At 39.1% G+C, this 72,089-nt stretch overlaps 3 protein-coding genes across 3 annotated transcripts in view; 1 reads left to right on the forward strand and 2 right to left on the reverse strand.

Annotated features, from left to right (window-relative positions):
- Positions 1–2,391: 2,391 nt before the first annotated feature.
- LOC127652482 (paired mesoderm homeobox protein 2-like) lies at positions 2,392–5,711 on the reverse strand. The gene is made up of 3 exons (XM_052138626.1): positions 5,486–5,711; positions 4,581–4,738; positions 2,392–2,871 (listed from the first exon to the last, which is right to left on the reverse strand). The coding sequence occupies exons 1-3, from the start codon at positions 5,709–5,711 to the stop codon at positions 2,446–2,448; spliced, it is 810 nt and encodes a 269-aa protein (XP_051994586.1). The 3' UTR covers positions 2,392–2,445.
- A 12,981-nt stretch (positions 5,712–18,692) lies between these two features.
- ints1 (integrator complex subunit 1) lies at positions 18,693–57,837 on the reverse strand. Its single transcript, XM_052139831.1, has 48 exons — positions 57,781–57,837; positions 57,290–57,377; positions 56,903–57,190; positions 55,608–55,804; positions 55,380–55,517; positions 55,112–55,271; positions 54,924–55,029; positions 54,663–54,849; positions 54,349–54,494; positions 54,106–54,247; positions 52,794–52,970; positions 52,594–52,702; positions 52,383–52,503; positions 50,415–50,492; positions 50,150–50,307; positions 49,950–50,046; positions 49,635–49,726; positions 49,479–49,539; positions 49,195–49,392; positions 48,772–48,901; positions 48,499–48,678; positions 47,857–48,006; positions 47,563–47,742; positions 47,346–47,450; positions 47,016–47,183; positions 45,950–46,061; positions 45,709–45,867; positions 44,014–44,160; positions 41,854–41,952; positions 41,622–41,746; positions 41,015–41,269; positions 40,774–40,933; positions 40,042–40,173; positions 30,700–30,880; positions 30,275–30,398; positions 29,762–29,892; positions 29,590–29,677; positions 28,602–28,849; positions 26,548–26,677; positions 26,327–26,460; positions 23,297–23,489; positions 20,916–21,037; positions 20,684–20,793; positions 20,480–20,596; positions 20,038–20,108; positions 19,865–19,956; positions 19,655–19,764; positions 18,693–19,041 (listed from the first exon to the last, which is right to left on the reverse strand). The coding sequence occupies exons 2-48, from the start codon at positions 57,342–57,344 to the stop codon at positions 18,926–18,928; spliced, it is 6,579 nt and encodes a 2,192-aa protein (XP_051995791.1). The 5' UTR covers positions 57,345–57,377; positions 57,781–57,837; the 3' UTR covers positions 18,693–18,925.
- A 12,273-nt stretch (positions 57,838–70,110) lies between these two features.
- LOC127652759 (transcription factor MafK-like) overlaps positions 70,111–72,089 on the forward strand; it is a 12,281-nt gene continuing 10,302 nt past the window's right edge. Inside the window, exon 1 of the mRNA XM_052139113.1 lies at positions 70,111–70,290. The gene's annotated coding sequence lies outside the window, so the exon portion shown is untranslated. The remainder of the gene's footprint in view (positions 70,291–72,089) is intronic.

Genomic DNA, 72,089 nt, shown 5'->3' on the forward strand with positions numbered 1-72,089 from the left:
CTTTAAGGCCCTACCTTAGAAAAGAAACATTTAATAAGAAATGTATTTCATCATATAAGCAACATAAACTTGGAATAGTTTCAGGATGAAACCATAGAGGGCCTAAGAGAAAGTTTAGGCTACATCAATCCTTATAAAACAGTTGAAAATATTGGTGCATGAATATGAATGTTTACAGCAGGTTCAGTGTTGTTGTCCATCTCATTTCCATAGGTGAACCAATATATATATATATCGAGAGAGAGAGAGAGAGAGAGAGAGAGAGAGAGAGAGCAATTTTCTGCCCATGACAAAGATAGCTTGTTTTACTGACTTACAGTAGCCTATATAAAATTTGCTTTAAGTGGTATTATCCTAATTGAATTAGAATAATCTCTCAGAATTTAAACTGCTTTTTTTTGCTTACATCCTTTGACTTTGTATATGCGAAAACCTTTTGTGGGCCGAAAGATTAGTTCTCCATTCATTTGTTCTGAGGCAGAGAGATCAATATTTTTCCATGTCATTTCATATGACCAATCTCCTCTGAAGTTTTAAATTTGATTTAAGTAATCCACAGTGTGTATCTCCAGTTGTGGATGGTTAAGAAGCAATGGGATTATTTATATCTTGACACTGATCTTCAGAAAGAAACCAGAGTCTGATGGAACAAAAGAGAGACTGAGCTGCACGTTGGTTTTTAAAACATCTTCAGTATTTTACAAGCATTGTTCTCCTAAATAATGATATACTGTTGGGGTAAGAGAATAGTGACTGTCCTGATAATATAAACCTATTGATAATAAACCAAAGAAGGCCTTGTTGCCCAGAGGGGGGCAGTCTTACTTCACTGTGGCTCAAAGAACTAAATACAAATCCAATTCCTGGCTTTTCAACAAGGACTTTAGTTGTACAAATACCACCAAAAATGCATGACCAAAGATGCTGCAGAACACAGAAGCTGACTTTGCAAATCTGCTGATCCCACAGGAAATACCCTTATTGAAGCCCTTTAAATTCATTTGACATGGAGCAGGTGCTCTCCATATTTTCAAATACACCAGCGGGGTTCATTCATTTCAGTAAGTTGCACAGCTCTCAAGGGTTACAGTTATGAACAAAGCAGGCTATTTTCTTAAAAAGCATTTAAATGTTAAGCATGACACATGAAAACAACACACAACACAAAATAGAGAATCACAAAATATGTAATAATTCTGTGAACAAAATAGATTCATGTTGTGTAAACATATACATGTAAGTGTATTGCAGTTTTTAAAAAGCACATTTGCCATGATATTGTACAGCCATTCTCATTGTGTTTATGGAGGGCTTGTGGCAGCTTGCAGACATCCTGTGTTTCCACACAAGGTAACAGGATAGCTGATAGAAGAGCTGGCCATCGATGAGAACACCAAGTGTTTTATTTTTTAAGTTCCTCTTTTTCACTAGCAGTTAAACTATTTCAGAGCACCTACTGTATGTTAGCGAGAAAACATAGGTTTGTTTCTAAATGTCCATCATTGTAGACATAGTGTATAGTGAACATCCTCAAAATCAAATAAAAGTTTTTAATTTTGTCTCAGCAGCAGTAAACAAATTGGTTACAAATGTATAATTAAAGAATTTACAAATTCATTTTAACATTTCAAATTATACAAAAGAATACAAATATTTAATATTAAAAAATACAATCTAAAAAGGGACCATATATAGGCCTACTAGAGAACCTCAAATTAAATTTATGAGGTATTAGAGGATCATGACGATATAGACAGTCCTTTAAGGTGAAGTATGTCATTTCTGAAACACTAGCGGCACCAAATGCAATTGCAAAAATAAACAATGTTTTCAAAACAGCTTTCTGAATACACCCTTCATCTGCCATTGGTCAAACAAAGATAAAGTCCGGCCTCCAACTCACGCAATTGATTGAGTAACGTTGTTTGGGCGGGTCTAAGCGGGTAGTTCAAAACAAACACAGGATTTTATCATGCCACTGAGAAACAGCGTCTAGTTAGTTTTCAAGAAAATTAACATTTGAATAACTTATAGTTGTTTGTGCATATTAAGCTGGGATAGAATAAATTATTTTCAAACTAAAATACATAATTTAGTTTTAAAAAGTAATTAAAAAACAGGCAAATTAACAGAATGCTTGCAAATTATATTCACAATTTTTACATTATAATTTCAGCACCACCAACCAAACTAAATGGGACTAAAAAGAAAGAAAGAAAATGAAAAAAAGTAATCTGCCATCACAATAAATGGCACTGTGACAACAAGAGGAGATAATTCAGTACCGATGAAATTTTACTATTGCTTATATTATTCTGCCTAAGGGTGTCATATTAGTCAGAATAATGCGTGGCAATAAATAATCTTTAAATGTGTTAAATGTGTCTTCTTGTGATGTGTGATACAGAGGTAATGGATGGCTGTGCACAGATGGCTACATCTCCCTTAGTCTATTTGTAGGACTGTGGCAGATACCGGTGTCTTCAGCTGCCTCTCTCTGCTGGCCTTGGCCACAGTGCTGTGGATCTCTGCTTCATAATCCCTGGCCTTGGCCCTCAGTTTGGCAATGCTACAGCAGCGAAACTCCTCTGGACTGGACACCTCTGACCCCTCCTGATCTCGCATCCTCTGAATCATGCTGCTCACAGCACTACGAATAGCCGATGATGAGGGTTTGGGCCAAGTGGGGCTTCCTGTCTCCTGTTTCCTGTCCCAGCATGGGCTATTGCTCCCATGAATCTCTGGAGCTGTGCTCCTGTTGGACGAGTTGACCGGTGTATCATCATTGTCAAGACTGACGCACAGCTTCTCTGCCTGGCTCTGGAGCTTCATCTGTCTGCGCATTTTAGCCCTGCGGTTTTGGAACCACACCTAAAGTAACAAAGAATATGCATTTTTTCATTTTCCATTGTTTGCAATTTATTTATTTATTTATTTTGAATTAGTAATGAGATTCAATTATGCAATGTATAGTGTAAAAAGTGTGATTGTTACCTAAAGAAGCCAATTCTACCTGATCTGTCCCTTAAAATAAGTTCATTTAAATGTTATCACATGAAGCACATTTTAGGTTAACATTACACTGGAAAAATTGCACTAATTTTAACTGTAAAAGGATGTAAAAATACTACAGTACAAAGTAATTCATTTGTTAATGGTAGCTACCTTAAATATATGGTAAAAATAAAAAGTGCGATATCTTTAACAAGACGATACATTTAATTTTATGGTAAAATATTATTTAAACATTTTTTGAATTATAAAATATAATTTTACCTTATAATTAATGGTAATGATTTAAAATATGTTTAACAAGAGAATATATGTACTTTTTACAGTAAACTATATAATATATAAACAAAATTATGGTGAAAATGGGTGAGGACCTTGAACATATGTATTGGTCATTGCTCCTAGAAAGGCCACTCTTGATGAAATGTTGTGACCTTTTGTAGTTACTACGGTGATTTACAATACATTTTAAAGTGAAAAGATTTTTATAGTTCCAGAAGGTTAGTATATTAAGTTTACATCATTTAATCACATAACCATAAAATAAAAAACTTGACTTCTTAACTTTAGCATTTGGTTAAAGGTTAAAGACTTAATATTGGCACATATTAAAAAAGAAAATCAAACAATAATTGTTGGACCCTATGCTTAAGACTCCTAGGTGTCATTTATGGGTGGAACATGTCCCTACATTTTATGCCATGCAAATTTTCTGCCCACCACTTTTTGAAACCACTTTTTGAAACAACTTTCATTAGTTAAGTGCCTAATGCAGAAGAAACATCCCCATTTCTTGAGCAAGAGTTTCCAATTAATTTGTGTGCATTATAACAAGTGGTGACCCAACATAGGAGTTTGTTATTTTTCCTGTTTTGATGAGTGCTCGTTGTGGCTGTTATCAGTGCCGTTGAGTGACAGCTGGCAGTGAGGTCCTCTCGTGCACACTGATGCGTGATGTACTCGCTCCACTGTTCCGCAGCTTACACTCTTTTCCAGTTAAATCGCAAAGCAAAACGCAAACAGATGTGTCCCCGCTGATGATATACATCCAATGACTACAGATGCAATTTTCATTAAATTCAAAAGTTATTTTAAGGTGGCTTAGAGCCCGGAACTCCTTGTACTAGAAGTTTACCATGAGGCCAATCAGTCATTGTGGATAAAATTTACTGATCTATTTATTTATCCTTTGACTCACAAAATCCCAGTACTGACAGTGTTACATATGGATCAAGTTATCAAATTAATTGTGCAAAATATTTATTGGAGCACTTAAATTTGTGATCAAGAATGACTATCAAAACAGTAAAATATTATTTGACTCTATCTGCACATAAATAATATTCATAAACTCATGTAACTTACACCACTGTGTATGTCAAGACCCCTGGTGTAGGTATTAGTATTGCTCTTAGTATTAGTATTAATAGGGGCATTTGAACAACTGGACAAGTGTCTGGGGGGGATGAAAAATACTACTTAAATCGTCCATGGAACATCTATAGGAAATATTTGTATAACATTGTTCTGTGCATCACAACAGTAAATGAGATTGGAGTGACAGCAACCTGTACTCTGGCCTCAATCAGGTCCAGTCTGAGGGCCAGGGCTTCTCTCATGAAGACGTCCGGGTAGTGGGTGCCCTCGAAGGCCTTCTCCAGCTCTTCCAGCTGCCAGCTGCTGTAGTTGGCCCGTGCTCGCCGCTGCTTCACTGGCCGAGGTTCATCTGGAAAACGAATCACAACCACCAATTAGACAATTGCCAGAGGCTGACAAGGAACTAATGGCTCTAGATTGCATAATTAGAGCAGCGTTCATTAAGCCCTCTTCAGCAGAGCCGGATAATTGATTGTTAGTTATGAGTTGTTAGCCAATCCTTTGTAAACATTTCCAATCCTATTAAATACTGTTAAATGAGGATGGACAATTATGAGAGAATATGACTCATAAATGGACTCTCTTAATGAACGCTAGACATGTGACTTGTTAAAGGCATATTACCCAAATAAAAACAACACCTTTGTGGGCCACTTAGTGTAACTTGTCATGAGGCACGATATATTTCTTTTAGGCTCTTCACCACACTACACATTATATAAGATGGAGATCTCTGTTCTCAAATATATTTTATATCTCTCAAATATACTTTTTACTCAATAAATAATGTAAATCAATAGGCCTATTTAATGTCTATTTACTTATTAGTAAGTGGCCTTGTAATCCGGCGGATAATGTATAGTCAGAAAAATCATCTCCTTTAGGGTGACCCTGAAATGATCATCTGACTCACTACACATTATCCATTACTTATTGAAGTGTTTGCTTGCTAGTTTAAGGTTTAAATGCAAAAAGCTGTATGTATTGGCTGCTTTGTTAGTCAAAAAATATTAAATTGTTAAAGTAAATTAAAAATTAACAATTAAATAATAAAAGATCCTATAACAAACATGACAAATGATTACAATGTGCTCACCCATATTCTCAGCATGGTGCCCTGCGGCCTGAGTGGCCAATATCAGGGCCTGTTTGCAGGGCTCCGGCTGCAGGTAGCTGCGCAGGAGTTCGTAGCTGAGCAGGGGCCCAGGTATGAGGATCGGCGGTGAGCTCAGCCTGCTGGGGAACACTGGGAAGAAGTGTGCAGCCGAAGAGTGGAGGACTGCAGGAGATAGAGACGACACCAGGTGCCCAGTGCCAAACATGACCCCCGTTCAGTAAGGTCCTGTCGGTCCAAAGGTAAGACAAACTCTGGTGGTAGCTCAAACTCAGTCCAGAAATAGATTAAGTTGATGACTTCTTGAATAACAGATCTTCTGAGAAAATGGAAGAGAACTTTTTAGAATATCAGAATTGTCCACAAGCGTAATGGATGAGAACATTTCATTCTCCATACTAAAGACAACTTTTTTCACCTGTGTCAGGTGTGAGTTCCACTTTCATGGATGTCCCACCCTCCTCAAGTCACATGACCCAACTTTGACCATCAATCCCAGTAAAACTGGGCTGGGTTTGAAGCAAGCACCCAATCATAGGGGACCATTGATTCCATGGTTCATTTAAGAGAGGTTTCATGCAGCATCACTCATGGCCATGATGACGCCTAATGCTTTCTAATCCACACCTCAGCAGCACTGAAAAAATAAATGTGTAACATCCCCCATTTCCATTTGGGGAGGGGTAAGCAAAGGTCTGTAATTCTGAAGTATTTCATAGACAAGTTCAGGCACTCATCAGCTTCTGTGTTCACTTATAAATATGACAAATCAGACATTTGAAATTGGAGTGTGGCAAGAAGATGAGAAAAATGTTCTGTTCCTGAGTCTTGAACGCTTTTAAAGACACGTACAACAATCGGAGAGGCCTTAATCATGTACATGGGTTTAGGCCTTAAACAGATGGATATTAAATCATTAAGGGAGAATCAAAGGTTTCACAGCTGAGAAATGTTCAATAAGAAAACCCAATACAAACAGAGCTTTAGCTGAAACCTGCAGAGAGCACAAACAAACAGTCTCTGTTTACACGGTAAACACATCAAACTAATTGGCCCACATAATTGACATTCATTTACAAGCCCATTTGTGGCATTTGGGTGTTGGAATGACATTCATTTGTGATATAATGTGACTGAATTAAAAAAATCCTTCAGGAAAGGCTTTGATGAGTTTTTACAACCAGTGTGCTTGTCTTTGAAAAAAACTGTTAGTGGGGAATGGAGAATGTGTGGCAACTGGGAATTCTGCTGTCAGATTAAAACCAATGCCTTTGTTCCAAAAGACGTCTAAGCCTGTTATCTCACTCAAAGCCTCCTTCACATTAGGAATAAGATCACCTGTCCAAACAAGGTGTATTGTTCAGGCCTGAGTTGAGGACAGAGTTCACCAACAGTGGTTCTGGGTCATGGATCTCTGGTCTTTGAAAACAGATCACTTTTCCAACTAATACTGAATTGTGCTTAGAGTGGAATGCAAAGCTATTCATTTCAACATGTCAAACGGGTAGAAGAAATTCAAGTGTCGCATAAACACATACTGTATTGTGACAGAGAATTATGGGCCAATGACAAATAAGGATGTTTGAGATTCTTTAGAATGCATATACCAAGGTCTTAGAATGTAAAAAAACAACAACAAAAAAAAAACAGATAAAGTGGTGTAATCATCAAGTAAAAACTACTGTACTTAAATAAAATCCTTACAGTTTGAAAACACAACTATATTATAAAAGAATCAAAGATCAAAATATCATATTTGTCATGTCGAGTCATTTTAATTTGTATAGCACTTTTCACAATACAATTATTTTAAGCAGCTTCACAAAAAAATAATACTGCAATATTGTAATTATTATTGGGTAAGTTACTTTAAAATATTAATTCACTACAAAATGCTAATTATTTTTCAAAAAATTGTAATCAAATTACTTTACTATGTACTTAATTGAAAAGTAATGAAAAAGTAAAATGACTAATTACTTTACATTTAAGTTACTTTCTAAAACACTTAATGTCAAAATAATGTCTATATTTCTTTCTTGTTCATTGTTACACACAAGTCATATACACAGCACCTCATATTTCTCCTCCTGTATGTATCGTCACAGGGCCATAATTCATATATTCTACCTAAATAATATATTAGAAATAAACATAACCCTATAATGTACTTAAAAGTAATTAAATGACTTTAAAGTCAGTCACTGTAATCTGATTACTAATTATGTTGTCATTGGATTACACCCAACACTGACTGTAATATATAAAGAAAAGGCCAAAATGAAAATAATAATCATAATAATAAATTAATGACCATACTGAACAAACAATCATGAGGGTCTTCAGGGGTCCTCTTTGCAATATAATTTCCATTTTGATGGTTTCCTTGACACTTGAAAACCAAATGTCTTTGTGTTTATCACAGTGGCAGACAAAAGTTTTTAAAGATATTAATCAAATTTTAAAATAAAAATGCTTATTTAAAAAAAATAAACTGTTAATAAAACACTTGCTGTTTTTTCAAGAATTTCAGCCTTTTAATGGGACTCTTTTTACTACAGTTAAAGTCAGAAGTTTACATGCACTTACATACATACAGTCATTAAAAAAAAAATGTAACCATCATTTTATCCACTCCACAGATTTAGCAAACAATAGTTTTTAATTTTTCAACAATTGTTTACAGAAAGATTGTTTCACGTTTCCATCACAATTCCAGTGGGACTGTGCTTTTAAGAAGCTTGAAAAATTAATTAGCTTCTGATAGGAAGTGTTCTGAATTGGATGTGTACCTGTTGATGTATTTTAAGGCCTACCTTCAAACTCAAAAGAAGAAAATCTAAAGAAATCAGCAAAGAAAAAAATTTTTTTTAAAACCTGTGCACATCACACATCTGTACAAACAATAACATGCAAGTATAAACACAATGGGACAACGCAACCATCATACCGCTCAAGAAGGAGATGTCTGCTGTCTGTCATTCTGTCTCCTAGAGATGAACGTAGTTTTGTGCGAAAGGTGCAAATCAATCCAAGAACAACAGCAAAAGTCTTCGTTGTCATATGGAGTTTCATAATGCACCACACATTCTCAATTGGAGACAGGTCAGGACTGCAGGCAGGCCAATCTAGCACCCGCACTCTGTGTTTACACAGCCAATTACTTGTAATCCGGACAGTATATGGTTTGAATTTGTCCTGCTGGAAAATGCAGGGACATCCCTGGAAAAGATATATGTATATGTTGCTCCAAGATTTGTACATATCTGTCTGCATTCATGGTGTTCACACAGATGTGTGAGTTACCCATGCCATGGGCACCGACACACCCCTGTCCCATACAATCACAGGCTTTTGGACCTAATAACAGCTTGGATGGCCTTTTTCCTCTTTGGTCCAGATAACAAGATGGCTTTGTTTTTTTAAATGTGGACCCTTCAGATCAAAAAAACACAATTCCACTGTTCTACTTTCCATCTAAGATGAGACTGAGCCCAGAGAAGTCGGCAGTGCTTCTGGACAGTGATGATGTATGGCTTCTGCTTTGCATAGTAAAGTCTAAACTTGCATCTGTGGATGCAGCGGCGAGTGGTGTTTCTTGAATCTTTTAAGTATATTGTGTCCTGTAGAGGATGAAATGCCCAAAATCATTCTAATTTGTCTTTAGGGTACATCATTCTCAAAATGCTGGATTATTTGCTGAAGCATCTGTTGGCAAAATCACAAGTCTTGAACGATCCGTGCTCTTGAAGGTTGAGGCTGTTTTTGGATTTTACTGTATACAGTACTATGACACAATTGCCTCACCTGTTTAACATCTCCTGTTTCACATCGCCTTATTATTTCAACTCATCAAATTGTTATTAGTCTTAAATTGCCCCCGTCTCAACTTTTTTGGAGCGTGTTGCAATCATCTGATTTTAAATTACTGTACATAATTTTTTTTTTTTTAAACATGGAAAAAAAGGCATATGTGTAGTTGTATAATATATACGAAGGGTGAATATAATTTACAAATCACTCCTTTATGTTTTTATTAGCCTTTTTAATATTGTCCCAACTTTTTCAGAATTGGGGTTGTACAAATTTCAATAAGTTTTTAAGAAAAGCATTTTTAAGGTGTGTGTAGAACCAAAACGACTGGTGACACAATAACGTTTCAAAAAGTGTTCAGTAGATGATTCATAATTTGGATCTAGATGTTCTTACTGAAAGCATCACCCTCAGAACATCTGCTTCACTGGTGCTGAAGGATGAATGTCATCATGATCTCTCTGGGAACAAAACACAGGTGCGTCAATTAATTCGCTGAAACATTTCACCTCACAATTATCTTCAGCCAGCCTCTATCCGCTAAGCAGATCAGACTGCGGAGAGATTTGAGAGCTGTCACCAGCATCAGTTAGCCGCTAATCCCAAGCTAACTTTGATCAGATCCAGACATTGACGGCACACAGCTGGCCCGATCTATGTTCAGTGAGTCACTGACTTTGTAGGCCTCAACTGCATGGAGGACAAAGACTCTTCAGACACCTGTCAAAACATCAATGGATTTGAGTCCTACCTGTTTTCCTCCTGCAATATGAATGGTAATTACTTGTGGGTTTTTTTGTTGTTTTTTTTGCATTAATAACCTGGCAGAATTCAAATATGGTGGGCGGTTACTGGCCCAAAATAAAGAGCCAAGCCCTATGATATTGCATTATAAAATTAGATATTGCAAATTATATTCAAAAGAGCCCAGTCTCTATGATATTCTGGTCCCTAGATCTGGGTTTTCACCCATTTCATCATCTACCTGTAATAAGGATCTAAACACAACTTTAATATATCAAGGTAAACAAAGTAACTCAAAATACAAAGAAACAAAAATGCAGGGAATGAAGCACAGAGCATAAGGTAACACATTTGAAGACTGACAAAGAAACAAATAAGACCTGGGGAAACAATCAGGGTAAATCAATCGTAAAATGAAACTACAAAGGACTACAAAACTACCACAGGAACGGGGAACTAAACAAGAATTTCAACATAAAAGTCTAAGCACAAACAGGGAATATGTGACACTACCAGGTGAAATCTGTTAGTAATGTAAATTAGAAAAGGCATAGCTCAGATCTACTTAATAAGTCAGATGATTGAAAGTATCATTATTTAGCACAAACCGTGCACAAAGAGCAATGGAAGTTAGGGTTAGGGGTTTGCTCGCAATGTCAACAGTCCTTACAGGTCTATATTTATCTTTTTGGCTCACAGACTGTGTGCAGTTGAACACATATAGATAGGCTTAAAATACAGATAGAGTATTAACAGTGGACTATAATATTGGCAGGGTAATGTGTCTCTATAGCATATAAGACCAATTGAGGCTCAAAGTGTTTGAGAGAAAGAGTGAATAATTAAAGCAAATCTTTGAAACATAAAATAGTTAGAAACAACCCAAATTTAAAGTAATTTTGTAGCAAATATATTGACATCCATTGAGTCTTGTGTGTGACAGTTAATGTCCTACTGACACCAAGATTTTTCCCTTCAAAATGACTTAAATTTTGTCTTGTTTCTCACCTAAGCCTATCGCATGCCTTCAGAAGACTTGAAATATGACACAAAAGTCACATGGAGCACTTTTTATGACACTTATGAATGCTTTTTTAACTTTAAAATGACTGTCTACTGTCATTGTATTGAAAAGGCAGATATTTATTTTCCTCCTGAGACACTAGCATGACTGCTGTGTGCATTTCCCATTCCCCCTTTTGATTTGTACCTAAAAGCCCCTAAAACATACAAATATATATGTATGTTGGCATTTCTCAATGGATTCAGTGGTCCTCCCCGCCCCCTGAGAATCAGGAAAGAGAGAGATCAGGGAAGGAAGGGGGAGAGAGAAAGAGCGAGTGGGAAAGAGAGAGAGGAGAGAGAGAGAAAAGTAAACGCTCTTCTTCGGCTCCATTGGACACTCCACCCACACAAACCTCAGCAGTTCCTCCACCTCCCAGTGGATGGCAGCAGGTCCTCTGGCCCCTGGTGGCCGGCAACGGCTCCTCCGCTTCCTGGCAGACGGCAGCAACTCCACCGTCCCCTGGCGGATGACAGCGGCGAGGTCGCTCGGACAGCGTGCCCTTCCTCCTTTCCCAGGTTTTGGCACCAGTGTAACAGTTCAGGAAAAGATGATGTGGGAACCAGAGTAACAAACAACAAGACTTTAACACAAACACAGAGAGGCCATGTGCGTCTCTCTCTCCCTGGCATCCCGGCTCTTCTCATGTCGCCCTCCCGCTCAGTGCCGGCCGTGCATCCTCACGGCACGGCCACGGCCTCCTCCTCATCATCTCAACTCCCCTCCCTCTGTTTGAAATTAACCAGACAAACAGATAGTCCGGCCCCAAACTCCTGCCATTGGTTGAGCCAAATTCTGTAATGTCAGGCTAGTCAGGGAGCTTAAACTTCGCATTGTAGTGAAAGCAACACATTTACACTTTTGGTGGGAATCAGCCATAAAAGGCTTACTTACTTACTTATTATTAAATGAACCAGGGATAAGAGAGTAAAATAATTAGGAGTGAACAATTGACACACTTGACCTTAAATTTAAATTTAACTTAAATTAAATATTGAGATAGTTATAACTAAACCACTTTTTAAATACTGCATTAAGACACAACTGGACTAAGAAGTGTTTACACAAGCAAATAAAATAAAAAATACAGAAGTCAATCCACACAGTCTATAATTCTGGCTTTGAAGTGATCAAATTCTCCTGAGGATATGCTAGGACAGGCTCTTGGATGACAGAGAAAGGGAACAATGCATAATATCATTAATACACATTCGAGTGACACTTAAGAATACACAACACCTGTAACACCAAACATGATGGATGACTGTACACGGGAGTCATGGGAAAGTGTGCTTTAATTGGCTGACTATTCGTTTAAATTTTTTGTCTGAATACAATTCCTTGTCCAAAGTGAAAATTAAGATCAATTGGCCACTCTAATAGGGTTCTTCAGGTGAGTCCATGCAAAACAAATTTGAATCTTTCCCTTACAAATAAGGACAACAAAGGGATTCCCATTTAAAAGGATATGTGTAAAGATACATCTATTTTGGTGATCACCTATCTTTAGAGGCCCTCTATTTCTCTTTTTGGTCATTTTATCTCTCAGGGAGTGAGCTAATTGGTTTAGTCTTGGATCACTGGCAATGGGATAAACCTGAGAGCCCAGGCTGCTTTTCATGTCAAAACCTTCAAGCAGAGCGGCTGCGATCCAAAAGCAATCACACTTCACACTTCAAAGCGCCAGGGAAAAGGGAAGCGAGAGCCGGTCCACATATTTTCCACACTAGCCAGGCACAATTCATGCGTGGAGGAAGAGGAGATGATCTAAGGCGAAGGTGCTGTTGAGGAACACAGAGCCGACAGGTGTGCATGGGCAGGTAGTGGCACATCTCAGTCCTTCCCAAAGCTGAGACATAAACCCTTCAATCTTCTCTGCTAGACTCTTAACGTTTGATGACAACTCTCTTATTTGTGGTCACTTGCTGGTAGTTCTGGATTAAACCTGTATTAAAATTTACCTTGGTTGTCATAGCTTTTATCAAAATATCAGTTACTACAGTCATTGATACTACAATAAAACTTTGGGAACTTGATATTAGTAAAAAAAGAAATAGTTTGACAAAGGTTCCATGGAATATTTTACATGTCAGTGCTATTATCTAATCAGCCAACCATGTGGCAGCACTGTAATGTATAAAATCATGCAGATAATGGTCAGGAGCTTCAGTTAATGTTCACATCAACAAATAGAATGGGGAAAAATGTTTTATCTCAGTGATTTTGATTGTGGTATGATTGTTGGTGCCAGACGAGCTGGTTTGAGTATTTCTGTAACTGCTGATCTCCTGGGATTTTTACACACAACTGTCTCTTGTTTACTCAGAATGGTGCTATAAACAAAAATCTAGTGAGCAGCAGTTCTGCATACGGAAATGCCTTTTTGATGAGAGAGGTCAACAGAGAATAGCCAGACTGGTTCGAGCTGACAGAAAGGCTACGGTAACTCAGACAACCCCTTCTGTACAATTGTAATGAGCAGAATAGCATCTCAGAATGCACAACATTTCGAACCTTGAGGCAGATGGGCTACAACAGCAGAATATCAGGTCGGGCACTTTATTAAAACTATAGTGTTCCTAATAAAGTGCTCAGTGAGTGTATATTACATTGTGTGAAACAAATCTTCAAAATAACAACAATAACAACATAAAAATAAAAAAAAATATTCAGTATCATATTATAATAATAAACTTGACTGGACAATAATAAATAATATTCAACTGGATTCATAAATATAAATGAGTGAAGTTTTCTTTTTTGCACACCCTGTTCATTCACACATTTTTGGGGGAAAAATATATGTGGGTAAATATTGCTTTTTATTACTGTATTGTTGTATTGGTACATCTAAATTATAGTGATCATATAATACATTAAATTAAATTTAGTTAAAGCTCTGGAAAACATCCCTTCATTGGGCATTTTTATGAGTGCGCAAAGCGCAGCGCTACGGCTGTGCGGAACGTCTTATCCAGTTTTCGTGACAATGCCAATTCTAAGCACAATTTTAGTGGCAGCGCGAAGTGCAGTGGTTGTATGTGTATGTGACAGGGCAGAGGGCAGGGCCGTGTCATGATTCTGCACACTCGGCCCCTAATCAGGATAATTAGCCCTCGAGAGGGATTAAGGCAGACTGGAAGCTGCAGTGCAACACCTGTGTGTGTGTTTGTCTTTTTGGTTGAGTTTTACATTAAACTATTATTTATATTGTCAAGCCAGTTCTCGCCTCCTCCTTTCCATTAATCCCTTTACAGTGTACAAACTGGGGGTGTACTGTATATAAATTAAATGGCACAAAGCGCAATTTGCTTTTTTCCTGCAAAATAGGCAATTGCACCAAGATGTTTCAAAAGCATGTCTGTTTGTAGCACAAAGTCTAAATTCAGTTCCTTCATTTTCAGTTTGGAGATTCCACCAGCAGGTGGTAATAAAGTGTATGTCCAAACTTTGAAAATAAATTGAAACAATCAAATTATGTCCACAACGATCAGTGTTGTAGCCATTTTATGAAACAAAAATGTATGAGATTTGTGTTAAACTATCTGTAGGTCATGGTTTATTTCTCAATTATTATTATTATGTTTATATTCACAATTGTATGTATTGTAGTTTTCCACTTGTTGTCGTGGAGTGATGTTAAGTCTGTAAAAGTAGCTGGTGGAAGAAGTTGGAGTAAATGTTTGGATTTGGTATGATTTTTTGGAACACTTCTTTATTTTTGATTATATTTTAATTTCAATTGAAGTGTGATTTGAATCTATATATGCACTACTAAGTTCTTGTGAATTTGATATCTCGGTTTATATCACTTGTGGAATGGACTATATAACAAGATGCAAACAGTGGCAGAGAAGATCCTCAGAATTAAAACGCACATGACCCAGCCCATTAGCACTTTGCATACGCAGTTTCGCCAAACCCATTTGTGCCAAGACTTAGCGTATGCTAGCCCAAAAATACCAAAACTTCATGACCATGCCCATTGACTTTGTGTGTATGACTTATTGCATAGCGTTGTGTTAAAAGCTAGCGCTCTTAAAATAGGGACAATTATCTTTAACTATATATTTTTATTTCATTTAACATTTTGAATGTTATATCTGAGTGGTATTTCTGATTAATTTAAATTATGATTTAAAATCACTTTTATGTAATTTCTGAGCAAATAAACAATTATCAATATACACCGATCAGCCACAATATTAAAACCACCTGCCTAAGATTGTGTAGGTCCCTAGTTTTAATGTAGTGGCTGATCAGTGTATATTGAATATCTTTAGCAGGCTGAAAAAAAGAGATATAATTTTTGGAGATATATCGCCCCACCCTTGTCAGATGGTGAAAAGGAGCCCCTGATTGGACAGTTGCATAAGAGCTCGGAAATTGTAGCCCTGCTCGGACCTGAACATTTGAACACTTTTCGCATGAATTGAAAGAGACTGTGTGAGAGCTCCCAAAGCCCAATATTAGTGCCTGATCTACCAATAATGGAAATAATAATAATCACCTTAGCTAGCCACTTTATGTTAGTTTGTCGTGCAAATCTGTTAAAACAGGTATTTATTAATAGCCATTTTTAGTGTACAATCATATTCAAACCCTATACACACCATCTAACCCACACAAACTAATAACATATGTCCATGTTAAACACTTGGCAGTAAATCTTTTTCATAGCAGGAAGGGGATGCCTCTTGAAAAAGTTAGCGTTTGTCATTATCAATAGCTCATCGGACTCATTCACCGAACCAACAGCTCCACCCAACCCATTCTGTCACTCATCTTCGTTCCACCTCAGTGCAAGCCAGCCTATGAGAAATTGCCTGGGAATCTGACCAAAAGCATCTGGGGCAAGTCAATGAGAGTTCAAATTACAGTTCACAGTAGTGAATTTAAAACACCAATGGCAGTGGGCAGAAATGATTTTCGGTGTCTTTCATTAGTACATCAGGGCATGATAAGTCAACTGCTAAAGGTGCTCTTACAACTCATTCTAGTATCATGTAGTGGGTGTGCAGTTAATACCCACAAATCATAGACAATAACCGCTTCTCAGTCACCGCATTTAATGGGTCCATATTAGTTCCCACGACAGACCCTGCCTTCCTTAGCAGTTTATCTATCCTGTTGGCATCCACACCTTTAACACTGTTTCCCCAGCACTTCCAAGTATATAACATGTTCACCATGTCATCATCCTCCCCCCTGAATTAAACTGCAGTGAGAGGTTCCTTCTTTCTCCTAAAATCTAGCACCATCTCCTTTGTTTTTTCCACATTTAACCTTAAATTATTCTGTTCACTCCAGCCAACAGAATCACCAATAACTCCCCTGTATTCTCCATCTTCACCCCTTTTCACACATCCTACAATCATGGTGTCATCTGAATTTTTCTGTAGGTGACAAGTCCCAGAGTTATATTTGAAGTCAGTGGTAAAAAGTGTAAATGGGAAGGTAGCCAAAACCATCCCCTGTGGAGCCTCAGAATTACTGACCACCACCTGATCTGACACACAGTCCTGCAGCCGAACATAAGGTATGTAGAGTATATTTAAAACATGGATTACGTTAAAGGGATAGTTCACCCAAAAATGAAAATTCTCTCATCAGTTACTCACCCTCTTTCCATCCCATTATTCACTTGCATTTTCTGAAAATCTTCATCCACATTTGTGTTCTGCACACACATCTGGGATGGCATGAGGGGGAGTAAAATCTGTCTGTTTTATGTGACGTGACATGCACCCCCTAACAAGTCAATGAACAAAGAGGAGATATAGACATTATTTTGAATTTGTTGAACTGAAAAGCTTTTCTGTGAAAAGTATTTAGTAAGGGGCTAACTTTTTTTGGATTAAGTAATCCGTAAAATCAGTAATCTGATTACAATTTTAGAGTTAAGATAATGGTAAATGGCCTGCACTTATATAGTCTATATGCCTTTTTAACCTTAACGGTATTCAGAGAGCTTTACACTGTGATTCATTCACCCATTCACACACACACATTCATACACCATGCAAGGTGCTAGCCTGCCATTGGGAGCAATTTGGGGTTCAGTGTCTTGCCCAATGACACTTCGGCATGTGGAGTCATGTGGGCCACCAACCCTGCGATTAGTGGCCGACCCGCACTACCAACTGAGCCCCACCCCAAGAGTACATTTTTCAAGCGTATCCGTCCGTGTCCTTCAAGATGACAAGGAACAACCACTCCAAGTAACGACCGCCTTTGGATCATAATGCGATTCTACTTTTCAAATCCTATGTGATCACTGCATGATTCAAATTGCCAGAAAGACTTTTAAAATATGACATATCATAATCGGTTACCTATTAGCTTAACAATTGCTAGCTTCTCCTCACTGTCACTGCATAGGTCAGGGCCATTTCTAGGCACCACTTGCTGGAAAGAGTAGTTCACCTCCTCCCCCAAATCTATGCCCTTGCTTGTAGTAGTCTTGCAGGAGGCAGACCCTTCTTACTTTTTTGAGCAACCTACACAACACTGGTTATGAAACACCTAGCAGGTGCAATAGGACTGATTAAGCACATCCAAATGATGGTGAAAATTGACTGCAGCGCCTCTAAGGAAATTAGGAAAGCGTTTAGTCATAACACTAAAAAAGATAATCAAGACATCTAGCCTTTGTGCAAGGATACAAATCAGTGCTTAACTCATACATCAAAAAAGTTTTCATACAAATGTGAACAAATGATCTGCCAATTAACTTCCAACAGAGTTTTTCTGTCTAATTTTTCACAGAACGTGAAGGTTAGATGGGTGGCAGCTATTTTCTTTGACGGCACAATTAGGAGAAACAAATCAAAGGAGGCAGCATTAAAAAACTTTGATGAAGTGTGAAGTCCCCCGCATTCCACTTATGACATGTTAAAAGGAGAGCATGCATGAAATCTACTGGAGAAGGAAGCTCCTTTCATCAGGCAGACTTTGCTGCGCACGCTGTCAGTCGTGGCGGAGGACTGCGTTCCCCTGCCACCAGTGCGGGCATGTCCGCCATTCCCCTTCTACAATACACAGATAACCCGCTTCCTCAGCCTCCACTGCAACCAGACACCCACACACTCATTCTCAGCCCAGCTCTAAACAGCCTGCCCTGATGCACCCTTCAGACAGGGGTCTTTGGTCTGTGTGATTGAACAATTACCGCCATGGTTAATTTAGCCGGAGCTGTGATCAACGCTCACCGGCATGCCGGCTCACTGTTTTTCTTCTTTCCCCCAGACTCCATACAGAGGTTTTCAGATGAGATCAGTGACACTGGACAAGAACAACTTGCACTTTCATGGCAAATAGACTTCCATCACAGCATTTGTTGCATAGCTGAGATCTGTCAGGGATAAAATGTGAAGGAAGGGGGGCCGAAGAGCTCAGACTCGCTCATTTGCAATCATGCAAAGAAATAGATCATAGCCTTCCCTCATTTTCCTACAAAAAGTGTTATTTTACCAACAATACCAATCTTGTTGTGTTCTCAAAATAGGAAAAGTTGTAAAAGAGAGACAAAGATTACAAGAAAACAAAACTACAAATAAGATAAGTGTTTCTATGACTCATTGTTTTATTATTTAAAGCAGTAGACAAAAAGACATATGCCAGACAATACTCCCAGTAGACACAAATTATTGAAAAATAAAATGCTCCTTAATTTGATGTTTTCCCAAATATGTGAATGTCCAGCTCTTCAGGTTTATATCAATGATTACAGGATGAAAGTCAGCAGTGCATGACACCTCGAGTTATAGTGAAACTCTGTGTAACATTTTTAAAACGGAAGTCTATGTCGTCCCCTCCATGCGCAAGACTTTCATGGATTCTGCTATCATGGAACTTGTGTCGATCTGACCGTAGATGCCCACTAAAAAAGCCTTATGGAGCAGAATATCAGCATGCTCTGAAAAAAAGAGAAAATGACATGAGAGGTTTTTCCTATATAATTTAAGCAGAAAGAAATGTTTGAAAAAAAACTAAACTAATTTTTACAGTAATGCACAATCTATGGTGCAAGGTATTATACCAAAATAAACTCCTGTCATGACTGTAATTCTGGTAAACTTGGTAACTTTCACATGATGGGGACTGTTTACATAGAGAAAAATTACAGGAATTACAATATTTTGGTAACGCATAACCAGAAATTCATCCACAGCTAAAAAGCGATTTAGACAACTTTACAGCTCAAATAACACATTTCCGTTAGGAAGAAACAATATAAGCGCTTTAACAAAAATACAAGCTGCCTATTTCTGCGTTTAAACACTCTGGAATGCCTTGCCCCGTAGACTTTCATTATAAGTGCATTACTGTAAATCCAATTTGAATCTGCTTTTACAAAATGAGAGTCAAGCCCATTTTATTTTCTGTATTTTCATGTAACAACATGCCATAGATGCTGTTTTAGTAGAGTTTAAGAAGTACTGAACCCAGAACATTCTTTTAAAACAAACTCATTTAAAAACAAAACAAAACATTGCTTCACTGAGTAAGGTCAGAGCCTGTTTGTATACCTTGACAGAGGAGCACATATTCAGGCAGGTTCCTCAGTGCTGTCTGTACCACATCAAAGTTTCCACTGCCCAGACAGTACATGAAGGTTGGTAGGAATTCAGCAGCCAATCTAAAGACAGCAAAGATAATAAAGAGAGTGTATTTGTACATGGCATTTAGATTTGATGTACATTATATAATCAATATACTGTAAGGAAGTGCCATCTCACCTCGGGATGTTCTGCATACACCGCAGAGCCAGACTGAACGCCATGTTGCGGCACACCTCTTCAGGCGAACTCATCAGTCTCTGAAGATCATTCTGATAATACATAACAGGTTAGTTGTACTTGTTTTATCTTGCTATTTTTTTGTCAATTGTGCAATGTAACAATGTACTTACAACAAAATACTGAATGATTTCCGGATTCCTTTTGGATTTCTCATCCACTTCAGTCAAACCCTCAAACACATCTAAAAATAAATAATTAAATGAAAAGTTTGTTAAACAAATCATTTTTATAATATGAAATAAATAAAAAAATATCTTAAGAATTTTATTTTAAATATTTGCAATGAATTCTAGATATAATTGTTTTTTTCTTTATTTTTTATAAATGTAATTATTATTTTAAATGTTTTACTATAAATACATGTAATTTATACAAATACTTGCATAATTTGCCGGATTTAAAAGCGTCATCCACAAACATCCCATTCCTATCCTTTGCATTTTAAAAGAATTTTGATTAAATGTCTTTTAGATACCGATGGACGTGTAGTACTATCAATTCCATTTCTGTATGAGCCACTTAGTCTACAGAATAGCTTGTTAGGAGGCTCACCCTCAATTGCTTCTCCTTTGGAGATCTTCTTTAAGCACTTGGTCATGTCAGCTGCAGTCAGAGGCACGGAGGCTGAGATGTTAACCAACGGGAGGGAACCTGAGGATAAATCCTCAGCTGAAAAAAAGACATAGGAGGTTTTTCCAAGAAGAGCATCTCTCATGTTTTTTTGTTTTCACTGATGTGGGGTGTTAGGAACCCTACCATCTCTGTCCTCAGCAGTGCTCTCAGAGGAACAAGACTTCACAGGCAAAGTCAGTCCAGCAAGCAAAGACTTGAGCTGAACCAGGTCTGGATTCTCTGTGGAGAGTCCCCTAAAAGAAAAACAAGGTAACTGTTTAGAGTAAAAGCAATAAGTTACAAAATAAGAGTAAATCAAAATTGAGAACATTGAGATAATGCAGGTTTGAGCTACACAAGCAAAAAAAATTCTTACTGAAGAATATCCGAGTGTTTCTGAAGGAAAGGCACAGCAGATGCTGCATCATGGGTAATGTATTTTTGAATGAACTGCACAAATTTGTTTATGATCAGCATACGAGATGATCTTCTAAAGTTCTGCAAGGATAACACATTAAAAACATAGAAGAATGGTTCCCAACATAGAATGGCTGGTACAGTTCAATTAAAAAAAAAAGATCTTTTTTTAGCAGCTTGGAAAATTCAAGAAAATTATGTCAAGCCTTTAAAAAATTAGCTTCTGATAGGAGGTGTACTGAATTGGAGGTGAATCTGTCGATGTCATTTAAGGCCTACCTTCAAACTCAGTGTCTCTTTGCTTGACATCATAGGAAAATCAAAAGTAATCAGCTAAGACCTCAGGAAATAAATTGCAGACCTCCACAAGTCTGGTTCATCCTTGGAAGCATTTTCAAAACACCTGAAGGTACCATGTTCATCTGTACAAACAACAGTACGCAAGTATAAACACCATGGGACCACACAGCCATCATACCGCTCAAGAAGGAGACATATTCTGTCTCCTACAGATGAACATAGTTTGGTGTGAAAAATACAAATCAATCCTAGAACAACAGCAAAGGACCTTGTGAAGTTGCTGGAGGAAACAGGTAGATAAGTATCTATATCCACAGTAAAATGAGTCCTATATCAACATAACCTGAAAGGCTGTTCAGCAAGGATGAAGCCACTGCTTAAAAACCACCATAAACCACCAGACTACAGTTTGCAAGTGCACATGGGGACAAAGATCTGACTTTTTTGAGAAATTTCTTCTGGTCTGATTAAACACAAATGTAACTGTTTGGCCATAATGACCATCATTATGTGTGGAGGAAAAAGGGTGAGGATTGAAAACTGTAGTCTGGGTTTTATATGGTGGTTTTGGAGCAGTGGCTTCTTCCCTGCTGAACAAACTTTCAGGTTATGTCGATATAGGACTAATTTTACAGTGAATATAGATACTTGCCAACCTGTTTCCTCCAGCAACTTCACAAGGTCCTTTGCTGTTGTTCTCTGGGACTGAGTTGCACCTTTTTGCACAAAACTACGTCATCTCTAGGAGACAGAATGCATCTCCTTCCTGAGCGGTATGATGGCTTCGTTGTTCCATGGTGTTTATACTTGCATGTTATTGTTTGTACAGATGAACGTGGTACCTTGAGGCATTTGGAAATTGCTCCTAAGGATGAACCAGACTTTTTTCTGAGGTCTTGACTGATTTATTTTCATTTTCTCATGATGTCAACCAAAGAGGCACTGAGTTTGAAGGTAGGCCTTAAAATACATCCACAGGTACATCACCAATTGACTTCAATTAGCCAATCAGAAGCCAATAGGTTAATTGCCTAAAGGCGTCACATAATTTTCCAAGCTGCTTAAAGGCACAGTTAACTTAGTGTATGCAAACTTCTGACTCACTGGAATTGTGATATAGTCAATTAAAAGTGAAAAAATCTATCTGTAAACAATTGTTGGAAAAATTACAAAGCTAGAAGGAGATGTCCTAATCGACTTGCCAAAACAATGATTGACTGATGAGTTTCTAGAGAAAGATGTTTCTTTTTTGCAATTTTTGACCTGATATTAGCCTTAAGTGATGCCCAGTCTATTGCATATTGTGGCAAGTCATAAACAAACACAAAGACAATGTCAAGCTTCATTTAACAAACCAAATAGCTTTCAGCAGTGTTTGATATAATGGCAAGTGATTTTCTAGTACCAAATTAGCAATTTTGTATGATTACTCAAGGATAAGGTGTTGGAGTGATAGCTGCTGGAAATGGGGCCTGTCAAGTTTTGATCAAAAATGACTTTTTTTTCAAATAGTGATGATGTTTTTTACATCAGTAATGTCCTGACTATACTTTGTGATCAGTTGAATGCCACTTTGGTGAATAAAAGTAACAATTTCCTTCCGAAACATCAACATCTGTATATTATTCCAAACATTTGGCAGTTAGTGTATGTATATGTATATGTATATGTATATATATATATATATATATATATATATATATATGTATATATATATATATATATATATATATATATATATATATATATATATATATATATATATATACACACACACACACACACACACACACATACACAGAGGGAAAAAGGCTTATACTGCACTTAAACTTGGATTAAAACCTTCAAACCCCTGATTAAAGTCACTTTTAACCCTGAATTAACATTTAGAGACATGAGGAGCTCATAACTGTACTTAGAATTGTACTTTCAAATCTCAAAATGCATCTAAAGCCTTATGCATAAATAAACAAATAAATATATGTTGTAAGAGATCGTTGTACATGATGGTAGGGAGTCCGTGTTCCCTGTTCTCTATACCTTTAGAACTTTGATGAAGGAAAGCATACAGTCCTGCAGTGCCCTCTGGTGGTCAGAGTGGAACACCAGTGGCTGCAGCAGCTCCAGGATGGCCAGAACATCACTGAAGAAAGTCAGATGGTTCTGCTGCCTAAATTCCTGCAGGTTCAAATGGATGCGGCCATGCAGGACAGCAGCGATCATGGGCAGGTGTCTGAAAAAGATTATACATACATGCGCATTTCATTTACTTTACATATTTACAAGTGAAACATAATATTCAGCTGGAATTATTGTAGGGTGGGATGTGATTGTATCCATTGGAATTTCACTGTAAAATGTAGTAGGCCTATTTTGCCCTGCAAATGCAAAACACAGTTATTAGACATTTTGTGAAAATTTAGTTATGACTGAAATCAGGTCTCTTTGCTATGTGATGTGAAAAAAGGTTTAGCTCAACTGTACTCCGCTTTAGAGAAAAATGAGTGTGAACATTTGATAATCCACATTTGGATGGAAAATCAAAAACTTTTATCAAAAGCCATTTTATACCAGTGTTGGTGCCAGAGACGGATCACTGGTATTAAAATGAATGGGAGAACTTGGAACACCCAACAGTCAAGGGATGTAGCAAAGGAAGTCTTCCGAATTGATCATGTTGATTTTGGGTGAGAACAGACCAAAATATAAAATTTTTCACTGTACATCTTGACAGCAATTTCCTTGGCGATCATGATTTCAAGCTTGATTTCTCTTCCTATAATGGCATCTAGCACTCTGCAGATGCATCAAGCACGACGAAGTGTAATCATGCTTTATATCATGATCGTGCCTAGAGACTGATATGACAAGATGTACAGTGAAAAATTTGTTAGATTTTGGTCTGTTCTCACTCAAAACCAACAGGATCGCTTCCGAAGACACTGATTGTCACTGGAGTCATATTGATTACTTTAATTCTGCCTTTATCTCCTTTTTGGAGCTTCAAAAAAACTTGCATTGTGTGGACCAACAGAACTGAACTATTCTTCTAAAAATCTTAATTTGTGTTCAGCAGAAGAAATAAAGTCATACACATCTGGGATGGCATGAAGGTGAGTACCTGTAAATGATGAGAAGATTTACATTTTTGGTCAAAACAAAAATTGCTTGATTTTGATGAAACATTATTAAAACAATTATTTTAAAATAAATTATGCAAAATAAGAACAGAAGTGGTTACATTTTGATTTCATGTTTAAACAAATGCATCACTGCTTTACAAAACCAACCACGACTTTTAAAGCATGTCCGATTCTTAAAGGACTATTCTACGTTCAATACAATTTAAGCTCAGTAGACAGCATTTGTGGCATAATGTTGATTACCACAAAAATTTATTTTGACTCGTCCCTCTTTTTCTTTCAAAAAAGCTAAAATCTGGGTTACAGTGAGGCACTTACAATGGAAGTGAATGGGATCAATCTGTAAATGTTAAAATGCTCACTGTTTCAAACATATAGCCACAAAACATAAACAATATGCATGTTAACATGATATGGTAACATTTTATTTTACAGTGTCCTTGTTACATATTTTATATGTATTTCTAGTAATAACAGTCAATTATGCGTAATTACAAGCAACTAACCCTAAACCTATGTATATGTTGTAAATGAGTAATAATCAGTAATTACTTGTGTAATTACACTGTAACAAGGACACAGTCAAATAAAGTGTAGCCCATGATATTAGTGTTATAATATTGCTTACTACTACCCTTTTCTGTATATGTTATAGCCAATTTTAACTTTTTTGCCATGACAATGTATTGTCAACAAACCCTAAATTGACGGTAAAAACAACTTTACAGCTCAAATAATACACAAGTTTTAACAGAACAATAAATGTAAGACCCATCATAAAATTATAAGCTTCAAATGTCGGTCTTCAAACCCTCCAAAAATTGTCCCCATTCACTTTCATTGTAAGTGGCTCACTGTAACCTCGATTTTTGCTTCTTTTTTTAAGGAGATACGAGTCAAAATATTTTTTTTTAGGTAACCAACATTATGCCACAAATGCGGTTGACTGAGCTCAATTCAGTGGTGAGTTCTCAGGGCCAGCAAAGCTTTCTCTGCTGGCGTAACATGCCTAATCAATTAATATTTCAATCGCTTTCAACTCCTAATTAACCTACAAACGAATAGCAAAAAAACTAAAAATGTATCCGATCAGAATGTATTCCTCAATGCTTACAAGCAAAGTTTGAAAACTGTTTCACAAATCGCATGCCCGAAGCGGCACGTGAGTCTGAGCTTCACCCCCTCAGGCCTTCAGAATTTCCACAGAATCCCTCAACAGTGCAAATGAATGCGCATCTAATGTCAGATTGTCAGATTCATCAGCCAATCAGATTGATTTATTTGTTCTTGGTGGGTGTGATCTTTAGGATATGTCCCTGTCCAGGCCTTCTAGCTGGCCTTGAGTGACATGACGCTTTAAGTGATGTAATTTGAATGCGAAGAGCGCAAGATCTTGCTGATGAGTCGGCTGTCATCACTGCTGGTATTGCTGTTGAGAAAGAGATCCTTATGGATTTAAAAACCTGAGATGTTCTGCATGACCGTGTGATTGCTTAATTAAACAGGAAAGGAGGACTGATTTTCACTTCAAGTAAACTGGCAATTGATTTTTGCATTGTTATAGCAACATCAGGAATTCTAAGTGTAAATTAGGCTGCTTGAGCATTCAGTGTTGGATCAAGTTTTGAAAAGTAGCTGTGTACCCTGATGAAACAAAATTTATTGCAAGCTAAATTTAAATCGCAAATATTATTAGAGAGTTCTTTCTCGGTATTAGACCTCCTTGGTTCTGGCTTTCATGCGTGATCATGTTTTTAAAATGTCAATTGGTATTATTAGTTGACTGCACCGTAATGTATGATACGTGAAAACAGTGTTTTCTTAATGGCATGAATCGCAATGAAGGACTAGACTTAAAATACACGGGCTGCAGCTGGCTTAACTTAAATTGAACACTGAATATTCCTTTAAGCAAAACCAAACAAACCTGAGTAGAAGCACCGGATGTGACACAGCTAGCTTCCTGCAGGCCAGATTGGCATCAGACACACGGTTCTCTGCTGTTTTGGAGTCTCCTGTGTCAGCTAGCAGACTGATGAGACGATGTACTAAAACATCCAACTGTGTAAAAAAACTAAAGTATTAATCTGCCCAAACACTGTTAAAGGCAATCTTATGATCTTAGGTGTCAAAAGCTGCATTATTTACCTTGCAGGTGCTGCCATCGGCTGCTCCCTCTCCGCTCAGTGTGGTCTCTGGTAGGCGGACGTGTTGAATGACCTCCGGGAAGTTCAGGTAGATCTGCAACAGCAGCGTCTGACACCTCTTACTCATTATACTGCAAAAACAGCATAAATAAGAAGTTGAATAGGCACAAAGTGCTCAACACACAAAATTTCATAAACAGTTGCGACTATGAAATGACCTAATGTTATAATAAAGCCAGTTAAAGGAATTTTCCATGTTCAGTACAAGTTAAGCCCTAGGCATACTTCCATTTTGACATGAACGCTCAGTGTCTGCGTACAGTCAAATGCGAGCCAGCCAATATATACTCCATATAACTGTGCGTCCATACCCAGGTGGATGGCACATGCGCGCTACGACTGCTATGTGCTATGTTTAGACCCATAAAGATTTCTTTATATTCCCTGACTCAAGTTATACAAATGCAGGTATCTCCAGACCTCCACACACCTTATGTTGTCTAAAACCACTGATGTTGTTTTTACCTTCCCTCCTGTTATTTAGCGGCGATTGCATCATCTTATAGCGCTTCTTCGTGACAGCAACGGCTCAAAATGTTCGTTTTGCCAATTTGTGGACCCACTAATTAGTGCAAATAACTACAAGAGCTTGCGCATTCTGCACGCTCAAATACATGTGGTTAGAAATATCAGGCTGTGCGTGTTCAGTACTCACACACTAATGGCGAAATTTTTATTATTCCTGTATGCGTGAAATTGGATATAACTTCACAAAGAAAAGGTTAGTAAGCAATGTTATGACACTAAAGTCATGTTAACATGCATATTGTGGCTTTTCTCCTGAAACATTGAGTATTTTAATGTTTATGAATTGAAATACAGTGAGGCACTTCCAATTTGAAGTGCCTCACTGTAACCCAGATTTTGCTTTTTTAAAGAAAAGGATGGATGAGTCAAAATACATTTTTGTGTTAATCATTAAGCTACAAATGCTGTTGATTGAGCTTAACTTGTATTAAACCAAGAATATTCCTTTAAAAGTGAGGCCACACTACAAAAGCTACATAGAAACACAATGGACATTACAAAGACAGAAATGTACATGGCTTAACCAGAAAAGACCAAAGTGGCATGACAGACTTAACAACAAATTCTTCATCTTATTACCGATTGAAGAACACACACGCTCGTCCAGCCAAGCGGAGACTCTAACCAACACTTTGTTGCCTAATTGTGGTTTACGCCTGCTAATCTGCTGTTGTGCTCACAAGCAGCAGATACAGAGAGAATGCCAAACACACATCCGTTTATCCCACACAAGAGCAAACACGAAATGTACATGGAAACATGACCCAAGCCCATTTTCCACCATAAAACAGCTTAGCCCAATTTAAAAATATTGTAATTCTGGGTGTAATTTTTTCATATGACCTTGTACAAAGTTTTTTCCTCCTCATTAAGGGGGTTTTATAACCAAAAGCATATTCACGAAAGGAGGAGGGCTGTAGTCACAAAAAGCCGCGGTCTGATCTCATTGACAGCCCAGTCTGAGCTGCGATTCACAACAGAAGCCAAAGGAAGAGCTAGAGCCTTAATCCTTGTGAATTCATTATACTTCACTGAGCTCGCTTACAGATCAGAGCTAAACGACTTTAGCTGCCTCTCATTTCACACCACAAGAGCTAATTACTAGTCCTTCTGCTATTGTGCCTGACAGAGAGTGTTTCTGCTATAAGTAGAGGAAAGGCCGGCTATCACGCACATTTATCAACGCCTTTTAAGAGGCAAGGAGGAAGTTAAGTACTTTTGCTTTATAATGGCAGAGAGTTTGGCCATATGTTTGGTAACATAGGGCAAACTTGACACAGGTGTACTTGCTGAACGTTTTTCTTGTGAGTCGGGTTTTTCCAAAGATTTATGAGATGAGAATTATGAACTATCCCTTTAATGAAAGTGAGATTTCACTGGCCATGCTATGAACACAGTTCCAATTTTACAAAGGATTTATTTTCTAGAAAAGTAAATACATTTTGGGGATTTTTTTATGATGTTTACCTGTTTCCCCACTTCTTAACACAGCTGATGAGATACTCAGAGACTTTCTTGATGTTGTCCAGATCTGAGTGGAGACAGCTATGAAGCAGGGGCAGGCGTGACTGGAGGAGAGAACAGGAGACCTGGTCCAGGGTGTTCTTGGAGTTGGGTGAGTCACGGCAGTTCAGCTCTGACTCAGACAGGATGAGGTCAACCAGACTCATTAACTCCTCAGAACTCAGCTTAAACACAAACTTCTCTGTGCGCTTCTGTAGAGACATACAACCCCAACACATACTTTGATGCCAAAATAATCTCTTATACCTAAGATTATAAAATGTATGGCAAAGCAGTCTTGCTTTGAGCTACTGACCACTGAAAGTATCCAGGTCTGGGTAACGATATAACTGGTCTTATAGGTGCACTCAGTAATTTTTCCTCATTAAAAAGGTTTAACTCCTTAAGACATGAATTGTAATTTTGCAATATATGTAGGAAATCATGAGCACTCATATTAAAATGAAGACTCCAGTCATATCAGTAATGCTGTTTTATCAAAAACTGTTTTATTCCACATGGAGAGGGTCCGCACATGGGGGCTGCCATTTTACAATCACATGACCAGCCGAATAATACTCACTTAATCTCAGTAACCGTACTGTTATTTGATACTTTCACTCATTGATTAAAATAATCATGGCTGACTGTGAATACTAACTTTCTACAAATAACTGAAATCTATTGATTTTAAATGATGCTGCATCCAAGCCGCTAGGTGTCAGTGTAAGTCCAAGATGACAAAGACAAAAGTTACTGAGTGCACTTAAAGACCATTTTATTATTTCTTTCATGTTTCAAGTATAAGGCCCCACTAATTTTCTGAATACTGAAAAGATGTTGCTATGTAAACGTGCATTATCGTATGTTAATGTTCTCACAGTTATGTTATGTTCGTTTTAAGAAATGGTCTTGGTATTAACTTTAGTCTTAATCTCAACTCTGGTCAAACCTGGGGAGTTTTCTGATCCCGCCCCTGCCAGATTCGGGGAATGTGACTGCAAGCCCAGAGGAAGTCTAGAGCTGAGGTTGGGTCAAGTCTGGAGAACAGATCAAATACAGAGTCACAGACTGTGGAGGTGTGAGAACAGAAGATGACAAATGGCTGATAAGGAGCCGATTACCTTTGCTCTTTGTGATTGTTGAGCAGAGAGCTGATGCACTGGTGCAGAGTACTCCAGTTGGACTGGTGTGTGAGCAGGGCCAACAGATATGGCCTATATGAAGGGGCCACACTTACACCACTGCCTTTCATCTGGGACAGACAATAAAAGATTTACACACTGATGGTACATAACGCAGAGTCTCGTATAGCCAGACTTTTGATTCTCTGGAGCACATTGCATCTTATTCTAGCCGAGAATCACCCACTGAGACAGGAAGAAGCTGTCTGACCAAAATATATGATTTTTTTTGTTGTACAATTTACAGTACAGGTCTTTTTAATTGCTAATAATATCTAAAAGAAAACTGAATATCTTTCTAAAATTCCATTCCACGAATCTCACAAACTATTGCTACACAGAGTTCTTCATCTACGCTCATGTAACCTTTAAACCTGACTTTGTTTCCCAGTGGAATAAAAACCTGTGCTCTCTGTTTCTCTGAGGTCGAGGCAAAATATCTTTGAATTTTACCTTGTTTTGGGCAAAGAGCAGCTTCTGCTGAAGATCTGAGCACACAGAGGTCACCTCGGGGTCAAGCAGCTCCAGCCAGTCGACCAAAAGCCCTGAACACGAGCCAGGTTTCTTTGACTCAGATCTGCCAGGAAGGACGCACATCAGACATCAACTCATTCTATACAATATGTTCTCAGTAGAGGTCAGAAAAAACACAACACATTATTCAGATAATACTGTCACAGTGTGTAATTGGTTACCCAGCATCTTACTATGGAAACTTGGGCTGTTCGATGCTAAATAATAAAAAAAGGGTTTACTATTTCAACTGTTCCTTCCCCACCTAGAAACAGTATCACCAGCACAAAATAATAAAAAAAGTGCTGTTGGCTCAGTGATGAGGCACTGTAGCCATGATTTTAAGAGTGACTCATCATGCTCACATTTTGGAATCAACCTCTATTTTCACCCCTCGCTCCTCTGTTTCCTGTAGCAGAAGAGAGATCACCATGGCAACGGGACCTGCTGTGTTTCCTGGGGTTCCGTTCTCTGTACTAACGGTCATGAGCAAGGACAACAGCTCCTCTAGATATGGGGACTTTATCTCCATGAGCCCCTGCAACACTAAAGCACACAACTTTACATTAAAATTATATTCATTAACTTTAGTGAATGCATTATGTATCATGATCTAGCAATTAACCTTTTTTACAGTATTAATCTTGGTTAATGTTAATTTTCAAATATAGACAACTATAGAAGTGGGCGCAGCAACATAAAAAAAACTAAAGTTTTCAGTTAAAGGTGCCGTTATAGAAATACATTTACGTTTATTTCTTATACCATCTACATTTATTCCTTTATTGTTTCCGATAACAGGGGATTACAGTAGTATTTAGCTGGTCATGTGATCTCAACATGGTGGGTCCAATAAGAGTGCGCCCAGCTCGAAGAAGAATAAAGGCCTATTCACACCAAATCTGTAACCAATTTGTGAGATGAGCTGCCGGTGAAAGGTCTATTCTCAGAGACAAAAATGAATCAAATCAGTACAAATAAAATAGGGTTCCAGCACCTTCTGTGCTCTGCCCCTAAAAAACTATATCATCCCTTTACAGTAGTTTGCTGTTCTTCAAACATATTTATTACGATTTACTGCACATTCAGCAGTCAGCCGTCAATAGAGCTTTTCAGCTTGTAGTCTACAAGCCCGGAAGAAAATTCGCCATGGGTTCCCTCTGGATTTTCCTATGGGTTTTTATAAAGATTGTTTTGAACTTATGTGTAAAATAAGGTATGTGGTAAACATTACTTAACGATATTAGGGCATTTTGTTCTACAACATTAATTACACACTTTCATACCTCAAAACATTTTAAAGCCGCCTTGCATTTAAAAAAAAACAAAAAGTATGCAATTTAATTTAATTTGTAAAACAAAACATCCATGTTTCATCAAGTAATGTTTACCATATGCCTTATTTTACACATAAGTTCAAAACCCCATTATAAAACTCCAGAGGAAACCAATGGCGAATTGTTTTCCAGGTTTTTGGACTACAAGCTGAAGAGCTCTATATATTTAATGCTGTTAAGGCATTTATTCACCTTATTTGGCATAACTGTTCCATTATGTTCTTTCTGAGTAAGATGAGTAAAGAGAAGTTGCATAAATCTATGTCCAATGTCTTTATTTGCACAGGTTTTCTACAAGTATATTACAAATGAACTTCTGAACCCAACTTCTCTTGGAATGCCTAGATAATTCAACACAAGTTAGGCTGTAGTGATATAAATACACGTGGAATGTACATTAAATGAAAACAGGTGTGGTATACAATTAGGCTTGCCAACTTTCTACCAGCCAAATAGAGGACATTCCATCTTTAAATGCAGGAAAAAAATTTCCAGCGAGGCTCTGGTGTGAGATGCTGCTCAATGGTTAAAGAGGTCCATCTAGAGCTTATTTACATAGGATAACAATTGGAAAAGAGCATGGACAGACACAAAAACACATTTGGTGTGAATGGCCCATTCAAATTTCTATCAGTCTTCACTTTTAACAAACACTACTTTTTCCAAATGAACGAAGCTGCAATAAATGGAGAAAGACAATATTTTTCTGTCAAGCGTATTCTTCCCCGTAATTAAAGTTTAAGACTTATCCGTATTTAGAGCTTAATGAACCTGCTTTCTGTTAAAAATCGGGTTGAATAAATAATTGAATATTATTTATTGGAAAGTTTGCCAATGGATAAATCGGCTAATCCCAAAAATATGCATTAGATTAATCTGAAAAATAATCGTTAGGTTAGTCGACTAATCGAAGAAATAATCGATAGATTAATCAACAACAAAAATAATCGTTCGATGCAGCCCTAGTTTCAGGTCAATTTCTATCGGTTTGTAAAACATTTTCAGCAGTTTGGGTGTAAGATGTTAAACACAGTACAAACTGTGTCCCGTATGGATTGCATACGGAACACAATTTGTTCCCTCAAATATGGGATGATTCAGTTTTCTACAGGACAGTTGGCAACCCTAAATATAATGACGCAAAAGAACATTCAAAAAATGAACGCAGGTTCACAGTATTTTCTCTATAATTATTTATTTAAATAAATTCCATTACAGGAATACGTGTTATATTATTATGACTTTGAAAATAGCGGTGAGGTTTGGCAATTCATTTGGCTACATTCTTAGTAAAGTACTGCATGTAAATGTGTCGAATCCAATGTGAATGGCACCATAGAAATCCATGGCTCCTATTCAAAAGCTTGTTCGCAACGAACATTCACACCAAAATTTCGGTTTTGGTGTGAATATGTATCTTTTCTGCAAAACTGATGTCTTTATCTTATGTGAGTATACATCACTTTAAACATTATTCAAAAATACTATTAATTTATTTATGAGCAAAAGAGTTACTGAGTGCATCTTTATCCAATGTTAACTTATACAACTGTATTATAAAATGAATTACCTTTTCTTTTTTACCATTTTTGCATGCTTGTAAAATACACAGGACCAAAAATGAAAAACAAGCCATCACTGCCAAAACCACATCGCAAGACTGAGAACACCCACATGCTTGGTTTCTGAGTAATGCTGACTTCTGACTTCAGACCTTCAGCACCACTAACTTTCACATTGATCTATCTTTCATTAGTCACCCCTGGCTGTTAGAGTTGTTGCTGGACATAAACAAGCTCTGCAGTGGATGAGAGTGGTCCTGCAGTGTGAAATTGTTTTTATTTTGGAGGGGATTCGGAGCGGCATGATAAAATCATAAAGAGAAACACATTCAGGAGAGAAACGGTGATGCCGGGGCATGAGTCAAATGCAGCCGTCTGGAGAGATTGACTCATGTTGGCAACCACTCCAAAAACAAAATGCATAGCTTAGCTGCCTCTCGAGATCTGACTTCAGTAGGCCTTACAATTGCCACAGACATTTCACCAACAGAAACTGTTCAAAAACATTTTCCATGGTGTGCATTGTTTTTAAAGAACACCATGTGATTCTAAGAGGAGCTTTAATTAAAGTTAATAACATCATACATAGTCAAGTGCTATGTAATGTAGGTGAAACAAAACATTTAAAGGCGTCATGTCATAATGAATTACGTTGTAAAATATAATGCCTAGATAACAATATGTTAGTCAAGTTATCTAGAGAAAAACCTCAATGTAGATTTTTGCCTCTAATCCTAAGGTCTTCAACAGGGGGTCCGTAAATTATTATTTGATCCACCACTGGCATTTGTAATAATCACTCACACCCACGTGAGCGATAGCGAGGAGTATGAATTTTTGTTTATCGAAGTCCTTCGTAGCTGCATGCCAAATCTTAAAGTGTGACTAAACAGTGCTAGTTAGCAGAAGGGCACATCCTGGTTCATTTCATTTTACTCAATGAAATGAACAGAAATTTTGAAATATATGTATAAAATCGAACACTCACATGAGACGAAGACTCCATTTTAATAACCTTATTAAAGTTATTTTATTCTGCATGGACAGGGTCTGTCATTTTTTTATGTCTGTCTGTTAATTGTCTGTCTTTTTCTTTCTTTTTGGAGGAGGTTTGGCACAGGGATTAACAAGGATAATTAAAAATGCCACTTCTTGTCAAAAATGTTACAGACCCAATCTGGTTGGCTGGTTTTAGCTGGTTGGTTAGCTGGTTTCAGAGGAGGTTTGAACACTTTTTAGCTGGTTAGGCTGAGAGGCTAGCTAAGACAACCCTGATCAGCAAAGACCACCAGGTGGGGCGACCAGCTCATGCTGTAAGCTGGTCTTTTCAGCAGGGCAGCATTTAATTATTATTTAATTGACCTTGCAATGTAAACATTATTATTTGATCCACCACTGGCATTTGTAATAATCACTCACACCCACGTGAGCGATAGCGAGGAGTATGAATTTTTGTTTATCATTCCTTGCAATGGAGTGGTGGTGGCGTAGTGGCTAAAGCACAGGGCTGTTAATCAGAAGGTCACAGGTTCTAACCCCACAGCCACCACCATTGTGTCCTTGAGCAAGGCACTTAACTCCAGGTTGTTCCGGGGGGATTGTCCCTGTATTAAGTGCACTGTAAGTCGCTTTGGATAAAAGCGTCTGCCAAATGCATAAATGTAAATGTAAACATCATATAGTATGTACATACAATATTATGGTAGCCTACCATACACGTTTATAGGCATAAAACGAAACACTCAATTTTATACAATATGTAAAATATGCTCCAACTCTCTACCCACCAAGGGGTCCTTGGCCTGAAAATGATTGAAGATCCCATCTCTAATCCTTAAAATTAAAAGCTGCTGTGCCTTTAAAGGGATAGTTCACACAAAAATGTTAATTCTCTCATCATTTACTCACCCTCATGCCATCCCAGATGTAGGTGCATACTATGCAAGTGAATGATGACAAAAACTTTGAAGCTCCAAAAAGCAGTCAACCTAAACAATCAATCAGATTCCAGTGATTTAATGTCTTCTGAAGTGATCCAGTTGGTTTTGGATGAGAACAGACCAAAATGGCAAGATGTACAGTGAAAAAGGAGTTATAATGTGGTCTGTTCCAACCCAAAACCAACTGGATCGCTTCAGAAGACAATGATTAAACCACTGGTATTATGGATTACATTTATGCCTCTGTGGCAGGGCGGGCCGGGTGGTGATTCTACACACCCGGTCCCTTATCAGGCTAATCAAGCCTCATGGTGCGTTCAGACCGGAGGCGTCGAGCGTCAAATCAACCGGAAGTCATTCATTTTCTATGACAGCCAGTGTCTCTCGGCAGCGAGAAGCGCCGCGGTGAGTCTTGGGCGGTGTGGGCTTCAGAGGAAAGTTCAAGTGCAGCCAACATAATGGTAATGAGCTTTGACGTGGTTCGGTGGCAACCTATTGGAATATAGAAGTGCTCCGCTCTAGCGAAGTCTAGAGAGCACAACAGTGTAAACTTGAGTTCCCACCAAACATTAGTTCCGAAGACAAAATGGAGAAACCGTTTTCCCGTAATATTTGATCTGTCCCTGTTTGCTTACAGAGATATAAATAAAATAAAAAACCGATGTGTGGACAAAGGTGTCTGAAACTGTTGGTGTGCCAGGTGAGTTGATGAAGTTGTTTATGATTTATAAAATAATACATTAAAATATTTCATGAGGATATATGCTACTTGTGATATGTCATCAAAAATATACCGGTCGACATGTCTGGATGTTTTGTGGCTCTTTAAATGCTTCACAAAACCAAGCACTCAACAAACGTTGCCGCCTATTTCAAATATGTCAGAGCATCCACGAATTTTCGATAGCGTTGTTGGCAGGACAGCCAGAGCCCATTTTGACACTCTTGCCGCCTCTGGTCTGAACGCACTGTCCGAGAGGGAGGGAAGTGACTCCCCAACCGCCTGGAGCGGTAGGGCCGCTGCCAGGGACGGAGGAGTGTCGCCGGGAATGCAGAGGGGCGTTCTGTCCGCCTGGGGTCGTGGGTCTGACACCAGTCCGCCCGGGGAGGAGTGACTGTCGTCCGCCTGAGAGGGTGGAGGAGTGATCGAGGACCATGCGACGGTGTACCAGAGAACCGGCTAGTAATTTAATTTTTTTTCATCTCTCTCTCTCACTGCTGCTCCGTGTTGGCCTTTTCCCTCCCTTTTCAATTTTTACAGTTTTTTTTTTTTTTTGGGGGGTACTACAATGTTACAGGAAGTACCCCCCCTATTTTAATTATTTCTGTTTACCTCCCCTTGTCCCCTCCCTCATCCAGGTAGACGGGGATGACCTGCCGGCAGACGGGCAAAGGCACGCCCCCTCCCCAGGGAAAGAGGGGGTGTTGTACGTCATGGCAGGGGCTCCCCAGCCTGAGAGAACGAGGGAGGAATGTGGCAGGGCGGGGCGGTGATTCTACACACTCTGTCCCTTATCAGGCTAATCAAGCCTCCAAGAGGGATAAAGGGCGACTGCGGGAGATGGTGCGGGAGAGAGAGATCGTTTACAGGCATGTCAGTCATGTGTATTTGTATCTTTTGTTTAAGATTCTCATTAAAGTACTATTTATATTATCAAGCCGGTTCTTGCCTCCTCCTTGCCCTTCTATATCCCTTTACAGCCGCCTTAGTGCTTTTTCGAGATTCAAAGTTCTGGCCACCATTCACTTGCATTGTATGGACCAACAGAGCGGAGATATTCTTCATTTGTGTTCTGCAGAAGACAGAAAGTCATAAACACCTGGGATGGCACGATGGTGAATAAATGATGAGAGAATTGTAATTTTTTGGTGAACTATTCCTTTACGAGTCCTCTGTATGTAATGTAAAATGAGATCCAGCGCTTTGCTGCAGGTCAGGTTCAATATAGGTCCAATGTATTTACGCAAAGTGAGATTGAGATGGGTTTTTTTTTTTTTCAGCTTAACTAGATGGTGTTTTTACATATGGGAGTAAAGTTTTAAAAAGTTACAGTATGCTTTCATAGTACAATGAACTCTCTCATTTAATAAAAAAAAAAATCAAGGAAACTTGGTATTTACACCTGGTATTTTGACGCATGTCATTAATGTGTCTGATGCTCATCACTGTGACACACAACTGGGCCTCATGTATAAATGTTGCGTATGCACAAAAATATTTGTACACCGCTTCTCATGCTCAAGACATTTATAAAAAGTAAACTTGACTTGAAAATATGTGCACTACCACGTAAGATTTACCCCTTGTGTACGCACACTTTTACAAATAATGAACCGAACAGACGGATTATAAACTCAGATTTTCATTTAATTCACATTTAGAATAAAAAGGTATGTAGTTAAGCACTTGAAACAGAAGTAATCATTATCAATCCAATAGTAGGCTATATTAATATTATGCAAAAAAATTAAAAGTAATTAAAAAATAAGCTGTAAAGGATAAATATTGGTTTGTAATGTGCTGCGTTTGGAGAACTTTCCCATGTCATAGAGAAGGAACATATAGTAACTAAAAATGACAGCGAAGATTTCTTAATTTGTGATATTTTCTGTTCTTAAAGGCTATTACAGAAATCTTGTACTGAGATGAGTACATGTGTTGAATAAAGATTATCTGTAATGCGATGCGCACTTGACACTGACTGACGTGAAATGGCTCAGTAAAACGGACAGTAGCTATAAGACAGGCACTGCTGGCCACAATCAGAAGTCGAACGGACCATTGAAGAGACATGTCTCAACAGAAACAGTATTGTTCAGCTGCAAACAGTTACAGCAAAGCACATCAAATGTGCACCAGAAAGTAGATAAAATAATTTATAATTATGCTTAGCCTTCATCAAGTTTTTTCTAATGCCTGATAGAAAAGTATTAACCATTGCAGAGTAATACTTCAGGCAGAATATTCCACCAGTCACAAACTTCAGAATATTTTGCATCTTGCATTAGAATGAGAACACATTTATTTCTGGGCTTAGAAGATACAAGAACTAAATCAATGTGGAACATTGTATCTCAAAAGGAGGAAAATGTGGCTCCCTATGTGCTACTTAAAAAATATTTCACTCAAAAATGAAAATTCTCTCATCATTTACTCACCCACATGCCATCCCAGATGTGTATGAATTTCTTTCTTCAGAAGAACACAAATTAAAATTTTTAGAAGAATATTTCAGCACTGTAGGCTCATGCAATACAAGTGAATGGATGCCAACATTTGCACACTCCAAAAAGCACATAAATGCAGTATAAAAATAATCCATATAACATCCATATCTTCAGAAGTGAAACGATAGGTGTGGGTGAGAAACAGATCAATATTTAAATCAATTTTTGCTAGAAATTCTTCACCCTGCCCAGATGGCAATATGCATGAAGAATGTAAATCACCAAAAACAAACGAAGAAGAATGTGACAGTTAAAGTGGAGATTGACTGAGCAGGGAGGAGAATTCATAGTAAAAATTGACTTTGTAAAAATATTGATCTGATTCTCACCCAACCTATCATATCTCTTCTGAACACATGGATTTAACTACTGGAGTCACATGGATTAGGCTACTGGAGCTTCAAAATTTTGGCACCCATTCACTGGCATTGTATGGACCAAAAGAGCTATTCTTAGATATTCTTCTAAAAATCTTTATTTGTTTTCTGCCGAAGAATCTCATACATATTCAGTATGACATAAGAGTGACTAAATAATGAGAGATTTTTCATTTTTGTTTGAATTATTCCTTTGAAGCCCGATGTGGCCCCAGTAACAAACCACTTCTCTACCCTCTCTATTGTGCGGGACATAATACACCAAGTGACCCTGCTTTTTTAGTGGGTTTTCATAATTTGTATTTTTATATATTTTTTTGCATTACTTGCATTGTTTTGAACATGTTTTATGCGCAACAGTAACTCTGTCTGTCGGCATTAAGGAAAATTTAGACCCTACACATAAACTGATTTTAAATGTATTCGTTTCATACATTATAATATTGAAAATAACTCTCATCTTTTCATTTCTGTAATCATGTCGCCCTTTTATTTATTTTTTAAAATCAGATTCATGTAGTGTTTACATTATCATAGATAAGTGATGTATTTTAAAAGTTGTCAATCACAAACACCTATAAAATACCTATATTTTGTATTTTTTATGGCAAACAGCCATAAAAGGGAATGTAAATTACAGTATTTGTGCTACATTTTTAAATTGGAGCATAGCGTTTTTATTATAAAGGGGCATAGCTATCCCAACACAGTACTCAATACTCACTACTCCAGAATACTTTTAAATGAGCTACTCTTTTACTCTTACTTGAGTAGATTTTAGGACAGGTACTTTTACTCTACTCATACTAAATTTTTTAAGATGTAACATTACATTTACTTTTCAGTAAACAATACTTGATTATTATTTTTCAGTACTCTTTCCACCCCTGCAGATTACACATTTTAATATTTAATTGTTTTCTGTCCACTCTATTTTATAATTAAATAAATTATAATTAGAGGTTCCGCGACCCTGTACACAGGATAAGCGGTTGACGATGGATGGATGGATGGATGGATAATTAGAGGTTTGTATTTATTTACCAATTAAAGATTACTCCCAATCAGTTCTACGCAGTGAGGTATAGATATTTTAAATGATTAAGAACAAACAACAGTGCTGGTATAAGATCAGAATCTTCATCGGTTGATACTGAGAGTTCAGGTTTCGGAACTGGATTGGGAGAGAAAAGTAGTATCGGTGCATCCCTTCATATGACCCCTTAAAGTGAAAACCAGGGGAACTCTGCACTGCTAAAATACCTTTTCTTGTGAGTTCAGGTTCAGCGTTGCATCTCTCTCCAGCTCTCAGTGAGGCAATGATGCCCCTCACCGCCACCTCAGAGTCCCTTCTGTACGCCAGCGCCTCAGCCAGGTGCAGAAATCCTGTACGAACTGATTACACAGGATGTAACTGAATACACGTTTAGTGCCTAATATTGTGTAGGTCCCCCACATGCCACCAAAACTTTTCCAACCCGCATCTCAGAATAACATTCTGAGATGCCATAGACTTCGTCAGTTCGAACCAGTCTGGCCATTCTCTGTTGACCTCTCTCATCAACAAGACGTTTCCGTCCACATAACTGCCAGAACTGGATGTTTTTTGTTTTTGGCACCATTTGGAGGACATTCTAGAGACTGTTGTGTGTGAAAATCCCAGGAGATCAGCAGGTAAAGAAATACTCAAACCAGCCTGTCTGGCACTAACAAACATCCATGCGATTATCTAATCAGCCAATCATGTGGCAGCAGCGCAGTGCATAAAATCACGCAGATACGGCTCAGGAGCTTCAGTTAATGTTCACACCAACCATCAGTATGGGGAAAAACGTGATCTCAGTGATTTGAACTGTGGTATGATTGTTGATGCCAGACGGGCTGGTTTGAGTATTGTGTATTGAGCAATGTTGTTGTGTAATGTTGTGGCTGATCTGTATATCTAATGTAGATGTGACCTGACCTTGCAAGGCTTCAGGATTAGGACCCACTCACCATCTGTGATGCGATGTTTGTGAGAGTACTGAGCTGCCAGAGATTTCAGCTGACTGTTGAGTGGCCCAGTCTCCACTGCTGAGTTCTCCAACCAGGTCAACATCTGCACCACTGCATTAAAAAACAGCGAGGAGAAGCCAACGTCCTGAGAAACCAAACTCTGAAATAAAGAGATGAGTGAGCAAAAGAGAGAAAGTACTTGTTATGGTAGTGAGTATGAAGGTATGAGTAGGTTCCGTGCCTGGTAGAGATGGAGTTGGCGCAATAGAGGGCAGGAGATTGTGTGGCTGTGGTGCATTGCCATGACCAGGGCTCCAGCGTGGGCGGAGCCTAAAAGGGCTGCTAAAGCCTGAAGAAGTCGTCCAGCTGCGCAGCCCTGCTGGATGCGACCCTGACGTGCACGCAACACTTCCTGGGCCAGAGCCTGTTGCAGCGCTAATGCTAGAGGTCGGACTGGGGGTGGAGGCCAGCGGGGATCCACCTTCAGTGGGAAAAGCTGAGAAAATGGGAGAAAAAAATTATAGGATTCAAAATCAGTTCAACTACAAAATAATCACCATAACAAACCTGAAAGTATATTCTTTACACTTATCTTATTAGTATCAATATTTTACTTTTTCATTAGCATCTTTTATTTATAGAAACAGGAAATAGGACAAAAAGAGAGGGGGAAAGGGATCTGCAGGTGCTGCAGGGTCAGACTAAAACCAGCATCACCTGCATGAGCACAACAGCACAGGCGCTAACAGCAGCAATATTACATTAGGAATTAAATGGCATAATTAATTCTTTGGTAGGTGAATGACTCAATTAATAGAGAATAAACAGATCAAAAGTAGATCTCTTACCTGTAATAGGACCCCAGCAAGATCATCATCTGGGCCCACAACTGGCACCTGACTCACCCCTCTCATCTTCACAGAGCCATGGGGTGTTTCCACAGTAACCTTTGCCCTGCTCACCTCTGAGCTGTCTGAAACACATTAGTTCAAAGAGATCATTAGTGCAACATCTGATCACATTGCGTGGTAAACACTGAATGAATCAGTGATGACATGGTATAAGGAATTAGATCCTGACCTCTACGTTGTGGGAGTGCAGCACTGAGTAAACTGTGAAACGTGTGTCCTCCTGTGGCTCCTCTCTCATGCTGGACCTCCACCAAATGAGCCATGTAGTCTACAGAAGAACATATAAAAAACATTTATGATCAATGTTTTTGCTACTTTTTTTTATTTATAGGGGTAGTAAAGAGAGGACAGGAAATGATGAGGAGAACAAGGGGGAAAAGGATTGGGAAATGACACAAACCGGACTTGAACTCATATCTCTTGCATGAGCAGCATGGCTTAAGGTGTCTGGGTTTGTTTGCGAACCGCTAAGCCATGTCTCCAACACCCATTCCTCTTCACTGCAAACCCTTATATTGTCATTGCTGGAAAAATCCAGTTGTCTTAAAAAAACATTACTTGAAATGTCAAGTTTTCAGCTCATAACTTAAATATCTATGTTCCTTGAAGTTATTTTCCTTAAAAAATTGAGGCTATGGGGAAATACCCATTATGCATAGCACTTGAATTATTTAAAAATGCTTCCTTGGTCAAAGAGAATATACACCGATAAGCCAAAACATTGACTACCTTCCTTAATATGCTATTCGTCCTCCGTATGGTGCCTAAACAGCGCCAACCCGCTGGGGCGTGGACTCTACAAGACCCCTGAAGTTGTCCTGTGGTATCTGGCACCAAGACATTAGCAGCAGATCCTTCAAGTCCTGTATTTTGTGAGGTGGAGCCATCGTGGATCGGACTTGTTGGTCCAGCACATCCCACAGATGCTCAATCTGATTGAGATCTGGGGAATTTGTATGCCAGGGCAACACCTTGAACTCTTTATCATGTTCCTCAAACCATTCCCAAACAATGTGCGCAGTGTGGCATTATCCTGCTGAAAGAGGCCACTGACTCGAGGAATACAATTGCCATGAAGGGGTGTACCTGGTCTTCAACGATGTTTAGGTAGGTGGCACATGTCAAATTAACATCCACATGAATGGCCGGACCCAGTGTTTCCCAGCAGAACATTGCCCAGAGCATCACACTCCCTCCACAGTCTTCCCACAGTGCGTCCTGGTGCCATCACTTCCCCAGGTAAATGGCGCACACGTACATGGCCGTCCATGTGATGTAAAAGAAAACAGGACTCAACGGACCAGGCAACCTTCTTCCACTGCTCCAAGGTCCAGTTCTGACGCTCACCTGACTATTGTAGGTGCTTTCAATGGTGGACAGGGGTAATCATGGGCACTTTGACTGGTTTGCAGCTACGCAGCCCCATACACAGCAGGGTGCGATGCTCTGTGTGTTGTGACACATTCCTCCCGTAAACATCATTCAAATTTTGTGCCACAGTAGACCTTCTGTTGGTTTGGACCAGACGGGATAGCCTTTATTGCCCTTGTGTGCCCAACACCGTCGCCATTTTATGGGCAGTCTCTCCTTGGACTGGTGTCGGTAGGTACCACCCTTGTGGGGTACCACTGCTGACCAGAAGTACCCCACAAGCCTTACTGTTTCAGAGATGCTCTGACCCAGTCATCTGGCCATAACAATTTGGCCCATGTCAAAGTTGCTCAGGTCTTTACTTCTGGACATTTCTCCTGCATTCAACACATTGACTATGACAACTAATTGTTCGCTTACCATCTAATCTACCCAAACATTGACATGTGGCCTTGTTAAGAGACGATCAACGTTTTTCGCTTCACCTGTGAGTGGTCATAATGTTTTGGCTCATCAGTGTATGTGGGCATTTAAATAGTTGTTATAAATAATACTACAAAATAGGCTTTAGCTCTTTTATAGTATTATGTTGTTTTGATGCAAATAGTTGTTTAGTGTAATCTGTGTCCCGTAAAGTTGGGTCCAGTTAATACCATCTTCTCCTTTTGGATGTGCAACTTAAGTACATGCGTCTAGGCATCTCTGTGGAGAAATAATGACTGACCTACAAGTCTACTTGCATCTAGTTGCCTTAACTTAAATAGTTAAATTCATTCTATATGATCAAGATAAGTGAATTTAATTACTTTGTAGATACTATTACTCAATTCAATTGAGGGAATGAGTTTACTCAATCAATTGAGTAAAGTCAACCTATTAAGGTTTTCAGTGTTGTTAAAATCATTTAATACACACTGAATGATAAACTCATGTGGTGCAGTGAAATAAATGTTCTCACTCTTGTCCATGATGTTCTGCTCTAACGTCTGGGGGTCGTGGGACACAGCCTGGTCCAGATACTGAAGCAGTTTACTCATGCTAGAGACGGGGATTCCGAAGGACTGGACAAACAACAGTAGCTGCTGCAGCTCCAGATCCTGTAGGGCTGTGAGTTGTCAAAGACACAAATATTTGCTCTTATCAGCCAACTTTACTACAAAGGCAAGAAAACATTAAAAAAAAAAACTTTGGAATTACCAACATGTATGTATACATTTTTCTTAAAATTCGGGTTGATCTTCATCTAAGTTACAATAATGAACAAACTTAATCTGTTTTAACAAAAACACAAATGATTGTATTGTTATTGTAAATATTAAATACATAATTCACAGTGTAGGCTGGAAAAAGTATGTGAACCCCAAAGCTAATGACATCAACAAAAGCTAATTAGAGTCAGGAGTGGGCAAACCTGGCCTCCAATTAATGAAACATGATTGGAGGTGTTGGTAAGAGTTACTTTGACTTATAAAATGCACTCACACATTTTGAGTTTGCTATTCACAAGAAGCTTCTGCTGACATGGACCATGCCTTGCAAAAAAACAAAGAGATCACAGAAGACCTATCTTTGCGTAAAGATGGAAAGGGTTATAAAGTTATCTTGAAGAGCTTAGATATTCATCAGTCCACAGTTAGAAAAGTCTATAAATAGATGATTTTGTACTGTGGCTACTCTCCCCATGAGCCTGAAAGAGTGACAGCTAAATATTTGAAGGAATCATTGGAACTGGTAAGCATCTCTGTTCATGAGTCTACTATACGGAAAGCATTAAAAAGGCATGGTGTCCATGGCAGTCAATGAAGCGAAGTAGAAGTTGGGTGATGCAACAGGAAAATGACCCTAAACATTAAATTAAATTAAATAGTCAAAAAAATAAGTTCACCTTTTGGAGTGGCCCAGTCAGAGCCCAGACCTTAACCCAATAGATATGCTGTGGAATGACCTCAAGAGAGCTGTTAACACCAGATATCCTAAGAATATGGCTGAGCTGAAGCAGTTCTATCAAGAATATTGGTCCAAAATTCCTTCGGAACGTTGTGCAGGTCTAATCCGCAGCTACTAGAAAAGCTTAGCTGAGGTAATTGCTGCCAAAGGAGGATCGACCAGTTATTAAACCAAGGGTTCACTTACTTTTTCCACAGCACTGAATGTTTAATGGGATGCATTCAATAAAGTCATCAAATATTATAATTGTTTGTCCATTGTTAGCTTAAGCATATTGTGTTTGTCTATACTTGTGTCTGATAAAAATGAGATTACATTTTATGACAAATGAATGCAGAAAACCAGCTAAATGCAAAGGGTTCACATACTTTTTCTTGCCAATGTATTTTGTGTTGTGTTTCTAAATAGGGTTGACATGATGTTTCCTGGCATGTAGCTTTGAACTCAATGTATTTCTATGAATGACCAAACGCAACATTTGCATGATTACATTATATATCCATGAGCTAAGCCAGTAGCGTAAAATGATTTGTAATTTTGTCACCTGCATATTAAATTAAATCGGTACTGCAGACACATAGAAAAAAAACTGATATTGTCTAATTTTTTCTTTCTAATTTTTGTATCATCTTGGATCCAGAGTCTTCAACTTGAGCATCAGAATTTTTGACATTCCTATTTGTAAATACATCATCACAATGCATACCTGCATCGACCAATCGCGAGACTTCAGACCGGATCATCCTCAATTTCAGCCAATCAGGCAATAGAAGAGCCTCCTCAGAGGTATCAACCAGGAATGCAGTCGGAAGGGGCTTTTTATCAGGGAACCAGATATCCAACAAGGTGTAGAACTCACTTTCCCCTGAAAAACACCACATTTACTACATCTAGAGCACAGCAACAATCGTCATAGCACTGCAAAAGCACACAGAGGTGATACCCACCTTTGGGTGGTCCTAAAGTGAGCAGAATGACCATAGCATGGACCACCAGAATGTGCATAGTGGCTGTTTCTCCTGTAGTCCATCGCAGGAAAACTTGGTCTTGAGACTCTGACTGTTGGGTTGCAAAAAAATTAGGGCTGTCAATCGATTAACATTTTTGATCAAATTAATTACATGGTGTCCCGATTAATTTATCGCGATTATCGCATATACAAATATTTGCTGAGAAAGCCCCTCATATAACAATAATTCAATATATAAAGATTATACATATTTATATCAATAAATAATTATACATAGTTATCTTTAAATATTAATTTTTATATTTATATATATATATATATATATATATATATATATAAAAACAAAAAAAATATTCAGATAATTAAAATGTATTACATTCTTGTGGCAGAAGAGTTCATCATTGATAAGGCCATACAAAAAGCAGCTTTAGAATACAATGTATTGTTTACTACCATATTATTGATCATAAGTCAATCATTGGCAAACAGTTCACAGCAATCCATTTCACAAGTGAATTTGTCAATCAGTTGGAGATTTATTATGAGGGCTTGTTTAAGGGCCCGTCAATTTACACCTTCATCAGACATGCTTGTGTAGAGTCTCGGGTGTGTTGCGTCATAAACATAAAATGTTTAGTTCACTGTTTCAAGTCAAATATAGTTTAATACTCATTTTTAAACACATCTTGAGATCCCTTAGTTCGCATTTGGGCTCCTTCAAGTGTTTTGAATGCAAGAACGTAACGCATGTCTGTGTTGTGGGTTGTTTTCTTCAATGTATAAACTGTGCGTTGCTCATACAGCTGAAATTTCACTTACTGCCCTCTGGAGTAAACAGGTGGTATTACAAGCTTGCATTTCTCAGGAATCTTCCTTATTATGGTGCGATTAATTGTGTTAAATTTTTTTAATGTATTATTTTTTGTTAAATTAATCGCACTGAAATAACACGTTAAATCGACAGCCCAGTCTTTCAAATACATACATGCAAAAGAAAAAGATATTTGTTGAAAGAATGTTCATCCCAATTAATTTTCAATTACCCAGCTGTAGAGGTCCTCTCCATCTTTTGTCTTCCTCATGCGACTGATATAGGTGGAGAAGATGGAGGTCAGAGCGGAGAGAACGGCATCAGACTCCGGCCTACAGGAGTGCTTGGAGAACAGGCTGTTCATAATGGTAGAGCGCTCCACTATCAGGCGAGCCACATCCTAAGAAGACAAGGAAATGCCAGCCAGGAGAGAGCAAAAAGAGAGTAAGGATAAAAGCTACAGGTTAGACTTGATTAATGGACCAGTGCAGTGCAAGTACAATATGAAAACCCATTTAACATAAGCAGCCACATAAGTGGTGTCCAAAACCACAGAGCTCACCAAGGCCAGGTCATTGTGGTGTGCCTGCTCCTCCACTGGTGCATGCTGGGAAAGGTAGATCAGGTATGCACTGATGGTTTGAGGATCTGTCTCAACGTGAATGGCCTTGGGAAAATGTTACAGATATTGATTATGTTGTATAATGGCTGAAAACTACCACCACTTATTCCAGTTTTATATTAACATAACCCCTTGTAAGCTGTTGAGGTAGACTGACCTGTTGCAATGCGTTAGAGGTCAAGCCTCTCACACTGTCAAACAAAGGAAGTTTAGGGAGGTCCTGAAGTATCCACTGGTAGCCTGGTAATAATTCTGTATCTCTGGAGTCCTCCTCCATGAGCTGATCTCTCTCCTCTCCATCCTTAAGCCCTCCCTCCGTCAGCACCAGAGACAAACCCTGATACACATATCACAATCAACTAATCTCATTTAACAAATCTTAATGAACAAAGCATTTGTGAATGATTAATTAAACAATCTTGTGGATCCTTGCATACAGTTAGTTACATACTTGCATGGCTAGCACTCTAGAAGCCACCTGTGAAGAACTAAGACGGCGAAGGAAGTAGTCCAAAACCTCACATGTGGTCTGTTCATCAGCTTTAGGACCCAACAGTAGGTCCTGCAGTCGGCCAAGCAACTGCCTCTGCTTTTGCTGCCTCTGCCAAGAGAAACACACCATACATTTTAAAAGGGACATTTAATGGAAAACAGTACTTGCTTTTTTGTTGTACTGTGAAGACATACTCCAATATTCACAAAACAAAGAATACCAACACCATTTATTGAAACTAAGCTGTAAAAATTTTAATTAATAAGCTATCAATGTTGGCTAAGCATCATGATGTGTAGTGACCTGCCACACTTATACATCCGAGGCATATGTTTTTAGCAACTTGGTCCACCCTAATGAACCTCAGTGTGAACGTCACATTACACAGAGGACACCCAATCATAACAGATGGCATTTATATATAAAAGTAGCAAAAACAGCCTGTTTAATACTACGCTGCAGAGAGAGGCTGGAAAATGGTCATGTAAAACAAAAATAGTGCAAGGAAACTTGACAAACAAGTGGATTTATAAAGCTACAAAGTGTAGACTATGGCCCCTTGAGAACAAATCAGAAATGTAAGATCATGCTGAGCTTTACTTGTCTTTTCTTCACTCTCTGCTCTTTGCTTTCTCCTTCCTCGTCATCATCAACAGAAGAGGTGTCATCTGCAGCGTCATGGAGGAGGAATTCGCACAGGCACTGAACAGGCAATACGTCCAAGGACCCTTCGCTGGACTGCACAAGATCAGCCAGCCATGGCATAGACTGAGAGGAGGCCTGGATGGGGTAAAAAAGAAATTGTGACAGCTTAACATGGCTGTAACTCTGCAAGCAAGTTATTTCTGAGCAAATTTATGAGAGTGTGTTTACTTGTCTCTGGATGATATTGAGAAGGAAGTCAGGGTTACGGCTTCGGCAGAGCAGATGGCCAAGACGCAAGGACTGGTTCAAACTCTTCACTTGGTCCAGGATTAGAGGAGGTGGTTTGCGCGGGGGACCCCTTAACAAAAAAACAAACAAAATATAGGATCAGTTTCTTTAAAAATGGTACAATTGCCAGGCTGTACTCAAAAACTATTTCAAGCAAATGAAATATTTTAGTGCTGAGAATAATATATTTCATAATATAAATTTCACATTCACTATAAAAATGTCCATGACTCTTCCAGGCTGAGAAATCGCATAACAAAAAAAAACATATCCATCAACACGGGAACCCTCTAATAGCTGACCTATATTGGTGAACACAATGGCATTATATCTAACACTAGGGTAACAAACAGGAATTCATACTTTGGGTCAAGGCTGGTGAGCTGAGACAGCAGGAGGCTGTTGTTCTCCGTTATGGTCTGCTTGGTGGAGGCAGCTGCAAGATGGCTCTCAAAGGCCAGGATCTCCTGCCTCTCCTTCTGAGAGATCTGCAGCTCCCGGTTGATCATTTCCGTTTTGGTCTCCTCGTCGGCGACCGTGCAAGGAGGGTAAGAGTAGTTGCTAGAAGAAAGCAAAAAAAACAGTCAAGGTTGCTTAGATGTTTGTAAATCCACATTTGTTTCGGCTGTAATATGCAGAATACATACTTTGTCATAACCATCTCCATGAGCATTTTCAGAGTGGGGTAACCATCCCAGGCTGCCATACCTGAAACCAGTAACAGCATCAGTCAGCGATCTAATGTTGTTCTATTGCGATGTTTTAATTAAATGCAAGAATTGCATCATATCTGGTCTCCTCACCGATTTTCTGTGGGTTGAAGGCTGCCACTACAAGCAGCAGGAGCCAGGCCTTCCAGTAAAGTGTTGATATGGCTAGATTTGGAGGTTGATACCTAACATGGAACATTTAAAAATGTATTTCACCCACCTTGAAATCTAAACAGCCTATAAACAGAGTAAAGGATGCCAGGAGCTCTTACCACAACATACCTTAAACCTGAGATGCTATTAGTCTATGACACTTAGTAATTGTTTTATAATAGAAAGCTGTTGAATCACTAAAAATGTATACATAAAAGCAAGAGGGAATAAACTAATGAAAGGCAAAGGCTGTACCCTGCAGGCAGCTGGATGTTTTCAGGGTGATGGTACGTGCAAAGGTTCAGCACAGCGTCAATGAGTTGGATCCTCTCCACCCGCAACACTTCCAGGTCTAGAGATGAGGATGATGATGATGCAATAACAACATCAGCACACAACCAGTGTTAAAGCTGAGTTAAGAAGTTAGAATAGACTAACCAGGAGTGCTATCTTACCATCAGACTGAACTCCAGCAGCTCTCTTCACAAGGTGATCAGCCAGCTCCATTGCATCAGCTGGGCCCAAGGGCAGATCACGAGACAGACCGATCACCAAGATGCGCATCAGTGTGTCCTCTAGCAGGGGAACCTCAGAGCACAGCCGAAGAAAGAAACTAAGAAAGAAGAGATATGCTTCAGCTTCATATATTGGACAGAAGTAATTCCTATTTACCAACAAACACCGTTTCTGTGAAATAGTTAGCCAAAGATTATCTCTTACTTTCGGTCACTCTCAGGTGGCCAGTTGTCCCATTTGTAATACGTCTCTGGCTGCTCTGTGAAAAGCACCTTGTGAAGGCTTTCGAAACAACAAAAATATAGGTAAAATAAACATCTGCATTTTTAATAGATTAACATAACAAATGTTAGAGAGTCATCATAAATCTTTATTTGTGGTCATACACAACGACGCTATGAAACAGTGTTATGTTAAGTTACAATAAATCCCCCTGGAGCAACCTGGGGTACAGGGTCTTGCACAATGGTGAAAGTTCAAGTATTGCCCCTTTCAAGGTTTGAGCCTTGTGTTTATTCACTTTGCCACACCATCCAACAATGTGGATGGTATTGTACTTTACTGGTATTGTCATATCTAAAGATCAGAAAATGAAAATAAAGAGGGATGGAAAATTGAAAATTATGTTTTGACACACAAGAAGCATCAACAAGAAACATCCTATTCGGACAGGATTAGTTTCCTAACAACATTTGAGTTACAATTGCTATCACCTGTCGTCTGTGATTTCATGTACCAAATCGGATGGGATTAAGTGTTTATTATCTCCGTTAATTACTGAGGTGGGAGTTTCTGTTTTCTAAATGTGGGCATGTGGAGCGGAGGGGGGTGGGGCCGGGTCAGAATATCGCGCACCCGGTCCCCAATCGGCCTGATGAGGCGCGCGAGGGTTAAAGGCAGCCGGTGACAATGGTTTGAGAGAGAGAGAGAGCGAGAATTACTGGCATGTCCATCATGTGTGTTTATGTTTGTGTGCTTTGGTAGGAGTTTAAAAAAATTATCATTTATGTTGACAAGCCGGTTCTCGCCTCCTCCTTGCCCATCATTAACTGTGTTACAGGGCATTACAGAAGGTTGAACAGGTTTAGTTAATATAGGTAAAAAAAAAAGATGGCATGCCCAATTCGCTCCAAGTCCTCATTGTGGTTTAGTATCTCGCCTCAATCTGGGTGGAGGAGGACAAATCTCAGTTGAATCTTATCGTCCGTGGCTTGTTGAGCACATTACTGCGAAGACGTAGCACGTGTGGAGGCCCATGCTATTCTCCGTGGGATTCATGCACCAAGTGCAGCACCAAGAGCGAGAACACCATGAATTCGAACTCGCAACTCCAGGGGTGGTAGTCAGCATCAATACTCACTGAGCTACCCAGGTCCCCTGTTAATTTAGGTAATTAAATAAACTTTGTTTAAATTTAAAATGACTAAATATTTAAAAAATACATTTTTTATAATTATTTAATTTATTTATTAACAATACATAATAAATATTTTAATAAATATTAAAATTAACTTCACATAAAGTGGCTAGGAACAATAAACCCACAGCAATAAACAAAACTGTATTTGTGCCTGTACATTATATAATTATAACATTGTGTTATTGAGTGGAGAAATTACGGTATTTTACATGACACTGATATTACAGCTGCCAATCTTAGCAGTTTCCACAACTTGGCTTTCCTTGTTGATTTTATTTTCTTATTTTTTTCGTTGGATGGCAAATACATATTCTACATCCATATTGAAAGGTACGCAGCAGGCTGAAGACTGGTGTGCATTAGTATCATCTTAACGGTAGTTCAAGTAGTTTAAAATACACGAGGAGAAGCATTAGTATATATATTAGCAGTTATATCAGCGATCAGGGACATTTGCATTCGTATGGGATTAGATTTCTCAGAGGACCCTCATGTTACCAAAAAACAGTAGGTCATTTGCTCTGAATGTTTTTACAGAGGTTGTATGAGGGGAAAAAAAGACTAGTCAGATTTGGACAGGATTAAAATGACAAAGTACATCTGTAAAACACACATTTACCTAACCTTCTCAGGGAAAACTAGTCCCGTCTGAATAGGGCTTAACATTATATGTGGACCACAGGGAGCAAAAAAAACTAAATTATATAAGATGTGACCCATTTAAAACAGTCCTACATTCCTCTGTTCCTTACCAGTGCACGTAGTCTTTAGGTCCCACTTTACTGATGGTGGGAACCACAGAGTGTAGCCACCACACAGCATCTCTCTGGATAGCAGCAATCTGGTTCTGAAAGGCTCTCAGTACCTCCAGATCTGAAACACAGATATGGATAGATCCATGTTAGCATCCAAAACACACTTCTGCAAAAAGACATTAAGCACTGCAAGAAAAATTTATTTTACTCTTCTTCTCTCCTTTGTCCCAGACAATGCCAGCCTCTTTGACCTGAGCTGTGATCCCCAGCATCATTGACACCGTCAACAGATCTGTTACTTGGATAACAAAACGTTCCTAAGAATGGAATAAAGAGTATAGTAAGTTTCTAAAAGCTAATAAAGCATATGTAGCTATGCAAATACAAACTCAAAGGATGAGTCCTCACTTTAAACTCCATGTCCACATAACTGGCCTCTTTCCTCTCCTGCATGAGGCCCAAACAGAAGGACTGGAAGTTGATCTCATGCTTGGTTTGTTTAATGATTTCCCTGAGTAAAGCCCGGGAGGCCCGCAGGTAATCATCCTTATTGGTCAACAGGTCCTGGAACACCATGGCCAGAAACTGGAGGGACATAATCAAAACACATGGTGAAGAACAAATGCTTATTAAGGCCCTGATAAACTTCATACAAAATCGAAGAATGAATGGGCGTGACGTCCCCACGACGTGTTTTTGAGTTAGTTTCCATGGTTTGTAACAGCTCGTCTGGGCGAACTTTCAGGAAAACTTGTTCCGGGCTCCTAAATACCTTCTTACTGCTATTGGTCCACATCATTGGTAAGTGTAACCTATTTTGAGATGGACAGCTAATTCGGTTTACATTGTTCAGTCAGTCAAGGTCACTCAACATGAACACACCGGCATGCAGTTATTAGAGAGCTGGTGCAAATTTACCTACATCTGTACGATAGTTCTCATAGAGACATTTAAAAAAACATGCTATTATGCTATTTTTTTGTTTTAATTAGTATACAAATTACTCATGTGCCATCTGCACCAAAATCCATTCACACATCTGCTAAAATTAAGATATTACTTTATCATTGATAACACATTTTAATGTCACATTAGTAAAGGTTTTACATGTAGTCATTAACGTGTTAATATTTAAATGTACTTCTAAACACAGGTGTCTGAATGTTCGCAAGCACTATACCATTGGTCAGCGGTTTAGAACCTCTTTTTACATCTGAACGTAGAAGGAAGTAGAACTTCTCCAGAAATATATAGGGGCATTTACACTATAGATCCATTACAACTATAGACCCAACACACTATTTTTTGTGGCTTTAAGCCCTGTTAGCTTCAAAGGCATCTATATGTGGGCACACTTTTAGCAGATTTACACATTTTAAATTTATAGTCAGAAAAATACATTAAACTATTGACGAATTCCAACTATTTCCCTACCAACACAGACTAGCAATAGCAAGTAGCAAATCATGTTTTTGCCAGGTTGTGTGTAAACTAAAGACTATTTAAGAAAGTCTTTGTTATATCCAGCCCAAATTCCTGTTTCAATTGGAAATATGGAAATTGTGTGTGTAAAAGCATTACATAGTGTATTTATAAAAGGCATTTACTGAAAGCCATAAATTTAAATCAGTTTGGGATTTTATCCTCTTAAATATTTAATAACTTCAAAAAGGTATACGAGTAATAAAACAAGAATGTTTCTTAACAAGCTCAAAGTCACCTTGGGTGCCTGCTCTGGGCTGTGTTGCAGAACTGTATGAAGCACTTGCATATTATTGGGATTTCTGGCATTTGACAACTCGTTAAAGATCACAAACTTCACCATGGTTCCCAGATTATCTCTGTGCGCATTCAAAAGCTCCCTGCAAAACAAGATACATAAATTGTTAAGGATATAAAAAGCATTTATACTTTTCAGTACAATATTTCTGTGCGAGTACAGGTCAGAAGGCATGATGCTGACCTCACACACAGCATGTAATGGTTGAGGAGAACTTTAGGTTTGAGACGAATCTTGATGAGGTTAGAGATGACCTCCATGTCGTCAGAGCCATGTGTGTTACAGTTCATACACAGAGACATGAGAAGATCCTGTGCAGGACGAGTCAGCTGGAAAACAAAGAAAAACTATTATATGTCCTGATTTAATCAGACTAACTAAAACTATATATGGGTAGTTGATAAATAACATGTATATGAACTTTTTTCCACATCAACTACAGTTGGAAGGTGCTGTGATAACACATTTACTCTTTAAAATTGTCCTTGTTCTTGTACCTTAGGATTCTGCAGCCACATCTCAAGTCTCTGCACGGCCATCAGTCTGACTTCTTTATAACCACAGGTGGCGGTGAGAAGACGCAAAAGGTTTCTGGAGACGTTGTCCATGGGCTGTCGACGGTTCAGCTGATCCCTCAAAACATCCAACACATATTCCTCCACACTTTCCGCCAACTCTTCATACCTGGAGCCAATGCACACAAAGGTTACAGCTACAGCTGTGGTTTGACATTTTTTTCACAAAACAGACTTACATACCTGGGCATGACCTGTCCATCATCCTCTGGACTGAGTTTCTCCTCTGCGATTAACAGCTCAGTTTGACCTTCATCTTCATCTGGAGTAGAAGGATGAGGGCTGTTCCCTAAAAATCAGAATATGTGTTAGTAAAAGTATTATCCAGACCAATAAAGAAAACAACAGGTGCACAGTCCCGGGCCATTAACCTGCACTGAGATCACCCCCTGATCGCCCGGTTTCAGTCTGGAGCAGCATACTCTTGGGAGGCATCTTGGTTGAGAAGGCGGTCTGGATGTTGTCAACAAAGGTTTTACAGTGCGAGCTGTCCACCCATATACGTTCTCCGAGAGAGTCCTCTATGTAGACCTGAAGAACACCACAATGGCAACAAATCAGTTTTTAAGGAATAACAAGTTACCGATACTGTCAAGTATAAGCTGGACAATGTGTTGTAAATTAAGTGTTGAAAATTACTTTTACAAATATCTCAGGCCAATTTTCATCCTCCTCATAGGCGGCCATCAACAGGTTGCAGGCCAGAACGGACACCAGGTTGTTTCCCTTGGCCTTGAAGTTAATGGAGGCGTCACGGCGGAGCAAACTGCAGAGAGCCTGAACGTAGACACAAAACACAATAAGCTCATCATCAGCTACAATGGTAAACATCATCACTACAAAATGACAGATAAAGATGCTCTCTACCTCTATCACACCCTCAGTGGCAAAGACATTGGGTTTGATTTTGGCTAGAAACATGAGGCTGAGGTAAAGGGTCATGTCAGGCTTGGCACGGTTCAACTTCAGTTGTTTGACGGCCCCGCAGAGCACACCCTCAATGCGGTCGTCATTGCCTTCTGACTCCGATGCCTCAATTTCATCCAGAAGAACAGCAGGTGAGACTGCAACACAAGAAAACATTTGATTACATTATAATTACACATTGGGCCTCATTAATGAAACTTTCACAAATGTGTGAGTATACTGGATGTAATTTACACGTAAAATGGATCAAGAAAAATTTCCTATGGATTCACAAACACTTCGTACTCCCTAGATTTGATAGCAATGTATGTTAGTGAATTCCAAACATTTGTAAATAGAGTGCACATGCAAATTCATTCACAGTTACCATAATTAACGCCCATAAAGACACCATTTAAGGTAGGATTCAGTCTCACTAGTAAATAAGAATAGGAAGCTTTTAACATATATGTTTAACATAGTTTTTTTAATGGAGTGCATTCACATAGTAAAATATTGATGTCCCCCCCATGCTAAGCAATTCTGCTGGAAAATGGTATAAAATGTATGAAGCAGAGTTTGGAATAAACTATACTTTGAAGAAATAATTGCAAATTTTAAACCCTCCAAAAATTGCCCCCATTCACATCCCTTGCAAGTGTCTCACTGTAACGTTGACTTATGCTCTTTTTATAAAAAAGTATGAATTAATCAAACTTCTATTTTTGTGGTAATCAACATTATGCCACACATGCTGTCGATTGAGCTTAATTTGTACTGAACCTGGAATATGCCTTTAAGGTAAACACATTGAGTCCGTTATGTCTGTATAAGGTTTCAATTTCAATATGCCTACCTGAATACAGATGCTGTTAGATACCTGACAAATTTCAAGCAGTGTTTATTTAATTTTTATATTTGTTCAATTGCTTGTAATTAGTTTGTTTGCTATTCATTTTACTTTTAATGACTGTTTACCTCTTGAATAATTACTTAAATTTGAAGCAATGTTCATATAATTGACAAACACTTAAAGAGCTGAATACAATTTAAATTTTATTTGTTAATATTTCTCTTTTTAAATAAAGGTGTATATTCAAAAGCCTCAGGGTTTTGCAGTGGTATTGAAATTGGTATCAAGAATTGTGACATTTCCCTGATATTGGTATGCACTACTGACATTTTGGTATTGAGATAACCCTAGATGGGACATTAAATGTAAAAAAAACAAAAAAAAACATTCATATTAATTTCACCTTCAATGGGAACCACAGATGGCTCTTTAATGGAGGGGGATATTGATCTCTTGTCAACAGCAGCCACCTCAGCCAGGCGTGAAAGGGCACTGGGTGGAGTAGAGGAGTGCTTGGGCCGTTTAGACAGGCTGGACAGGCCAGAGGAAGAGGGCAGGGTTGAAGACACCTCTCTCTTGCGGTCTGGAGGCAAACCTGTAGATGGAGGTTTCAAAAGAGCAGGGTTTGCTTTCGGCTCACTGCTCTGACTCTTTGCCCCAAGTGCAATGAAATCCCCTGGAGGTGGGTGACCTGTGGGACATCACAAAAGGACATCAATGTGAAGGCATGTCAGAACTTTTCATAGAATTTCAATGACAGACTTTTCACATTCATTGCTTAAATTCTTACCTGATGGTTTGGCACTACTAGGCCGCCTGATGCTGGTTGGCTTTGGTCGATTCATTGTGACACAATTTAGAGTTCAAACGTTTTCAAACTGTAAGAGATACACATTACATTGCAATAGAGGAATTATTATTATATTATAATAATTTCACATTAGTTGCATTCAGGAAATCAATAAAAGCTGAAACATTTTGTTTAAATTGCCCACTTGGAGCTGATAACATTCATAATAAAGGATGAGAAAACAAAATTAACGATGTGTAACCATAAATACCTCTTATATTACTCTATTTGAATGTTTTCGGTATTTATGTGAATGCTAAATCTGATAAGTCTTTTATTGTATACAATCTTGGTAGCTAAAACCTTAGCAAAAGACATCAAACTTTAACGGAAAACTGATTTAAAAATAACGTCTGGCGCATAGTCTAACATCATAAAAATCCAAAAGACTTCTGTATTAAGTGCAAAATATTCATTTATTTGTAATCTACCTCAGGTTTTGAAAGGCGCTGCTACATGATTAGCCGTGAACAGTGTTTTCTTCTTCGGTTCACTAGGAGAGATGATTAAGCGCACTAAGCTCCACTGCGCCACCTACAGTGCTGGAGTTCGAGTGTGTATTTTTTTCGCGAATTGCGATTTCAAGCTACTATGACAGTTGAAGAAATGGAAAGTACATCTCTGTGACTGTTTTAATAGTTTAAGATTCTTCATTAATTAAAAAAAACAAATGTTTACACGCTTACATATGTGGGCCCAAAAGCTTCACTGGAAGCATGCTTTCAATAGGGCCCTGTGAATGTGAGGGCCCCCAGCCATCTTAGGGCCCCTTTTCCTTTTGAGCCACTCCTTGACAGCACTCATATCATATTTAATACATGATTTTCTGAAGCCTCTAGATCATCAACATAATCAAAACTTGGCTGAAAACCTGGTTGTATGTCATGCACTAAATGTCTTCTGCCTCCTGGTGAAAGTTTCCGTGCTCTTCGAGAACTTGTGATTTCATTTCCAAAATTTCTGTCATCGTGTTGTGATGCGTTTATCAATTTTATGTGAAATTTTTCCTGATTTTGATAGATTAAAAGTAACAATAATGTTTATATTGGTACTGATATTTCAAATTGCGTATTTACTGAATCGAAGCAACATGTGCTAACTTTTTTTGTACATTATTTAATAGAAAAGGCTTGTTGAAAATGTGTTTAAAATGTGATACAACAGGGTTTTGAGGTATATCTCTTAATCATCATTACTTTACATCCATGCCCACCACAATAAAAATAATTGCCTAAGAGTGCCTAAAAGAAGTTATAATCTGCCCCTGAACCATGGAAAAAGACACTATTTCCATACTTCATTAAGTAACACAACCATTTAACTGTTGTAACAAAAATAAGTGTTACTTTATTACAAAGTTAACATTTAAATGGTTTCTTAAGGATTATGTGACATTATTTTCTTAGTAGACTAGATTAATGACAGCTGAAAATGTGGCTTTGCATCATGGGTAAAAATGTTTTGTTAAAATGTAAATTGTACTACAATTTTATTATAAATAAAAACACAGATCACATATTTCAAATAATAAAATTTTCAAAAAATATTTGTTTTGATTTTTGATCAATTTAATCCATCCGTGGTGAAAAGAAGCACTTGTTTTCAAAAAACAAGTGTTCTAAAACCCTTGAATGGTGGCGTATATTATAATGTAGATGATATATATGTAATTTTGGTCGAAACTGAACATTCTGAACACATCTCTTTCTTTTTTTTTCTTAAAAAAAAATTGCCAAATCTTCTGGATATTTCCCTTCATTGTAATGAATGGGTATTTGCTGTCAGTCATGCTAAACCACGCCCCCAGCATTGCCCTTGTGTATGTCATTTTCAAGACTGCAGAACAGACATACTAGAAGAATAAAATAAAAACGGCTCAGCATTTATTTGTGTATTTAATTACACATACACTTGTGTAGGTTTGGGAGGGTTACTTTTGACATGTATTCCACTACAGATTACAGAATACATGTTGTAAAATTTCATTTGTAACGTATTCAGTTAAATTACTCAAGGTCAGCAAAGTTTTCTAAATACTTTGAATTACTTCTTCAGCACTTGTAGATTTTTTTCACTTGTTTTGACTATAAAAGCTCTGCCAGTACAGTAAGACAAAATACACATGTTAAAAATACATTCTCTGAAAAAACCTAAATATCATATGCAGTGTTGTTTCTAAAACAAGATAAATCAAACTGATCTTGTTATAAGGATTTTTTTGATATTTTTACAGGAAAACAATACAAAATGTATTATCAAGAATAAGAGTTTTGCCCTAATATCAAAGATTTTACTAGAAAAAAGAAATTATGATCAAACGTGAATTTTCTTGATAAAAAAGTGTGATAGTGTCTGGTAACATGTGCATGTAAAATGGCTAGAAATAACATTTTAGCTTAGCGTAAAGCTGACAATTTACACAAGGATTATTTCTATTTCTTCTGCTCCAAACTTACTTCAAACTCACTTCTCTGTCTGCTCGTATGAATGTAACATCATAAGAAAATGTTTCACCGCTGTTCAAATGCACTTTGGATCGCATCATTTATATGTAGAAATGTTTTCCATCTGAATGGATTAAATATTAAATGTGAAAAATGACAATAAAATGCAAATCAATCTTTTCAGTAATCAAAATATTTTTGAATGTAACTGTATTCTAATTACTAATAATTTAAATGTAACTGTAGTGGAATACAGTTACTTATATTTTGTATTTTAAATACATAATCCCATTACATGTATTTAATTACTCCCCAACCCTGCACTTGTGTACTTGTAGATGGTATTGTGAACAAAGAAACCAGTATATTTGTGCATTCTTCTGGTGCGTGGATTGGTGAATTGAGCATGTTTGGATATGTTGCGTGAATGTGTGGATCGGTTGCCCGTGGATTCCTGTGTGCATCTGTTGATCAGTTGCATGAATGTGTTCTGGGCTGGCCACTCACATTGCACAAACACAAACGCAGAAGATTCCACAAATTTATGTGCGGAACCCGCAAAGCTTTCGTTGGCTATTAAGTGGAGAAAAGATAGAAATACTCTTTATTCCCCTAACCAGGGCCGTAGCTAAATGGTGGGGCCCAAATTCTAGGGGCCCAAAGATCCAAGGGGTCCACAACAAATTCTAAACTGTATTTTTTTATAGGAAAGCGGCCCAGAGAAATATACAGTCAGAAGTCCAAGAACTGCCCTGCCCCTAGCCAGTTTGAATGGGAACGCCATCCACCATGTGAGTCACAGAAGCCTTAATCCTTTACAGCTTTCATAGATCCTGTGACAATTTTTTTATTGCAACGTGTTCATATGTGCCTTAATAGATGCTTACCTTGATCCTTGTTTACATGATGCAAAGGTTTAAGTAAGAAAATCTGCATATTGTATTCATTTATTTGGTAACACTTTACAATAAGGTACAATTTGTTAACATTAGTTAAATGGATTGTTCACCCAAAAATTGAAAATCTCTCATCATTTACTCAACCTTATGCCATCCCAGATGTTTATGACTTTCTTCTGCAGAACACAAACAAGATTTTTAGAAGAATATTTCAGCTCTGTAGGTTCATACAATACAAGTGAATGGTGATTCCAGACCTTTGTAGCTCCAATAATCACATTAAGGAAACAATCCATATGACTCCAGTGACTAAATTTAAAATTATAATTTATAATATAAAAAAAAAACAATCAATGTTAAAGACATTTTACTATGAATTCTCTTCCCTGCCCAGTAGGTGATTATATGTACGAACAATGTGAATCGCCATAAATAAAAGAAGAAGAATGTGAAAGTGAAAGTGGAGATTTACACTACAATTACTTAAATATTGATCTGTTTCTCACCCACACTTATCATCATATCTCTTCCGAACACATGGATTTAACAACTGGAGTCTTCTGGATTACTTTTATCCTGCCTTTATATGCTTTTTGGACCTTCAAAGTTCTGGTCACCATTCACTTGCATTGTATTGATATTTTTCTAAAAGTCTTTGTTTGTGTTCAGCAGAAGAAAGTCATCCACATCTGGGATGGCATGGTTAGAAAATTATGAGAATTTTCAATTTTGGGTGAAATATCCCTTTATGTATTAGGTATTGAACTAACAATGAGCAATATATTTTTTTTACAGCATTTATTAATCTTTGTTTTTGTTAGCTAATAAAAATAAAATTGTTCTTTGTAAGTTTGTGTTAGTTCACACTACATGGTGCATTAACTAATATTAACATACAACTTTTGATTTAAAAAACGTATTATATGTTGAAATTAACTAAGATGACAGAAATAAATGTCATGTTAACTAATGTTAAGTATTGTAAACAAATTGATCCTTATTGTAAAGTGTTACTATGTTACCATTTATAGTTACCGATTTATGTTTTATCCCTGACTTTCAGAGCAAGCAGTAGCAGTATTAACCACCACGCAAAACGTGAGGACGTCGGGGGCCCGGCCTAAGTAGGAAAGCTCTGCAAAAAACGACTCGGTTATTAACGTAACATCAGTTCCCTGAGAGGAGGGAACGAGTATTGCGTAAGTAGCTTACGCTATGAGAAAACTCAGTTTCTCGAGAAATATTGAAGTCTTTGTGTAAAACGCATTGCAGCAGCACAGCAGACAGCAATGAGCGAGGCAGCTCAGTCATTGGCTGTGCTGCGGCAACTTGCTCGAACCAATGACGGGGCGACTCTGAACGCTCGACCAATGAGTGCGCTTAGATGGGCGTGGCTAAGGCTATATATTAGGCGCCCCGTCATGAGAGTTCTTTAGGTTCAATTGACTGAAGCGACTGACCAAGCACAAGCACGGCAGCTTACGCAATACTAGTTCCCTCCTCTCAGGGAACTGAGGTTACGTTAGTAACCGAGTCGTTCCCTTTCGAGAGGTCTCTCCTATTGCATAAGTAGCTTATGCTATGGGAACACCATGCAAAATGCCGTGCGTGCTGACTTCGCTCTATAAAGCCAGAGGCAGATGCCTGAGCCTTAAAGCAAAGTGATTATTCAACGAGCCGGCCAACAACGAGCTATATAATGGGATAATACAGAGCGCCTTTGCCCCAAGGTGGCCCATGGTGGGGCGCTCAATGTAAAAACACACGCACATATCTTATGTACTGATTTTTCTATTTACTGATATGCATAAAAAACTCTCTAAGTCAGTCAGAGACGGACCTTATTAAGGGAGGAGATAATGCTCAGCATATACGTACTCCAGTCCATACTACAGTCAGGCTGATAGAATGTTGGAATGCAATGAGGGGACCTGTAGGTTATAAAACCTGATAAATGTCGAAGGCGAGGCCCAGCCTGCTGCCGCACAAATATCCTCAATGGGTATCCCACTCGACCACGCCCACGAGGAGGCCATGCTCCTCGTAGAGTGAGCTCTGACGCCTAAGGGGCATTGAAGGTCCTTGGCTTCATAAGCCAGCGCTATAGCATCTACTATCCAGCGCGATATTCTTTGCTTTGAAACTGCGAGACCTTTAGTGTGGCCGCCAAAGCATACGAATAATTGTTCTGTCTGTCTGAACGGGGCAGAACGTTCCAAGTATACTCTGAGGGCCCTGACCGGGCAGAGTAAATTAGCGTCGCTTTCGTCTGCTGAAGACGATAGCGCTGCCAGAGATATCATCTGTACTCTGAAGGGTGTGGAGAGCACTTTAGGAATATACCCGTGCTTTGGCCTAAGGACAACTCTGCAGTCGTTAGGTCCAAATTCCAGGCAAGCAGCGCTTGATGACAGCGCGTGCAGGTCGCCCACTCTCTTGACTGAGGCGAGTGCCAGCAAGAGCGTAGTTTTGAGCGAGAGCTGTTTAAGGTGCACGGTTCGGAGAGGTTCGAACGGGCACTCTTGAGTGCGTCCAGGACCGTGGCCAGGTCCCAGATCGGTACCGAGGGGGCGAGGAGAGTTCATCCTCCTAGGCCTCTTAGGAAACGAATGATTAGGTAGTTTTTCCCTAATGAGCGTCCTTTATCAGGATTGTGTGACGCCGCTATGGCAGCCACATAGACTTTGAGCGTGGAGGGTGTGCGGCCCGCCTCCAGCAGCTCTTGCAAAAGGCGAGTACACTTGGTATCTTGCACGATTTGGGGTTCAAGCTCTTGGTATCACACCAGTCACTGAACACTTTCCACTTTTGGGCATATAAGCGCTCGTAGAGGGCGCCGCGCTCAGTGATGGTTCTCAACACTCCGCTGGGGAGGTTCTCTGGAACCCGTTGAGGGGCCATGCATGAAGGGCCCACAGATCGGGGCGGGGATGAAGAATCATCCCGTTGGCCTGCCTGAGGAGGTCCAGCCACAACGGAATCGGCCATGGGGCAGATTGCATCATCTGCATCAGTTCTGGAAACCACGTCTGTTCTTCCAGAGTGGGGCTACCAGGAGCACTGCACATTTCACCTCCCTGATCCAACTGATGACCTGAGGTAGCATCGCGATCGGGGGAAAGCATACAAGGGGCGGCTCGGCCAGACTTGGGCGAGAGCGTCCGTGCTCTTTGAGAAGAAAAGAGGGCAGTGCGCATTTTCCCTGGAGGCGAAGAGGTCGACCTCTGCTCCGCCAAAGGTTTGCCATAACCACTGAACCGTCAGGGGGTGGAGAGACCATTCTCCTGGGAGAACTTTGTCTCTGGACAGCATGTCCGCTCCCTGGTTCAGGATGCCTGGCACATGCGCTGCTCTCAGCGAGCGCAGGTTGTGCTGTGACCATAAGATGAGCTCCATGGCCATAGAGTGCAGGGAGCGCGACCTGAGTCCACCCTGGCGATTTCTATAAGACACTACCGTCATGTTGTCCGTTCGGACCAGGACGTGTTCGTTTTTCAGGTACGGAAGCAGGGCTCTGAGAGCCAAGGCGACCGCTTTCATTTCCAGACAGTTTATATGTAGGCGCTTTTCCAGGTTTGACCAAAAACCGGAGACAGGCCTGCCCTCGTAAAGGGCCCCCATCCTATTTTGGAGGCATCTGTCGTGATCATTTTTCTCTGTGTGTTCACGCCCAGACTCACGCCGGTTTGATACCAGTCGACGGCCTTCCAGGGCGTCAGGGCTTTTATACAGCCGTGAATCGCTCTGATTAAAAAGTGGCCCAAGCGCCACGCGTGAGTGGGGACACGGCTCTTGAGCCAGCGTTGGAGAGGACGCATGTGCAACAATCCTAGCTGGAGTACAGCTGATGCCGAGGCCATGAGACTGAGCATCCTTTGAAATCGTTTGAGGGGGGCGCGCGTGCCCACTCTGAATGATGTTGCAAGGTGCCGAATAGTGAGCGAGCGCGCGCTCTGATGAGAGGCGCGCCGTCATCTGCACTGAGTCTAGCACTATTCCCAGAAAAGAGATATTCTGGCTGGGGGATAGCACGCTCTTTGCAAAATTGATTCTCAGACCCAGACATTCTAGATGGCTGATAATCCAAGATCTGTGCGTCGTTAACTGACTCTCTGATTGTGCTAGGATTAGCCAATCGTCGAGGTAATTCAGTATTCGCACTCCCCGCTGTCTCAGGGGGGAAAGTGCTGCGTCCATACATTTCGTGAATGTACGGGGGCCAATGATAGGTCGAATGGTAGTACTGTGTACTGGTATGACTGTCCCTCAAAGCTGAATCTCAGAAATGGCCTGTGATGAGGTGCTATCGGAATGTGAAAGTAAGCGTCTTTCAAATCCATTGATAGAAACCAATCCCCGGGCTGAACTTGCGCGAGGATATGTTTGGTCGTTAACATTCTGAACGAGGGAATCATTAAAGCTTTGTTCAGATGTCTGAGATCTAGGATGGGGCGGAGGCCACCGTCCTTTTCGGGACCAGAAAGTAACGGCTGTAAAAACCCGCCTAGCTCATAGAGGGAGGAACAGTTTCTATAGCTCTTCTCTATCAGTTTGAGCACCTCGGCGCGTAGAACATGTGAAACATCTTTCCTCACTTTCGTCTCGACCACCGCTGAAAAGCGGGGTGGTCTGCAGCTGAATTGAAGCGAGTAACCGTGTTTTATTATGTTCAAAACCCATTTCGGCATGTCTGGGATTTTTTCCCAGGCTTTTGCTCGCACAGATATGGGCTGAATGCTGGCTGGGGGCGTGTCGCAGTGACGTATGGACCCTGCCGGCGAATTGCCTTGTGCTAACACTGAGCTTACAGCTCTCAGAGGTGCGGGAGCGCGCTGAGCAGCTTTGTTGAGTGCCGAGTGCAGGGGTGCGTGTGAGATTACAGGCACGCGCGCTATCTCCGTAATGCTCGCAGCATGAGCTGGAGAATTGTGAAGAGAAAGAAGGCTTCAGGCGAGCAGAGTGCGGGGCTTTCCACGACTTTGTGAGTTCGTCGTGAACTTCGGGGAAGAAAGGGGAGGGTCTCTGTCGAGGGGCCTGCCGGCGCCCTTGCAGGAACCACTCGTCCAGCCGGCTGCGGGCGGGTTCTTCCGGAGAAGACCAGTCGAGCCCGAGGTCTTCCACGGCTTTAGACAGGATGCGGACAATCTCTGAGTCCATGCTGGTGCCCCTGCTCGTGTCTGCTAATGTCGACGGCGCGGGGTCGAAGGCCGAGCCCGGCCAGTCGTCGGATGTAGCGTCAATGGAAAGGCTGTCATCCTTTTCACCGTCGTCCCCTGACGCGCCGAACGAGACGAGACCCACCGCCCGGAGGGGTGCTGGTCTGCCTGCGTGAATTGAACTGGCGGCAGGGAGTCCTCGGTGGTGGTGAAGCACGCGGGACTGGCCCGGCGTGACGTCACTGAAGTCCACGTGCTCTGGCGGCCTCCGTGAGCGGGCGCTTTTCTTGGCGCTGCTTGAACAGAGGGATGGCAGCACGGTGGTAGCAGGCTCGTTCAGCGGCGGCGGCAAAGCGAGCGCAGCTCGTTGAGGCCCAGGGAGTCACATTCGGGGCATCCGCCTCGAGTGAGAGCAGCTTCTGCGTGGTCAGGTCCCAGGCAGCGAGCGAGAGAATGTGACGGTCCCCGCCAGGAAGAGGGCCTCTGCACGAGGCGCAGGTCGAAGGCATTTGAAATAACGCTCGAATTTGCTCTTTTACTAAAGGACAAAAAGCGCCGCAGAGGCTAACACTTGCAAAGTTATTGCTTTTAGTAAAAGGATATCAAGGTGATGCGCGCCGGATGGCGTAGCAGAAGGCTTTGAAGGCGGCTGAAGGCGCCGGCGTCCTCGTAGCAGTCCTGCTGTAGGCTTGTCGACAGCGGGCGAAAAGACTCCAATAATCCGGAGGATCCAGCGAAGAGAAGGTCTTTGCTGAAGGAGATTAAATCTAAAGAACTCTCATGATGGGTGCCTAATATATAGCCTTAGCCACGCCCATCTTGGCGGGCTCTGAGCGCGCGGGCGCGAAGCGTGCTCATTGGTCGCGCATTCAGAGTCGCCCCGTCATTGGTTCGAGCAAGTTGCCGCAGCACAGCCAATGACCGAGCTGCCTCGCTCATTACTGTCAGCTGTGCAGCTGCAATGCGTTTTACATAAAGACTTTTTTTGCGTGCATCTACTCTGTTGTAAACACGCGATGGACGAACGTCCTTTGCTGTACCGCATCTCGCTGTTTCTTCAGTGTCTCATGTAGGACCGGCACATTTTTGGACAGTCAAGTTAAAAATAACTTCAGATTTCAAAAACGCATGTCGAAACACCTGCGTTTCATTAGTTGCGCTGCATATACACTGTTTTTAAAGCAGGTTTAACGTTTAAAATTCAGATTGCAAAAAGGTGACTATTACAATTTTAACATTATTCCAGATTATTCTGCACCAAGCAAAGTTTCAGCGTTTGATAAACGTCAATGGTTTATTTATGCTCTAGTGTGCTGAGGGGACGCAGTGCCTTCTATGTTTAAAGTACTGTAACGAATGTTGCCTATGATGCTAACATAAAATACAACCTTTTGCAACATGATGTACACTGCAGCATCAGAATATAAACTCCAGATAAAAGTAAATAAGACAGAACTATATTACTATTGTATGTATACAACAAATCCTCAAAGTATAATAATAATACTGTATCATATTATAATGACAATCTGGACAACAATAAATTATTGTTTGGTTATAATATCAATATATACTGTAACAACTGAATTTCAAAATGTTACACACACGCACGCACACACACAAAGTGTTTTGTAAAAATATATGTAGGTAAATATAGCTTTTTTATCACTGTATTGTGGAAAAACTGGAAAACATGCATTAATTATTTTAATATTAATTATAATTAAAGTAATTCATTTTTTCCAACACTTTTCGGGTTGGTTGGTTGCTTGGGGCCTCAGAAATCGTAACCCGCTCCTGACAGCAAGTAATAAAGAACAAATTATGTGAAACTAGTCTTTGTCTTAAACCATGTATACTACGTGAAACTAGTCTTTGTCTTAAACCATGTATACTACTCAGGCTGATTAGATATCTCTGGGTGGCACTGTTGCTAAAGCCTTTGGGAACTTCAAGGTATAATGTTTCCAAGAATCTTCAAGTTAAGAATGATGTCAGGCATAGAAAAATTCCTGTGCATGCCAGACAAAAGAAAACAGTACTTTCACCCAGAAAAGAACACCACAGAGCGCACACTGTAAGGGACTCAACAAAAACAACATGTGCATGTAATCCGACCTCGATGGAGAAAATGCACATATGTGCCTTGTTACAGTTGCTGTATTGTCAAAATGATACTCCACTGACAATTAACTGTCTGCTTCTGAAGTCTTCCAGATATCCTTTGTAAAAACATGCATGCTGCTGCTAAAATATTGTGAGTGGAACAAAATATCATGTTTCCTGGCAAACTCAAGTAAGACAGATTTGCTGAGTATCTCAGTTGTAATGAACTTTTAAAAGTATTTACCCTGGATTTTCCTATAATTGGAAGAATTGCTCGTTACTAGGACTCACTACTTATAGGTCTGCCACACCAAACTGCCCACTTGTTACACCGTGTTTTTCACATTAAGAATATTTTGACATGCTCTAAATATAAATTCAGTGTCACAGGGGTGTTTAGCAAAAACATAAAACATCTATATTTCTGGACTCATCCCTCGCAATTAATCGGTTCTACTGTAAGTTACTGACTCTCTCACATGTGGAGATGATGATAAAGACACGATTTGCTGTTGACAGTATGTTTATATAAAGAATTAACATGGTTTAAACATATCTTGGAAGATTAAAGCAGCTCTGTCCAATGTTTAGCTAAAGCTGACATGATCTTAATAAATTCAGGATGTGTTTCCACTTAAAAGATTTCTCCTTAATTTTGACTTCAACATGGTGGTTTCCCACAAGTCCCACAGCAATTCCACGGAAAGCAGAATGTCTTTGATGTATTTGAGCTCCATTTGTCTTTTTTTTTTCTTTTAACAACAAACAGAGGTGCACATGTACAGTATATAGATGAATGTTGCTTTGCAGCCTAAGAAAGGTCTTGAAAGAGAGAAGAGAGAGATAGAGAGAGAGAGAATAAAAGAAAGAAAAAAATGTGGTCCAAAGATCAGGTGTGGGTCTATTTCCACCGTTTAAGTAATATAATGGACAGACCAACTTTCATCAAACTTTAATTGATTATTAACTTAATTTAAACATTTAGATAGATAACTTCATAGCTTTCCAGACATTATTTTGTGCTTTTGTCTCAATATAAAGTTAAACTATTTTACTATCCATGGACAGTTTTTTTCATAAAAACAAAAGGCATTATGTTTTCAGTTGTCATATTGTATAATTTTCTGCACTCAATAAACTTGTTGATACAGATCTGGGACTACAATAAAAGCCACCCAGAATCAAGAACCCAGGATCCCAAACATTTATATAATTAAACCCATAAGCTCCTCAGAACAAAATTTGTGTTGAGTCACCTGCTACATGCAAAGACAAAAAGATGAATGAACAGTGGAGCTATATAATCTGCTACATAAACAAAAAATAAAATAAATGAACATACTTATGCTTAAATTAGTGAAAAAGTAAACAAGTAAATATGAACATGTTTCAATCCAAAAATACATACCGGAAGTATACATCTGTATGCATACGTTTTTCACCCATTTTTATTACTTCAAATAAAAGGTTCAGACTTAGAATTAAAAAAGAATATGCACATTTACATTATTTTTATTAATTTATTGGTGTGCATTTACCAATTTCTTTCATTAGAAATAACGTGGGAATGCGGTGCCGTGTGCAATTTAATCACAGTACATGCATAGGATTAATCAAAGGATGCAGAATGATACAGCAGTTGCCTTGCACGTGGAACTAAAATGAGGTGTGACCCAAGCAGCAGGTGTTTGCAACTGCTTCGTAAGCTTATTTGCATCAAATGGAAGGATAGAGAAAACGTTTTCTGAGAGACAGATGGCGCTGTTCATTCCTTTCCTTGATATGTGCGACACAGCAATTTATGATAAACATAGACGGTTGCAGATAGACCACAGAATGAAGTAAATGGGTGTAAATGAGCTCTGATAACGGACTTTTCTTACCACAAATTTATTTTGAGAGACTGATACACAAATCCGACCTAGCTCAATATAAATTACAGCGACAGTTGTAATAAATCTTGTATATATAATTTGTTCTCTGGATTCGGTTAATTTCTCATTCTTGGCGATTAATAGAACAAAGCTCTCTAAAAGTGTTCACCAGTTGCGTCTATTTCTGGCCTCCCCTGGTTTCCCGCCTGGCTGACGTCAGCATTAAGTTATTTTCATGAATGGAGGGGGCGGTCACGAGGAATCGGTGACGTTAGTGCTTGCGGAAGCAGCGAGTGGAATGTTGATACATTGTTGTTGTTTTGTAGTTAATTTAGTTCAGCGAAACATTTCGCTTCCATTGCAGGACGCGTATTCCGACCGAGGCAAGGCTCAACCTGTTGATTCCCGGACACTCTCGGAAATATCTGCGCACTCCCGACTGCAATTCCGCGTTCACGAAAGGTAAAGTGTACGAGCTTTTCAGGGAGATGTTTTGAAATTCCTCTCGAAATTGCTGATGTTCTCACGATGACGGAGGATAAGGATTCAGCCTATCCGTCATATTTATCCAGTCGGTCCAAGTGTAGCTTAAATAATTTTTCTTTAAAACGGCAAAGTTTAATAGGAAACTAAAAGTAATAAAGAAAATAAACATACTTTAAGTAGTTATGTAATATGTGATGCATTTATTTGTAAAAACACAAATGTATCAGTCTCGTATGGACACGTGTTGCAACTTGACAACAGGATTTCGCCTACAAATAGACTACCGCTTCTTTATTTCTGCTTTTATTACGAAAGTCTTGAATGTTGCTTAAATGTGGAAGTTTTTGTTATATTCGCCCACATTTGTTTTTAAAGTGAATAAGTCTATCGTTGGCAGTGCAACTTTAACCACGTAAACGACGGCTTCTCGTTATACCCTACTTCTAGAAAATACGATAGCAACTTTTTGTCGTTTTTATTTTTTTACCTGTGGCTAATTTCAAAAGAATTGGTATTAAGACATAATTAGATAATGTGTGGTATTTATTGAGGAATCTGACAAAATGCCACCATATGTGGGTCGAGCAGTAGTGGAAAACACGTTGAGTTCTCAAGAGCGTCTGGACTCAGAGCCGAGTGAAACTATTGCGTTTTCTCTTTAATCAACATGTGGGTTCAAGACAAGGTTGACTTTATGTCGCATCCTCCGTGAACGCGCAATGTGTGGGGAATATTATCTTACTTTTAGCCTCGAAGAAGTTCTTGCGAAAGGTCGGTGCCACTAAACCGCTGTACCTGCCTTTATAACTGCGTGGGAGGTGTGTTATCGTATTGTCGAATAAATAAAATATCATGTATCAGTGCAGCGTAGGCCAAAAGGCTCTTTCTCAAAGTCTACCAAACTCTAGGACAGTGAATATGATCTAACCATAATTTAAAAATGGAATATTGTTAAACGAAAAGCACCTAAAACAACAAACAATGAAATGTATATGAATATATATCACTTTATTATGTGTGGTTGATTGGAAATATGTAAGAACTGAGGTAGCTGTCCACTTTATTCTGGCAGGTTAATACTACAGCTACGCCCACACAGGAGAAATGAGTCATAACTGGATAATGTGATTCATTTCCACAATGGATGATAAAATATCTGTCCTGAAGCAATTTGAAGTCATAAAAACAAATTAGAGTCAGTCCCTTTTGTGTAATTAGAGCAATGCATTTAAACCATATGCTCAAAGAGAGTATGCATTGAACTATTCTAGGTATAATAACACATGACCATTTAAGGAGAATATAAAAAGACCACTGTCCACTTGTGAGGGACCGCTTTGGCCCACTCTGATAATTTGGCTTTGTGCTTTCAGAGTCAGCAGAAGATCAAGTGTTGACACTGAGCTGCTAGATCAGCACCAGGCATTGCCCTGGAAGCGTCCTGTGTGCAGAGCAAAGGGGATACTGTATTGGTTGGAATGTTTGTCGTTGCAATGTGTCTGAGATGCCAATGCTCAACCAGTTGCTGGGGCCAGATTAAATTGGGGTTTCATAGATTTAAAGGTGCACTGTGTAGGATAGCACAGAGAATTGCACATAATTTTCAGAATGACAAGTGTAATGTCGGGACCTTTGTACCATTTTTAGTGGAAAATCTTGGAGGAGGGCAACCTTGCCATTTTTCCTTTTTTAAACTGTATGTGTGACCTCCTCTGAGGGGTGGTCTGACTCTGAGTTGTTGAGGTGTCTACGGTGATTGCCTCCCACCTCTAGTA

This window comes from Xyrauchen texanus, chromosome 12 (assembly GCF_025860055.1).
Source record: "Xyrauchen texanus isolate HMW12.3.18 chromosome 12, RBS_HiC_50CHRs, whole genome shotgun sequence".
Classification (NCBI taxonomy): domain Eukaryota; kingdom Metazoa; phylum Chordata; class Actinopteri; order Cypriniformes; family Catostomidae; genus Xyrauchen; species Xyrauchen texanus.

Coding starts and splice junctions, on each gene's coding strand:
- LOC127652482 (XM_052138626.1), bottom strand. CDS start 5,711: ATGTTTGGCACTGGGCACCTGGTGTCGTCTCTATCTCCTGCAGTCCTC. Junction 4,739..5,485: donor GCACCATGCTGAGAATATGG/GTGAGCACATTG, acceptor TTCGTTTTCCAG/ATGAACCTCGGCCAGTGAAG. Junction 2,872..4,580: donor TGATTGAGGCCAGAGTACAG/GTTGCTGTCACT, acceptor TTGTTACTTTAG/GTGTGGTTCCAAAACCGCAG.
- ints1 (XM_052139831.1), bottom strand. CDS start 57,344: ATGAATCGACCAAAGCCAACCAGCATCAGGCGGCCTAGTAGTGCCAAA. Junction 54,850..54,923: donor GATGGACAGGTCATGCCCAG/GTATGTAAGTCT, acceptor CATTGGCTCCAG/GTATGAAGAGTTGGCGGAAA. Junction 26,461..26,547: donor CCGATGGCAGCACCTGCAAG/GTAAATAATGCA, acceptor TTTTTTACACAG/TTGGATGTTTTAGTACATCG.